This window comes from Anguilla rostrata, chromosome 14 (assembly GCF_018555375.3).
Source record: "Anguilla rostrata isolate EN2019 chromosome 14, ASM1855537v3, whole genome shotgun sequence".
Taxonomy (NCBI): domain Eukaryota; kingdom Metazoa; phylum Chordata; class Actinopteri; order Anguilliformes; family Anguillidae; genus Anguilla; species Anguilla rostrata.
Genome location: NC_057946.1, coordinates 2,636,282 through 2,707,058, shown reverse-complemented (window position 1 = coordinate 2,707,058; position 70,777 = coordinate 2,636,282). Strand labels below are relative to the sequence as shown.

The following is a 70,777-nucleotide window of genomic DNA, read 5'->3' as shown; positions in this document are numbered from 1 at the left end:
AGATACAGGAAGTGATGTAACATGCCTGGAGTTGCTGTTTCCAAATTGTTCTTGGGGCCTCAGTGTGTAAGCTGGCTTTTGTCTCAGCCGATCTCTTGATTAATTAAGGTTGTTGAAAACATGTTAAAAATTCTTGCATTATTTTCTTTATCATTGATACTTTTAATATTTAATGACTATTTTATAACTAGTTTAGATTCAGGGCCCACGTGTCCACGTTTCAGAAATTAGGACCTCATTGATTGTCCGTCTATAATTTAATCAACTAAAATGTTCAATCTTTCTAAAGGAATAAATTGTCATACTGCACATTACAGAAAATTAAATATTGGGAGGATCCGACTGATTACAAGTCCCTGGAGTGTGAATATGGAAAATTTATTCTCCATAGTGTCTGTTGTTTTTTGACATAATGTCACTTTAAGAGGGTATATCATCCTTGGGTAGACATAAAGTGTCTAAATAGGAATGAATAGCATGCTGAATTACAGTTCGGAGGTGGTGATTATGGTAGGAAAGTGCACCAGTGTGTAGTCTAAGGTCTTAAACATCGTGCCAAACTGTGTCTGCATGGATTTGCGGTTTCCCTTCAATTTAGCTGACTTAGGCCTGGGAAACAAGGCGCTTGTTTGCTCTAAACAACCAATTACTGAAATCAGTCCCCTAAGTGTTGCAGCACGCCCAGAAAGCAGCCCAGCAGGCCTGGAGTTTGAGATGCCGAAACGCGCGACTCGTCCAACGGGGACGGAGGCGCAGGGGTGTCCGGTCACCTGGTACGCTCACTCCGTACACGTTGGCGTCCTGCAGGAAGTCCACGCCGCCCAGGACCTCCGCCACCTCGGTGGTGGCCACGTTCTCCCCCTTCCACCTGAAAGCACAGAGTTTGGGCCGTTAGCCGTTTTCCCTTTCTGAAAAACCTCAGGCTCTTCCCTCTGTTAGGATCAGCAGTGTACCATGTTAGGATCAGCAGTGTGTCCTTTCTGAAAAACCTCAGGCTCTTCCTCTGTAGGATCAGCACTGTGTCCTTTCTGAAAAACCTCAGGCTCTTCCCTCTGATAGGATCAGCAGTGTGTCCTTTCTGAAAAACCTCAGGCTCTTCCTTCTGATAGGATCAGCAGTGTACCCTGTTAGGATCAGCACTGTGTCCTTTCTGAAAAACCTCAGGCTCTTCCCTCTGTTAGGATCAGCAGTGTACCATGTTAGGATCAGCAGTGTGTCCTTTCTGAAAAACCTCAGGCTCTTCCTTCTGTTAGGATCAGCAGTGTACCCTGTTAGGATCAGCACTGTGTCCTTTCTGAAAAACCTCAGGCTCTTCCCTCTGATAGGATCAGCAGTGTGTCCTTTCTGAAAAACCTCAGGCTCTTCCCTCTGTTGTAGCAGTTATTCTGAAACCTAGTTCTGTGTCAGCTTGCCTCTATGAAAAACCTCAGGCTCTTCCCTCTGATAGGATCAGCAGTGTACCCTGTTAGGATCAGCACTGTGTCCTTTCTGAAAAACCTCTGGCTCTTCCCTCTGTTAGGATCAGCACTGTGTCCTTTCTGAAAAACCTCTGCCTCTTCCCTCTGTTTGTAAGCTAATATGACTTATTTGAACCCGATGCCTAAAAGTCTTCAGCTTGCCTTTACTTTTATGAACCTCCTGCCCCACCAACTGATAGAGAGAGAGAACTTCTGATACAGATGGGGAAATAAAATCTGCGAATGATTACATTCTCCCATGGTTTGATTAGCTAATTAATTTATTACGCGTTCACTGCTGTGTGCTGTATTACTGTAAATGAGTAACCGAATGGATCGTAATAAAATAATTAAGTTGCAGAACCGGGCCCGCAGCTGTGGCAAATGAACACAGCTCAGGTAGTATAATTGGCCAATTATATACCGCATTTTACGAGATATATTAGTCACTAAAACATTTTACGATTCGAATCAGTGGATCTGAATCTTCCCACTATGTGCTGGTCTTTAACTTTGAGTTAAAACACTTTTTCTTTTCTGGAATACAATAAAGGAGTTTATCTTGTCACCAATGCTCGATTGAATTCATTAATCAAAGTAAGGACAGAGTAATTGGGGCAGGATCCAAAACAAACTGAATTATACTGAACAGGCTCTTTTTTTTAACTGCAGCTTAATTCTTTTATTACGATCCATTTGGTTACTTACTTACAGTAATACAGCACACAGTACTGAATGTGTTATAAATTAATTTGCTAATTAAGCCGTGGGAGAATGTAATAGTGAGCAGTCGCAGATTTAATTCCCCATCTGTCTCTCTCACTTGGCGAGGCAGGAGGTTCATCAAAGTACTGGCACGTGGAGGAAAAGCACACAAACGGGTTCAGGCAATAAATCACATTTGTTTACAAACGTATGGAAACGGCCGCAGGTGCAGGGCAGATTGAATGGCAAGCCCATTTTAACAGGGCATCACCATTCTAGCTGTTATTTCACGTGACACGTTTAAAAACTGAGATCCTTCCAATGAAATGCGAATAGTTTTACAGCCTTTGGATTCATAGTAATGAAGCCTGTCTCACATGAACCCTGTCTCGTATGCAACCTGTCTCACAGGCAGCGTGTCTCACATGAACCCTGTCTCACAGGAAGCCTGTCTCACATGATCCCTGTCTCACATGAACCCTGTCTCACAGGAAGCCTGTCTCACATGAACCCTGTCTCACAGGAAGCCTGTCTCACATGAACCCTGTCTCACAGGAAGCCTGTCTCGTATGCAACCTGTCTCATGACCTTCTCAAAAGGAAGCTGTTCACATGAACCCTGTCTCACAGGAAGCCTGTCTCGCATGAACCCTGTCTCACAGGAAGCCTGTCTCACATGATGCCTGTCTGACAGGAAGCCTGTCGCACATGATGCCTGTATCATACTCATGTGTATCCACACGTCAGGATTCTGGGATGCATCTTGTAATTCATGGCATGACAAAACCTTTCATCGTTTTGAAAATGGAACTATATAATTGAATGAAAAAAAATAATGAATGAAATGAAATCATAATGAATGAAATCAAAAATAAGCAAAATAACAGTTGTTTTTATTGGGCAACTTTTAGATATTGCACACATTCTGCATTCACCCTTTAAAAAACAAAAAAAGAAAAAAGTCTGCTTTTGTTGGTGGAGCCCTGAGAAACTCTAGGCATCTCTGCTGATTAGTCGTAAGGAAGTGACAGCCCTGCAGGAGACAATGGGAGCCATTGTGGCTCTGCGGCTCATTGTACGGCCCAGTGGCCCCTGCCAAAGACATGGAGGAGAAGGAAACCGTGTGACCCCGAGTGTTCCCAGCCGCTTGCTTTTGACCCGCTGACGCAGCCTCGCATTAAACGCTTGTCTCCTGATCTTAGTCACGGAAACCCCCCCCCCCCCCCCCCACCCCCTCCAGCACCAAAGCGTTATCCAGGTTCCCCTCCACGAGCGGCTCTGTTCTAACTGAAGTTTGGGGGAGGGGGAGGGGGAAGGGGGAGGGGAGGGGAGAGGAAGGGTGGGGGGCTATGCACTTCGCTTGAAAGTGGAGGTCCTGCGTCACACGCCAATTTTCGTGAATGAAGCGGCGTCCCGTTGCTGGCAGAGCCTCACTCAGACCTGCTAGCCGGGATTAGTCCCGGTCGAGTCCGGGGTTAGTCTTGGCTGAGTCTCTTGTCAGAGAGAGAGAGAGAGAGAGAGAGAGAGGGAGAGGGAGAGAGAGAGAGAGGAGAAAGAGCACAGCCTTTTCAGATGCGCCGTCGCCGGGACGACGGCCAAGCAAGCTGGCGTTCCAGCCAGCGGCTCCTGCCCGCAGGGGATTCTGGGTACAGGCGAGACAGGGCATGCCAGTGCAGCGCTGTGTGTTGTCATGTGACGCCCGCCTTCTGCACACCCAGAGACGACTCAGCGGTTTCTCACCGTATCTTATAGAGACGGCAGGCTGGGGGGTGAATGCTTTGAGAAGGGGAAGGTGGGGGGGGGGGGCGGTGGGGGGGGGTGCGCGCGTACCTGAACGTGTCCCCGACCCGGTCCCGAAAGTACACGAAGTCTCGGTGGTCCCGGAGCATCAGGTCCCCGCTGTTGAAGTACACGTCGCCCTCCCTCAAGACGTCCCGAAGGAGCTTCTTTTCCGAGAGCGCCCTGTTTCCGGCGTACCCCAGGAAGGGGTTCATGGCCGTCACCGGGGCAACCAGAATACCCGTCTCTCCTTCAGAAAAGTCAGAAATGCATCGTCAGGAACGCCCATGCGCAGTGATCTCGTGTGACTGCTCAAGAGCGCTGTAGACCAGCAAAGCCCTGTGACAGACTGACCCCTCCTCTCCAGGAAGCGTAGAGAAGTGTCTGACTTCTTCACGCCCCAGAAAAACACCAGTGTGCCTCTCGTCTTACCTCTGTTAGATTTCACGCAGCGTCCTGCGTCGTTTCGGACCGGCTCGTAGGTTACCGGGTCATACTTCAAGAATTCAAAAGGCAAACTGAGCTATAAACCAAAAAACAAAAAGAAAGAGAAATACATTTTTTAATTGTTCATGCAATCGCACAGGTGATACTCTTTCACGTTTAACGAATATACATTATTTTCATGCTCGCACTTAAAGTAATCTTTAAGGGCATAAATAAATTATGCATGCCTGCGATTTAAGATGAGGATAATTACATACCGTGCCCTTAAAAATAATTCACATCCTTTGCTGAAGATGAACAAAGAATGAAGAGTCAATAAAAGTTTGATTTTGGTGTCCTGCGATAGAACACTCGATAGGCCAGTTGAAGGACCAGTGTTGAGTTTTCTGGCCATGCCCACCACTGGAGGGTTTGGAGTTTGGAGAAGAACGGTGATTGTGTTGAAAAGGACGTCATGCCTTATGGTGAAATATGGTGCCTGTGTCTGTGAAATTATGGGTTGTTCTGCAGTCTGCTGTCTCTGGGCTCTGGCTGAGGTCTAAGGAATCCTGAACTCTCGCAGCTACCGAAGACATTTTTGGCCCAAAACCTGATTTGCCTCCTGCCAGAAAGCTCAGACCTGGCCACAGATGGATCTTCTAGCAGGACGACGATCCCAGAGCAAACCTCAAAATCTGGCCCCATAATTACTGTTTTGCTAAAAGGCCCTCTCAGTCTCCAGACTGAACCTGATCGGAAAGTTTGTAGCTGGAACAGACGAGGGCAGTCCACACGAAGCAGAACAAAGCATCTGATGAATCCTGAAGGATTCTGTATGGAGGAATGGGCAAACTGTCCCCACACCAATCTGACTGTAAGCACTATAGAAGACCGTTGTATCAAAGTAATGGTGCATAACACAGGTGTAAAATTAATTGTAAACTGTAAATCTAAATCTAAAATCTAAAATATTTGTTCTCTGAGCAGTTGCATTATCCTATGAGAACATAACCCTCCCATTTTTGCACATACAGTTTGGCTCATTATCTGTATTGATTATTTCATGCAGTCTCCTTTGCTCATCTTCATCAAAGGCGTGACCATCGTTGGAAGGCGCTGCATGGCATTGCTGACAGCACACACACACGCACAGCTGTTACCATCTATGGGCCAGAACTGTGGGGTGGTTGTTAAGGGACTGGGGGCCATAACTATGTGGTGTGTGACCCGCCCTGTCAACAAGCTGTGCCCGCCAGCAGTGCACTTAACTGTGCATTACTGCAGGCCCCTGCCTAGAGAGACGGCAGGACAGGTGTGTGAGCTGTGTTGTGTGTGTGTGTGTGTGTGTGTGTGAGAGAGAGAGAGAGCCTAGAGACCTGCAGAGGAAACTCACATTCACCCTGTGAGGTGTGAGGTCACAAATGTGTGATTAGAACGTCCTTAACTGTGCATTCTAATGCTGATGTCACAATCACTGCTGGTAATGGAAAGCAGCGGAGTTCTAGAACGCTGCCTCAGAAAAAACAACATTCCAAAATAACTACTCTTCAAAGGGGTTAAACCATCACAAAGCATTCCAGTGGCTTTTTCACAAAACCACGTCTGAACAGGCTTTAATTAGCTTCTGCTTCTTCTGCCAACTTTTTAACTACTGAGGCTGTGATCAATTGAACTCCCATTGACTCCACTTCTGCTTCGTTACATTGTTTGTCACTGGCATTTATTTTTTCATTGCGATTTTGTTATTTTGTTAAGCTGTCTTGCCATTGTGTAATCCTCTTATATTTTACCTGACAGGCTAAACTAGTTTACCAGCTGATCCAAGATTTTCTCATTTGTGGTCTGGTAGTCTCCCCCCCCCCCCCCACCTCTAGGATTACTGTTGCTCTAAACCCCGATTTACTCATTTTCCTCCTTTTCTCATTTTAAGTCACTCTGGATAAAAGCATATCTACCAAATGCCTGTAATGTAATGTAATAGAGTTTTACCAGATATCTTATTATATCAAAAAACAATGCCTTGTTCTCAGTGCCTTTCTCTAGTTTTGTATCCATGAAGGCACACACAGTACTTTCTGTACTGTATGTTGTCATCACTCCAAGGTCCTAAAACTGTATCTGTACTCTTATTCCCTCCATCCATCCATCCATTATCTATATTATCCATTATCCGCTTATCCTGAGCAAGGTGGTGGGGGGGGTGCTGGAGCGTATCCCAGCGTGCCATGGGGCGAGAGGCAGGAATACACCCTGGACAGGCCGCCAATCTACCGCAGGGCACTGTGCTCTTATTGTACGATGTGAATGCACACGCGGGCTGAGACCCAATCAAAACACAGTTCTGCCAAACGCACAGTGGTGGTGAAATGGCAGGACTCCAGCCTTATTTAGACTGGATCTGGACCACGACTTCCATTTATAAGTATAATTTCGCAGGCATGTTTTGTCTACAGCAGCGAGTGTGTGGGGTGGGGGCGGTGGGGTTTGGGGTCATGTCTGACCTTATTGAAATAACCGGCTCGTGGAGGGGGGCAGGGGTTTCTGACCTTGTTGAATTAACTGGCTTGGGGGGGGGGGGGGCAAGGGTAAATTTCTCACCTTGTTGAAATAACCTGCTCAGTTATTGGTGATTGGCCCTGGCTCGGCGGGTGGGGCCGGTGGGGTGGGGTGGGGGTGGGGGTGTCTGACCTTGTTGAAGTAACCGCCGGTGCCCGATTGGCCCAGGCTTGGCGGGGGGGGTGGGGGTGGGGGGGGTGTCGGGACCTGTTGAAGTACCCAGCGCACCATGGCCCAGGCTCGTGGGGGTTGGGGGCTTACGGGTGTCTGACTTGTTGAAGTAACCGCCGGCCCAATTGGCCAGGCTCGGCAGGGGGTGGGGGGCTGTACTGACCTTGTTGAAGTACACCGGCGCCGATTGGCCCCAGCGTCGGGGGGGGGTGGGGGGGGTGTCTGACCTTGTTGAAGTCCCGGCGCGCCCGATTGGCCCAGGCTCGGGGGGGGGGGTTGGGGGGGTTCTGACCTTGTTGAAGTACCCGGTGCGCCCGATTGGCCCAGGCTCGGCGGGGGGGTGGGGGTGGGGGGGGGTGGGGTCTGACCTTGTTGAAGTACCCGGCGCGCCCGATTGGCCCCGGCTCGGCGGTGTAGTTGACGAATCCGACGCTGGCCTCCGTCAGGCCGTAGGACTCGCGGATCCGCACGTTCCCGAAGCGACGGCGGAACTCCCGCCACACGTCCGGCCGCAGGCCGCTGCCCGCGGCGATGCGCACGCGGTGAGCCGTCTCCTCGGCAACCTGGCGGAGAGGCGGGAAAAGGGTTGGTCTGATTTAAAAGGGGTTTCACACCCAGCCGGGACTGCAGTTAGTTAGTTAGGTAATTAGGCAGTTAGTTAGTTAGTTAGTTAGTTAGTTAATTTGGGAATTAGGCAGTTAGTTAGGTAGTTAGTTAGTTAGTTTGGTAATTAGGCAGTTAGTTAGTTAGTTAGTTAGGTAATTAGGCAGTTAGTTAGTTAGTTAGTTAGTTAGTTAATTTGGGAATTAGGCAGTTAGGTAGTTAGTTAGTTAGTTTGGTAATTAGGCAGTTAGTTAGTTAGGTAGTTAGTTCGTTAGTTAGGGTCTTTATTATCCCAATGGGTGAATTTGGTCTGCAGCATAGTGGCAACCACGTCACAATAAATATACCCACGACAACAGATAAACATTAAAATATTCAAAATATGAAGAGCGCAAAAAATGTACCCTTCCCTTTTATCCCTTTTAAATAAATAAATAACCACTGAAAAGCATAAGTTATGTTTCATAAATGTTAAGAAAGCCAGAGCTCTGCGGTTTTACCCTTCAGTAGGGTATCTAACCTGCACGACTTCAGTCGATATCCAGCTGTATAACTGGACTGTATACGAACTGGAACTCGAGCTGTGCAGGTTGCTCTGGATAATAGAATCTGATATTAAATGCATTCATTATCTTAAATGGAGTGTAGAACAATGGCTAGAGGACTCTGTGGAAGCGACTGGCCTGGGAGCTTTATCATTATTAAGTCATCGCATTGATTTTTAGTTTAGCTTCACAATGAGGCATGCCTCACCAAGGTTTAATTTCGCAGATACGGTATCTGCTTCCTAATAACATCGTTTAATCAAAGGAACCTTTGTTGTTTGAAGAAATTCTTGCAAAGCACAAAGACACCCAGCCCAGTTAACCCCACAAACTCTAAAATACAACACACGGCTCAAAGGCAGGTCTTACCTTGGGCTGGTTAACCAGATACCGGCAGAGTTCTCCGATGTATTGAAACACCGTGACGTCGTACTTCTGGCAGTCCTTCCAAAACTGGCTCGCGGAAAACTTCCTTTTCAAAACACACGTGGCTCCTGAGGTCAGAAAATACAGACGGACAGAATTCCGTACGTGAACACTCAGGGATATGGCCGTGTAGAGTATCTGTGGGAATACATATCATGGCCATGTGCTGGAGCCTATCCCTATGGGCGAGAGGGCAACACATTATCATTATAAGTAGTAGTAGCAGCAGCATTAGTAGCAGTAGTAGCAGCAGTATCAGCATTAGCAGTAGTAGTATCAGTAATAGCAGCAGCAGCATTAGCAGTAGCATTAGCAGCAGTAGTAGCAGCATTAGCAGTAGTAGTATCAGTATCAGCAGCAGCACCATTAGCAGTAGCATTAGCAGTAGTAGCATTAGCAGCAGCAGTAGTAGCAGTATCAGCAGCAGCAGCAGTAGCATTCGCAGTAGTAGCATTAGCAGCAGCAGTAGTAGCAGTATCAGCAGCAGCAGCATTAGCAGTAGCATTAGCGGCAGTAGCAGTAGTAGCAGCAGCATTAGCAGTAGCATTATCAGTAGCATTAGCAGCAGTAGCAGTAGTAGCATGAGGACACCGGGGCGATGTCGGTACCGAGGTCGATGCACCCCCCGAGGCCGAGGAGGGTGGCGGACATGTGGTAGAGCGGCATGGAGACGTAGACGCGGTCCCCGGGCGTGGCTCCGCACAGGCGCAGGAAGCACATGCACATCACCGCCTTCAGGTGGCTGATGTGCGCCGCCTTGGGGAGTCCTGCGAGGGAGGAAGCAGACAGCACGGAGCGCCTGATTCGCCGGGACCTTTCAGCACACAATAACACGGCCCGTGATTGGTCACGGTGTTTGTTCTGCACCAATCGTTGGTCGTGTTGTTGGTTTTGCGTGTGCGCTTAAAGGTCTTAGCAAATCAGGCCCGGAGAGAACAGTTTTTAAATGTGTGGCTTCATGTTCTAATTAGTCTGAGTTGTGGATAAAGTTCAAAGTCCTCCCACTCTGCTTATTGTTTTCCTGGTTAGTCAGCATTGAAGTTCAGAATTTATTTTGGTATTCAAGCCTGACTGATTATTTCCATTTGTGCTTCTTGATCTAGTGATTCATCAGAATAAGTAACTGATGAACAGATTTATTATCAAGGCGCCACCCCTTAAGTAGGTCGAACTTAACTCACGTCCGAGTTTTAACGTGGTCAGACCTCGCAGTACTGAGGTTGCTTAATGGAGTCGAGTCCTCTGTCAGTTATATTGAATCTCACCAGGGTGGACGTTTCGCAACGCATATAGCCTGTCTGCATACACTGTGAAAGATTAGCGTTTTGGAAATGATCCGCTGAAAGCAAGCCTTCTCCTTCACCGTCTGCCAGATGAATCGCGTAACATGTTCCTCATGAGATGCTTTTTAACAACAAGTCCCGATTCAAGTCTGCGAAGACGTAAAATGTGTTTTCGCTTTGGAAGTGGTCGTTCCCACGTGGACACACCAGGAATCTGTATTGTTCTCAGAGAGGATGGAGAAACGTTTTTATTCCAGGAAGACTAACTGTCTAAACCTTTGTCCCAGATCTTCATGAGCTGGAGGCGCTAGAGGCTTCAGTCTTGTGTGTTTTTTTTTTAACCCGCTGGTAGCAGGAACGCCCTGGTTTCCACCAATACCATTCTCTGCAGCACTGATACCAGCGCTAATACCAGTCTCTGCAGTGCCGATACCAGTCTCTGGAGCACTGATACCAGTCTCTGCAACACTGATACCAGCCCTGATACCAGTCTCTGCATCACTGATACAAGTCTCTGTGGTGCTGATACCAGCACTGATACCAGCATTGATACTGATCTCTGCAGTGCCGATATCAGCCTCTGCTGCACCACTGATACCAGGACACACTTAACAGCTTTCAATTCAGCTTGTATTTCCATAGCTGGGGGGATTTTCCTGGCCAGGGTCCATAAGCACATAAAGGTAATGGAAAGGGGGGGGGGGGCAGTGTTTTGACGGGGCACGGAGGCGCACTCTCTGCTACCGTGCGGTAAGACAGACCCGCTCAGACTCGCTCCCCGAGAGCGCTGATCTGAAACACATTCCATTCGCTCGCGCAAAAAAGGAAGTGGAGAGTTATGCAGATTTAGCTCCCGAATGACCTCAACTCTGGCATCGCCGGCTGGACGGCTGGAACAGGAGCACCCTGCGAGCCACGTGGAATGACCCTTATCGAAGCCTGTTGTGTCCGTGCCAATATTAAAATGCGTTTAAGAGAAAGCTGGGCTGGCCTGTGCAGGGAACACCAGAGTTTCTGCTGCTATCCTCATGAAAATGAATGAGAGAGATGCTATGGCTGTCAATGGAGAAGCTGGTATAATTAACTGAGGTTTCTGAACCTTAAAAAAATGCAATGCATTTTTACATTATATATTCCTCTGTTAATGTCATCTTGAACATTTAAAGGGGTTTGTTTCGTATTCCCAAAACTTTCACCTGGGTGGAATACCCTACACAGATTTTGGAAAATCTTTTACTTGAGGTTCTCAGATTTTCCTAAATTTTATATATATTTTTTTATTATTTAACAAAAAAAATTTGTATAATCTTTGGTTGATTTTGCCTCTCTTCTCCCAATTTGGACTGCCAGTCATATATCAGCGCTCGTATAACTGACAGCACAGACAAGCGCGGGATGTCAAACTGCACATCCTTTCCACATTTGTTCGGGTGCGCACAGATATGAGTTGGAGGAAGACTCTTCATGTGTAGCTTAACAGGTGAGCTTGCAGGCACCCGCTCGACCAACAGGGTGGCGCTAGAGAACAATGAGATGTGTATCCTTGCGGGGCTACTGGCCACGGTCTGCGCAGGCGCGGTCAGGATTCGATCCCGGGGGACCGCCGGGAGTTCATCCACGCGGTTTAAGAGCGGAGCCTTATCCGGCTGAGCCACCGACAGCCCTCTGCAAACCATTTTCTCCAAAACCCGCGTTTTTGTGAGCAAAGACGGCGTACCTGTCGTGCCTGATGTGAATATAAGCAGGAAGGTGGACATGATGTCCGTTCGCGGGGGCCCCTCCGCTGGCGGGGGCGCATCGGACGCCGTCTCCATCTTATCCAGAAGCGTGTGCACCCCCTTGTGAGGGGTGCTCGTGTCCACCACCCACAGATCGATTCCGTTGTCCTGCAGGGTGCTCAGCACCTCGTCGAGGGAACTCACTAAATCTGCGGAGGGGGAAAAAAACATTTTCGGAATGAGTGAGTGACTGAGTGAGTGATGAAGTTACACCATTGGTCGGCCGAGGTATGAAGTCACACCATTGGTCGGCCGGTCCAGCCATATACTAGGTTTTGACCTGGCCTGGTTTCTGATTGTAATATAATGTTCTCTCGTTTTTCGTTGAGAAAGTCAGAGATATAAAGTATAATAGTTTCCCTACATGCACACCTGTTACCAGCAGTCCATCTCAGCCAGTAGTTTTGGACTCCTTTTTACCTATTTATTTACAAGCCCTCACTGCTTCAGATTAAAGCCATTGTCAAGTCCCTTAGACATCTTACCCACTCCCCTGTTAAAAAAATATACTGGGGTTTATTGGACCTTGCTTGTTACTCATTATCAATCACTCCCTTGAATCAGGTTGTGTTCCTGTCTTCTTCAAACAGTTCAGCCTCTCCTTAAAAAAAAATCTTATCTCGACTCATCCTTGCCCAAGAACTATAGGCGGCGGCCTATTTCTAAATTGCCCCTTATTTCTAAGATCCTTGAAAAAGCAGTGTCTGAACAGCTTATGAATATCTTGGAGGCATGTAACATCTTTGATAAATTCCAGTCTGCTTTCCGTCAGAAGCATTGCAGTGAAACAGCAGAGTTGCTAAAGACATCTTGGTAAATGGACTGCATTTATATAGCGCTTTTATCCAAAGCGCTTTACAAGTGATGCCTCTCATTCGCCAGAGCAGTCAGGGGTTAGGTGTCTTGCTCAAGGACACTTCGACACGCCCAGGGCGGGGTTTGAACCGGCAACCCTCCGACCGCCAGACAATCGGTCTTACCTCCCAAGCTATGTCGCCCCATCTTGATGCACGCTGATGCTGGTGAACGCTCTGTTGTGATGCTACTGGATCTTAGCGCTGCCTTCGACACCTTTGCCCTCAACATCCTGCTTGTGAGGCTTAGGTAGCGGGTCAGTATTGCTGGGGCTGCCCAGGACTGGTTGTCCTCATACCTTTCAGATTTCAATTTTTCGGTGTCTGTTTCAGTAACTAGTGTGTCATCACTGTGTGGTGTGTCCCAAAGGCTATTCTGTTCACCTCGTATATGCTTCCCCTAGGACAGATTATTTGTCAATTTACAGGCATTTCTTAACACTGCTACGCAGATGATACACAGTTCCAAACCAGAGCAGTTGAATAAATTGCATGTTTCAATGGATTGTTTGACCGCTATTAAGGACTGATTGGCTAACAATTTCTTGCAGCTCAATGCAGATAAACCCGAAGTTCTGGTTATTGGTTCTGGAAGAACAAGGCTAAGCTAAGCCTTGGTTCCCTGTCTACAGCTGTCAGGTCCAACTTTAGAAATTTAGGCATTTTTTTCGACCAGTCAATGAATTTTGGTCGGCACATTAAGATGCTGACTCGTTCTTGTTTTTTTCCAACAGAGGAACATTGTTATACTTAGGTCGTTAGTGTCTAAGTCAGCATTGGAGGGGATAGTCCGTGCTTTTGTTTCCTCATGTCTGGACTACTGTGATGGCCCTCTTCTCTCAGTAAATCCTCTCTCAGCCATCTTGAAGTGGTTAAGACTGCTGCTGCCAGGCAGTTAACGAGATCCAGTAGATGGTCCCACATCACTCCTACTTTAGCCTTGCTTCACGGGCTTCCCATCAAATTTTAAGGATCAAATTAAGGATTAATTTCAAAATTCTTGTTGTCACATATAGGGCACTGCATGGTCAGGCACCGGCCTATATTAGCAAGCTTCTTAGCCCTTATGACACCAATACGACCTTAGGTCTTCACAGAACGGGTTGCTACCAGTCCCCAGATCCAGATTAAAAACAAAGGGAGATGGGGCTTTTGCCACAGTGGCTCCCAAACTGTGGAACGGCCTCCCCACAGATTTAAGATCTGTGGGCTCTGTGGACTCCTTTACCTGACAGCTGAAATCTCACCTGTGCAGACTGGCTTTCAGTTTATGGTCCTGCTTGGTCTTTCTTGTGTGGTTCCTTTTTTTTATGTCCGTTTTATAATTTTTTATCTCGATCTAAAATTGATCTGTTTTACTTATACTTACATGCGAGTCTGAGAAGCACTTTGTGAGCTCGTTCTTTAAGGGAGCAACATACAATAAACCTTCACTTGTTAGCTAGCTACAGAATTGCGAAAAATATTTTTGGTCCTTTAGTCTCATCGGCTAACAATATCGGTCAGTGTTGCCAGGATACCGCATTCCACAATGATGTCACTCGCTCATTAGTGTGCTGTGCGTAAGGTAAGCGTGGGTAGTCCATACACGCATGAAAACATGTCAACCAGCGTGCGCGGACTAGCCTACGCCAAACTCGATTGCCGATAATGCGAGAATATGACTGAAACTCTGTAGCAACAAAGATACATTTCTTTACAAGTTTTGTGCAAATATCACCTTTCATTAAGTATACCTGAGCCTACGATGAGTACTTTGGCCCCACAGCTGTCGATGCAGTGAAGAAGTGACTTGGATTTGACGTTAAAGTTGAGAAACGCGACCTGGCAGCCCAGTTTGCTGAGTCCAAACCAAACACAAATAAAATCCGGCTCGTTGCTCATCAGTAGCGCGGCGGTGTCTCCCTTTTTCGCACGACCCACCGTCCTGAATACCTGTGCCACTTTGTTGCTCCGTCTGTCCACGTATCCGTAGGTAAGAACTTGGTCCTCGAAAACAATGAACGGTTTTTCTGGGATTCTCCTCGTCTGCTCAACAAAGCAGTCGAGGTACGTGATAACCCCATTCTTCATCCTGCGACTCGTCACCCGTCCGACTTTTCGAAGTTTGAGGTAATAAATCAAGTCATCCCAAAAGTAAGGATAAACAATCTTTTGGAAGACCGCGAGCGCAAGCAGTCCGGCAGCCACCGTTGTAAGCACCCAGGCTATCATCGTAACGCAAACGGCATGGGAGCTTCCAGCAAAGAACGAAAACTTTATTCAAAGCTGGAAGATCTTCTTTGCCCCCTACTTTTAAATGCCTGTGCGTGATAGTGCGCATGCTCGCAGACTAATGGGTTCTCTCTGCAAGCATCGCACTCACTTAGCTCGTGGGACAGTCAGCTAAAACAAACCAATAATGGAAAGTTGTGGGGCCTCCCCTTCCGAAACCTTACCGCATCGCTGTAATTAACAAGTTTCCTATTTCAATCCGTAGATCTTTCGCAATTATTTTGCAAAAGATCACACGAGTAGAAAATAACAGCAACCAAACATGCTTTGACAACAAAAACGAATGTGAATAGACGCTGCAACAGCGTCCACTATTTTCAAAACAACTGCTGGGTTCCTAAAATATGACCATTTTAAATTCACCAAAAATCGGAAATAATAATTGACTTAATAATTTTACTCTGCGTTTAAGTAAAACGATTGGGTCGTAAACCCGATGTTTTACGCACGTTGGAAAGAACCCATATAGTAAAACGTAATTATATTCCTTTAATGGGATAGGTATGTATTGCTCTGCGGGGGCAAAAGTCATTCTAAGAGTCGTTGCATTTGTTTCACAGTCACCCGGACGTTGCCTGTTTCAGTCAAGGTTGACTGTGTGAAAGAGAACTTTTCTTTGAACTCTTAAGGCCGGTTCAGATTATGAAAGGTCGTCAGCCCAGGAGACAGCTTTGGAAGACATATTGTTCAGTGTGAACTACAATAACGCACATTGCAAAGCTCGCGCCATATCCCCATTGTTTCCTTAGCCATGCGCAACAAAAGCCGCGTTTCCACCAAAATTACCCGGAACTTTCAGTCCCAGGAACTACTTTACCAGGAACTAAAAGGTTCCTTCAGCCAATGGTTGTCTGCGTTTCCACCGGGGTCTAAAGTACCGCGAAGATTAGGCAAATTAGCCCACTGACGTTGTCGTCGGTCCATCTGTCATATGATTTCTTCTGTAACCCCATACTACCACCGAAGTAGCCTACATTATTTTCTAATAACCGGGACAGCCCGGAGGGGTTTATTCCACTTATATACAACGGGTTACCAACAATGACTATATATGGTTACTTTTGTATTTATTGATTTTCATATATCCTCTCAAACACATTCATTAACAGCAGAAAACATGCACACGTTGTAAACAATTTGCTGTTTTATTACTTTCTCGTTGTCAATTCCATATAGGCTAATCGCAAAATGACAAGAATAGAACGAAAACTCGGACTTGCGTGAAAATGTAAATTAGTAATGGTACAGCCACCGTTTGCTTTCCTTCGAAGTTACTGCTAGCCGAGCAGCGAAGTGTGCCCTCCAGATGCGAACCATGCACCACAAATGAGTCCATAGTCTTCCTGGTCTTTTCGTGGAATTGAAAAATGGCAGTAAAATTGAGTAAAATTACGGCAGTCTGAAAAAGCTAAAGCGAAGATTACTAGAATTAACCTGTTATTTTACCCGGATAAAAAGTGCGGAAGGTGATTTCCAGTTTGCTTGTACTGTATCACAAATGTTAATTATGCAGAACTACCGCATACCTCACATAACTGTATCAAACGTTTTGAGTCAATTACAACGGGCTAACAAAGAAAATCCGGAAGAAAATATTCAGCAACCGAATTAATCCGTTTGAATGTTTTGGTAGCCTACGTAATATGCTGTCCCAGCACGAATGCTTAGCATTTTATAAAACGAATACTAAAGCAAGAAAAGAACAGAAGAGCACACGTTATAATTCCAAGACGTTGACAGGTTATAACCAAAAGTAGGCTACTGCGCCGCATAACATACAAGTTTGATTTGAAGTTATTATGAAAATAAATTGGTTTGCCGCTGCATATTTTCAAACATGGCGGGTAATGGCGGAAAATAAATACAACACAAATGCTACGAGTAGCCTACTCGACCAATCAGAAATGTTCAGCGCTGCAAGCTCCACCCAAAAGGTTCCTGTACTTTCGGAAAGTACTACCCCCCGAGCAGGAACGTTTTGGAGGGTAAAACAAAGCCCCCAGAACTAAATTTAGACCCTAGTTCCTGCGGTGGAAACGCACTGAGTTCCTCAAAAGGTTCCTAGTTCCGGGGTATAGTTCCTGCGGTGGAAACGCGGCTAAAGCTGGCTATCACCAGAGACATACCACATGTGATTGTTTCAAAGGCAGCAGTTGAACATTCCGTTCGTGGCGAATAAGTCCCGAATAGTGAACATAAAGCTAATTTTTGCTATCAACTAAAACATGTCATTGCCACCACTGCTATCCATATGCGCAAGAATATCAACTGCAATGCCATCGTATTCGTTCATAGTGTGGTGTAATGAGGTTTATGCAAATGGCGTATACACTGAACCAAACAGATAATGAGTTATCGTTTATCATCAAACATGGGAAAACTATATAGCCTAGGCTACTTTCATTCTAAATCAATTTTTATTCTTTTTCTTAAAAAAACAAAAACAAAAAAAAAAAACATTTACCGAGTTTGAGAAATAGGCTTACTTCTTTTCTCAAGACAATGTATGTGTCCAAATTATTGGCACGCCTGAAGACTCTTTGAAATAAAAACAATCAAAAGTAAATCTGCGACAATACTCTGCGTATCTAAATTAATCTCAGTCTTAATGAACTGTACTGTCACCTTCCACCATTTCCTCTCAAACGAATGCATACAAAAACAACATGCGTGTAAAATCCCTGTCACCCATCACTATTGAGAGAGATGGTGGGTGACCTACATAAAATCAGGTAATGGGTACAAAAAAAAAAAAAAAACATAAATGGTTAAACATACACGCTAACCACTGATAGGTCAGTAATTAATAATTCTAAATCTGGAACCGATGCGAACTCGCCAGGAAGACGCCACGACCACACATCCTCACGTGCACGGAGGAAGATAATGAGGAAGGCTAAGAGAAACTTGAGGATCGCAGTTTAAAAACTGCAGAGTTCAGGTCCATCTTGGGACCATAAAAGACCACCTTCCATAACTACAGCTGTAGCCGGTAGTGTAGTATAAAGAGTAAGGAACCTGGGCTTCTAACCCAACATGGTTGCGGGTTCGACACGGTCGTTGTATCATTGACAACAAGGTACTTTACCTGCACTGCTTCAGTATATATCCAGCTGGGAGATTTGGGAGCCTTTCTGTGTGGAATTTTCATGTTCTCCCCACATGTTTGCGTGGGTTTCCTCTGGGTACTCCGGTTGCCTCCTACAGTGTAATTGGGGAGCACTGTGAATGGTGAATGCTGTGTGCGTCCTGTGATAGATTGGCGGGGCTTGTCCAGGGTGTATTCCTGCCTCGATCCCAATGCACTCTGGGATATGCTATATATTGACAATGGATGGATGGATGTATCCTGCTGTATAAATGCGGTATAAATGGATACTATGTAAAATCAATGCGAACAGTTGTGTAAGTGACCTTGGATAAGTGTGCTCAGTGGCAGTAATGCAATGCAATAGGCTCTTTGGAAGGATTGCCTAAAGAAAGCCTTCACTGAGTGAAACTAACACAATCAAGCCCCTGTGCCTCTGCGCTCTGGGGCAATGTCTGGAGCAGGGGGCTATGAGGCCGAAACTGTTCGGCTGTGTACTCCGTCTGCATGGTTGGCGTCCAAAGAACGATGCACACAAGGAAAAGCACATTGTGTCTTGAAGAGTAGGATTTTTTTTTCTCAAACTTCTAGAACTCCGTTGCTTTCAGTCGCCAGCAGCGATTGTGACATCAACGTTAGAATGTTCAGTTAAGGACATTCTAATCACTTCTTTGTCATCTTAGCACCTTAGCACCAAAGGGTAAAATATAGTGGTGGATCATTTTATGCTTTGAGACTGGACTGTTCTCTTGCCCATGCTCTAGGGTCTGTCTCGTTAAGATCAGTTGCACAGATAATTCCAAAAAAGTTCCAGGACATTTTAACCAAAAATCTGGTTGTCTTTGCCAGCAGGCTGAGGCTTGGCTGTGGCTGGAACCACCAAAACTGTGCCCTCAAGCGTACCTCAAAATCTGCTGAAATGGCAGGGGAAGCTGCACCAAGTAATAATCTCAGGAATAAAGCAATTTATTCCTTTGAGTCTGTACGATACTAACATAATTTCTACATGGGAAAATTACAGTAATGGTGTCAGTTGTTTTCTACAGCAATTAACAGTGGACACCATTCATTTGTGCATGCTTACTAACAGAGCCCAAACACAGGGCTCACACTGTGAAGCATATAGAATAGAACATCTTTTTTTTCTTTGATTGAAGTCTTCATTCTGGCGCGCTGCTGAAACCACGGATCCTCCTCCTCCACAGACTGCGTAAACATTTTACGGCTGGTCTTTCGCAACCAAAAACCGAAGAGCAGCCGTAATAATTACCGTTTAATTTTCCCAGTGAAAGAACACACAGCACGTGCCAAACACAATGGTTAGTCGGAAAAAAACTGGGATTTTTGCCATAGCTAATTGTGCACAGACGGTGCTGGGTGAAACACAGGAGTTTTGTCTGAGTATAAAAACAGCACCTAAAATCTCTGTGGGTGAGTTACTGACCATAAAGGGAGCTGTATTGCTCAGTATAGTTGCCAATCGAACCGATTGTTATTTATCCTTTATTTACCCTGGAAGTCTCATTCGGGGAAAAATATTTTTCTGCCAAAAGAGCCCTGGAAACGACAGCAGGAGTACATAAACAAGGATATAGTTAAAAATAAATACATAAATAAATAAATAAAAACAATGCAATAGCACAGCAAAGCGTAGAAATACGCATAAATAGTTCATTTGTCAACACCATAATCTGGAGCTGAGTTGACTAACCCCTATTCCGCACTGCTCTCTATAACCAAGAAAATCAGGAACTCTATCCCCACCCCCCCATGCTTTCTGCTGAAAAGCAGAATTTGAACCAGGTCTCGTCTGTAATGGAACATATATCCAATTTCATACACATGTTGACTTTTACAAATGCCTTTTTCCCCCCATTTTTTTTTTTTTTTTTTTTTTTTGGATGTCTTGACTCTTTGAGATCACAGTATTTAACGTTTACTCTCCCTTGCATGGCCAGCAGAGGGGGACGTTTTCCTAAAAAAAAAAGAAAAAGGAAATGGCTAGCTGACAGCTTATTTCAGTAATGTTATTGTGTAATATTTATATAAAAGATTTGTTTTGAATCAAGGTGTTTCAAATTCACATCTGAAGTTTAAGTTGACAATTTGTTAAAAAAAATAAAATGAAAACTTGCCTAGAAAGTTATAAACTCAAATATTAGGAATTGAGAGCCTTTTTGCGATGTAATTGGGAGCAAAATTAAGAAGTAGAAGAAACCATAAGATTATCAGGAGGAAACACAGAATAACTCAAATTTGAGACTTTCTAGTGCACACGTACAGTTATGACTGTATTTTGTGGGTTTATATGAGGTCAAAGGGTCTAAGTTACTGTTTCACAGGACTGAGAGTCTGATCATCATGGGTTTTTTTTTTTTTTTTGGTAAAAAACAAAACCAAATCCTGCAAAGTTTCAGACAATATTGTTTGGGTTTGATGCATGCCCCAACAATCCAAAGTGTGAGTAATTAGGCCAGTGAAATTTTTGTTTACATATATGTGTATTTATTTAAGTGCATATATGTATTTCTTTAAGTGTATTTATTTTATTAATCTCTGGTGCAGTTATCTTTGAGTCCTAACCCTGCAAGCAAAAGCGAATCTGTCCAATGGCTGTAATCTAATTTAGCCAGGTGTGTTTTTCTTCAGCCATCTATTATTCCCCAGTAATGCGTTCCTTTGCTGCCCCCTAGTGGCCTCGTGTGCAAATTTCAGGTTTGCCGATCATTCAAACCAGTGGTTCTCAAACTCGGTCCTCTGGGCCCCTGTGTATGCTGGTTGCTGGAAAGGGCCAGTGTGGGTGTCTGCGTTTGTTTCAACCAAGCAGTAACACACCGGATTGTACTAATCAACCACTAGAGTCTTTGCTGGGCACCTTGATTAGTGGAATCCGATGTGTTACTGCCTGGTTGAAACAAAAGCCGACACCCAGACTGGCCCTTTCTGGATAAGATTGGGGAGTTTGAGAACCACTGATTTCAACAAATCGATTCATTACATTTAGACGCTTAAGCAAGGCTGCCTTATCGAGAGAAGCTTTCACAGATTGTAGTTTAATGCGCAATCCATTTACACATTTACTGAACTAATCCCCGGTCAGACGCCTGTCCCCACGGATGGGGGAAGTAGTTGTTGAGGATAATGGGAGGCGAGGGAACAGGTTTGCTGATGGAGGCAGCAGCTGTTCTGGCTGTTCTGTGCTGGAGCCCAGCTCATGAAGGCCTTGTTTCACAACAAAGGAGGGATGTGCAATTATTCACTGGGCTCGTGGGTTTCCATCATTTTTAATAACCGTTTTCTCCGGTTCTCTGGAGGCCACTGGAGTTGCTGTAAAACAGCAGATTGTTTTGTTCTTTCTGCCTTGTGCTGGAATCCTGTTTTGGAAGTGCCTGTACTCTTTAGTCTTTTGTGACTGTTTATGGAGGCTGATTTGTCCGTACTGTAGTTTAGTTGTGCGTGCGTGTGTGTGCATGTGTGTGAATTTGTGATTGTGTTCCCTTAGTCCCCTACTACATTAGAAACTCAGAGATGCAAACCTAAGCGGGTTGTTTGTTGAAAGTAAAGTTAAATGACACAAATTTAGTGTGTGGGTTTAGCTGTTTAGCCAAAGTTCAGGACGAATGCTGATTGAACCTCATCCCAGCCACTGAGTCGCAGGCGGACACTCTTAGTTCCCCTGGCTGACCAGAAGATGTCGCTGTTGCGGAATGAGATACGGACGTTCCATTGCTAAAATACATCCATCTTAAGGCAATGTTGCAGCCAGTTATGCGCTGCCCCCGAGAATGCCGCTTTTGTTAGCATTTTAAAGGCATACGTGTCACCTCGCTTAACAGATTAAATAAAAACCTTGAGTATGACACAAACACAAAGAGAACCTGTCCTTGGACACGCTGATATTGAACGTGCACGTCTCCAACAAACAAGCTGAGCGCGTGCCAAAACATTGAGACTGAAGAACAGTCGCAGTGTCTGTCAAAAAGGACACGCTGTAAGTAAACAAGCAAGAAGGAAGCAGAACAAGAGATTGAAAGGAAAATAAAATATATTATAATTATGTGAACTGTATACACATTTGTATGTATTTTCTGACCTGTGCGTATTTAAAAAAAAAAAAACATTCAAATCGATACAGATGTAGTTCTACAAGCTTCGTGTGACACTCTATGCCAGCAATTTAAATGCATCACTGCCGAGTCAAATCTTGTTTGTTGTGAAGTACCCAGATAACCTGATGATGATATTTCTTCATGAGACGTTGCGTGTAAGTGCCGTTTGTGACACACAACGATGAACTGATGATCTGTGACCTGAAGATAAACGCTGAAATGATTAAACAGCGCGTTGGAATGACGGTGGGGACATAGAAACGTACGTTTATAAAGTTGGTCAAATGGCTGTGTGGTTTTTATGGTCCATTATCGATAAAATATCTTTCACATTTTACGTGGAAGGAGATGTGAAGTGACATCGACTCATTCCACAGATGAGAACATCTCGGGATTGAGCAACGGCAAAGGCAGTGGCAGCTAGAAACACTACACTGCACTGCCTGTAGTATTTCACAGAACCCAATAGCATGTAGCGTGCTAGCAGCAGTTATATTTTTAGTCGGAGACGGAGCTTTGTAAAATCCCCCCGTGTGTGTCAATCGGCGAGTGACTCCGAGCCACCTCTGGCCTAAGGTCTGCGCTGTTGAGATGTGAAATGTGGCGCTGTTGATTGGAGAAAAAATGTCTAACGGGAGACATTGCATAACATTACATTTATTTAGCAAACGCTAAAAAACGAAGTGACGTACAGAAGTGCATGTCAAGGTGATTGGAACAACTACAAAAACACAGGTACCGCAATTCATAGCCAAGAACACAGTTCAGTTCAGGCAGTGAACATTATTCTGACCTACGAATGACATATTTTACCCGTGCCCTGTTTGGAATAAGACTTGTGGCAGTTGTGAAGTGAAGTGAACTGAACTGGCTAAGGCCTGCTGGTAAGGCCTTGACACGGCATCCGGGCTCAATTCATTTTCAGGACACAGAAGGTGAAATCAGTGGCACTAGGGAATGAACTACGCTCTACCTGGCACGCAGTTTTTAAAAAAATCAATAGTTCTTGGCTCTGCTGTGACGTCCCACACAAATAGCAGCCATGCAAAAGCTAAGCTCGTTGAACCCTTGTGTTCTTGATGACAAAGCACATTTTTTTTTTTTTTTTGGCAATTCCTTCCAGAATCATAAGAACAAGAGAATGGAGGGAAAAAAAAGAATAAAAACGAGAACACAGAAACCTGTTCTGCGGACGACCCTGGCGGCAGAACCCTTTGCGCTTTGTGAATGGAGACAGTTGGTCTGCAGCTAATGGGATGGGTCAGAACGATTGTTGTGCCAGGAACACAACGAACCGGGGACACTCAACTGGGTCGCACTGCACAATGAATCCTTGTTCCACCGGCACCGTTCACACGGTATGGTACCGCTCTCCAGAGGCCTGGGTCTTTTCGGTTAAACAGGTGGGAAGATTTCACCCCCACGTTGTACCGAAGTTTTCCTGCAGTGGTTCCAGTCACAACGCAACCAACCCGCAGCCAGGGCGACCCAAAATGGGGAACTAAAACCAATTTTCTAATGGCTACGGAAACAGACCGGGGTCATCTCTGACAAACGTTGCTTTCTAAACAATTGCAGCACAGTGCAGTGACCTCCAGTGAGCTTTCGCCTTGTAACCAGGGACGTTTTTAGAGTCACTTGAAAAAACGTATGAATGCTGCAAATATTACAAAATAGACACATGACTCTAATGAACAGTGTGAATCGTGGAGAAGTTGGTGGGGAACCTGAACTGGGTCAAATAATTATTTTATTAAAAATATACCTTAAAAAAAAAACATTACCAATAAAATCCCTGCAGATTACTGATCATGGTTGATCAAAGTACATTTGCTACATTGTTAGATTACACTGCATTTCCTTTACAATTTACATTCAATTCAAAATTTTAAAAGTGTCCATGGTTTAAATTGTCCCGTTTTCCTACGAAATGTCCTTTTCTTTTTCAACTCTGATGTTTACTGCATGTGTTCAAAGGCCACCGCACTTTGTGGTTTCAGATGGGCCAGTAGGGGGCACTATTCCTTCTGGATCAAGTAAGTGGCAAAATACAATACCCCCATGAACAAGGGTGAAAAAACTGCAGAAAAAAAAATCTTTAGGATAAGACGTGCTTTGAATCTGGGGACATAATGGATACCTTTTAAGAGAGTTCAAAGAGCAGAGGGGCCAAGGGCACTTCCTGGGACCCATTCCAATCGCTTATTTCATCTGTCCTCGTTTCCTTTCCTTGCGTCCTTTCCTAGTACGGAAGGCCCAGCGGGTCAGAAATACGTGAAACTGACGTCTGGAGTCGTGCGTTGTCAATGCGTTGAGAACAGGCAAACAAAACATTGCCAACATGACAGCGCATGATTCCAGATGTCAGTTTCGCGTATTTTTGACCCATTTGGCCTTCCGTACTAGGAAAGGACGCAAGGAAACAAAGCAAGGATGGATGAAATAAGCGATTGGAATGAGCCCCTGGTCAGGTTCCCAGCCCCCGCCCCCCCCCCCACTTTCCAATTACCTCCCCTCCCACCCTGGCTTCTCGTCACAGCGCCATCTGCTGGTTCACACCCTCTTGCACTTAAAGTCTCCCACTTGGGCAGACGCTGCCTAATCTGCTTGCTTCCTGTGATTAGCCTAAATTCACCTGTGTGTCGAAAAGCCTGCATATTATTTGTAGTTCTGTCGTTGTTTTAATCTGATGAAGATCAAGGCGGCCAAAACGTCGTGTTTTAAACAATAAAAAGATTATTTGGTATATATTGCCTAAGAGTGAGCGTGAATTCTGTCTACAAGTTCCCAGCGTGTAACCATCTTGTCTTCCCCCAGTTTGATAGATTGTAATTAAAGCACACTCCTGCCCCCCCCACCCCCGGTGTTGTGTGGTGGCTGTTCTGATACAGACAGCTACCATTTAAGTAGGGTCATACAAAACTTTTGCTGTCTACATTTTGAAAAGAAAGATGGCCACTCATTTGTTGGCATTACCCACCTAATCATTACATATGTCAGGTTTCATTATTCGTAAGTATAGTACACATTTGCATGCATGCCTGTTATATAGTTATTGAATGTGGTTATTGAAAACATAATCATGAGAAAGTAGTATTAAGTGTGACCTAAGTTAAAAAGTGGTATATTTAATCTTTACTGAAAATTTAAGTTAACAACAGTATTATATGTTGTCTGTCAGGTGGTGTAATGTCTGTGGCAGGTTAGGCTTTTCTTGAGAAGTAAGAATATATGCATGTAGGTCTTTAACTGTATAACAGAGGAACAGACAAATATTAAATGTTACACATTGTTACTCAATAGCCTATACTTTGTTTTTTCCACAATGCTTATTATGCCAATTATATAAAATAAATCCTTGTTACTACACAGTAGATTGGTCAGTGTTAAATCAACTCTTACAGCGTGCATATGGTCCCAACTTGACTCATATGTACTGTTGGAGTTTAATTAACACAGGGCATTTTTCTGTGTACGTTTTATGAGTTCATAAACGCGAAGTCTGACTCCATAAAGATCAGGCGAACTTGGATGAAGCGTGTTGACCTCCGTCGCGTAGTGACGCTGACAGTAACTGAAGTATTGAACAACAGCTACTTGTAAACATTGATTTATTTGACCTGCTATATCCTCTTTTTAAGATGAGTCTTAAATAAAGTTGAAATGAAATGAAATGAAAATGAAAATGAAAATGAAAATGAAAATGATTTTTGCGGGGAGAGCTTAACAGTTTGTCTTCCAGGCCGAAACGGCTCTGCCAAACCTTTCTCCACCAACATCCAAGGAATGTACCGCTGGCCTCCGCAGAGTTTGTGAGAAGGGAGTGGCTGCTTAGCCTCGCGGACACTCCCACTTACAGATTACGTTAGTTGTACAACAACAACCACGTGACTACTCCGTTCGCGAGTTTCATAAATTAGCACCGAAGATGGTTTGGCCTCAGTTGGATTTGATCTCATAATCTGGGATAAGAAAGGAGCGGTTTTTCAGCGGTGGAAATTTAACGTTTTTCCATTTTTTTTGCACTCTCGTTTCTGTGCATTAGTCGCGGTATTGTTTTACAAGTTGAACAACCGTGATGCTTATATCGCTAGGATGGCTGACAGCACTTGTGGCTGGAGTTTTTGCCGTCCACATCGGACAGAAGTTGTGTTTTCCGTACTTTTGGAAAGACTTTTTCCATTTGACAAAAGTCGTCAGACGCGGTGTGCAGATGGAGATGTATAAATTGACCTCCAGAGTGTTCACGGTGTTGGACAAGTTCGTGCAACAGGCTGCACAAACGCCTAACAAAACGTTTATTATTTACGAGGGAATCGGTTATACGTACAGAGACATTGATGAACGGAGCAACAAAGTGGCACAGGTTTTTGAGAAACTGGGAACGGTGAAGAAAGGAGACACTGTCGCCCTTTTGATGAACAATGAGCCAGATTTTGTCTGCGTTTGGTTCGGCTTGAACAAACTGGGGTGCTCCGTCGCTTTTCTCAACACAAACATCAAATGTAGGTCCCTGCTGCACTGTTTCAGCTGCTGTGGAGCCAAAATTCTCGTTGTTGGCAAAGGTAAATGTTTACGTTTTCATACTGCATTGGCAGGCGACTGCATTGTTTCTCAGATTAGACCCTCCGTTGCCTTCACGGTAGCCTACGCAACTGACATGACAGCGTGCTAAAAACACACGTTTCTGGGGATGTTTACAATCTAATTTCTGGATTGGCTTTTCGTATTTTGACAACAGTAGTCTGAATTTTTGTCAATCCTAAACCTTATAGGGGTTATATTCATTTCAGCGGTGGGACTTGTTTCACGACCACATTTCTTTTTCGTCGAAATGTGGTTGTTTTCGTAATGGTCTCCGAACGAGAATCACATGAACTGTAGCAGCGCGCGCTGAACGACGTTGTGAAATAGGATGATTTACGGCGCTCGACGGGTTATTATAGCGTCTCTATGAAAATGTCAACATGCGCGCTTCTTGCAGGTGGTGCACGCACTTAAGATTGCTCGCTAATCTGGGCTGGTAGTGTGTGTGAACTCAATGGGCATGCTATATTTTCCTATTTCCTGTGTAATCTTAAATTAATGCAGCTGATAGTAGTATTCTTTGCTGATCTTGCGGTTTTTGGTAATGTAGCTGTATTTGTGTGTTTTTTGTTTTGTTTTCAAGATTGGATCAATTATTACGTTTTCACGTGAATTAACAAAAGGTCTGTGTCAGTAAAACTCAATGTCGATTATATTCGAGTTGAATGACTATTTCCTAGTTTTTTTCTAGATACTTGCGTTCCTCTGGGAAGTTGATACAGTACGGGTTTTCTTCAGCTTCTTTTTTTTCTCTCAGCTCCTTCTTCTGTTGTTTGTTTGGTTGTGATGACTTCCAGCTGCATGTGACATTTAAGTTGGGGCCAGTACATGAATTTTACGGTCAGTATCATTCTCGGGATCCAATTGACCGTTTTTTTCCCTGTGAGCTCCCCGATAGCACGTGCCGTAGGCCACATCCAACGCTAGACAGACGTAAAAATTATCGGCATGACCGATTGCCGTTTTTTTAACTTCCAATTTTATTTGGTACGTTGCAACATTAATACTGGAAAGATACACTAGCCACCTCCAAACTATTTATAGTCACAGATGGTTTGTGTAAGCACATAAAGATGTTTCCCTCTGACTAACCTGACGAGACCTTTTCTTGGATACGAACTATAATTTTAAACAGCTGGCCCTATAAGAGTGCGTCTCGGCGCATATCCTTAATCCCTCTCCATTAACTCATCACGGGTGCTTGGGAAAGAGCGCTCCTAATTTAAGGCGCGTGCACTGCTCATTCTAAAAGGGGTTTAAATAAAGTATGTGAATGACAACTTTTGGAGTTTTTCCGGATTTTCAAGTTTAAGTTGCAACTGCCGTGTAGTATAATGGACTTGTAACCTGAAGGTCACAGAGTAAATTCCCTGTAAGACACTGCCGTTGTACCCTTGAGCAAGGTACTTATCCCGCATTGCTTCAGTATATATCCAGCTGTATAAATGGAAGCAATGTAAATTCTGTGTAAAAATGTTGTGCGAGTCGCTCTGGATAACAGCGTCTGCCAAATGCCTGTTATGTAAAGGGCGCAAAATGTTTTTTTGTAGTAAGTCAATGGTCCTTCAAATTGAAGATGACCAAGATTGAATTCTAGCCTAAACTGCAGGAGCGGTCTTTAGCTGTCAGTCCTGAACTTGTTGAGAAATGTAGCCAAAATATCGATTAATAAATTAACGCTCTAATTTAATAATTAAGAGCAAAGTTCAGGATGGAATTCAGGAAGGGATACAGGCCTCTTTGCCCACTGTTGTGCAAGGGGCTGGGGGCACAAATATTTCCTAAATTGGCTGTGACAGCCCCCTGGTCTGTTTATCTGGTACACACACGTACCTGGTGGGCAGAGTGGAAGGTCATTACTATTATTTGGTGTGAGGGTGTAACTTATGGGTGGATTGGGAGGGTTCACCCCCCCCCCCCCCCCCGAAATATTACCAAACAGGTCAGATACCCCCCCACCCCCAATAATATAGCATGATGATGAGAAATAATAAGTGTTTCCTCGCCCTGAGTCCAGGCGATCGCTCCAGCCCTGTCCCTCGCTCCGTGGTCATGGACTGCTTCAGCCCTGTTCCTCCCCTGCCCATGCCCTGACGCAGCCTGGAGCTCCAGATCCGTCACCCGGCTCCTCTAAACCGCGATATAACTGAACTATTCCATTTGGGCTTCTGTTATTCCTGTTATCCGCCACATCAGCTCTAACCTGCATAACCCGTTTTATTTGCTGTGATCAATTCCTTGTAGCATTTCTGCTACGTTCCATTTTACCGCTACTTTACACCTAGCCTCGCGAGCCGGTCTCAGTTTCCACTTCACCGATGCCTTGACGTTCTAGTCGTGAACGAAGGAGGCACCCTTCCCGGGATAGCTGTGTTTTCCCAACCAATCAGAGTGCAGAGGGGCGGCGCTCCAAATGTGGTGATTTTGGCCAGGCGTGGTCTGAAACGTGCACCGGAAAAAAACATTACCGGAGGCAAACTTTTCCACAGACCTGCATCAGTTCACCACTATTTGGGGAAAATGGCTAACGTTAACGTAAGAGCACCTACCACACCCTCAAAGTTTATCACAGAGATATGCAGAGTCTGCGGTTCAAGGTTCAATAATAAAAGAAAGAAACAAATTAATTTATTTAATTCCTTTTTGGTTCAACAATTCCACTTGCTCCTCCATTATTGATTGTAACGGGCAAACAATCAAAACCATTCTGGCCATTTTTCTGGGTATTTATTTGATAGCAGACTGCATACCGTAGGCCACGCTTGAAAAATTAAACTTTTGCCAAATCCTGTAGGCAAGCACGCGAGTACATCGCTGTTCGATAACAGCGTATCCAAACACGTGCGCTGAAGGTCCTTCAACGAAGTCACGCCATGTATTTGGCAAGTCTGTGATATAACAGAATTAAAATCTTCTTCGAATTTGTCCATAATTCTGTTTTTTGTAGATAATTTGGGTTAGCTCGATAGCTTTGTCCGTTTCACTGGTGTGTTTCAGTCGGGACTTAGATTGCAGCACGGAACAGAGGGAGTGTGTGGGGGGGGGGGGGAGGGAGAACCAGCACACTGAGACAGACAGTTCTCTGTAAAAAAGTGCTATACAAATAATATTGAATTGAATAATTTGATATAATAAAAATGGGGGTTTCATGTTGTGATTGGGTTTTACTGATCAGTAGTCTCAAGTATTTCCCCTGTGGAATTGACCAGAAATGACCATTTCCCAGCAGCTGTTCTTTTAAAAGTCTTTCTGAGGGGAATGGCCCTCAACCTTGCGCCCCCCCCCCCACTCTGTGTGGTGCACTTCTCGAAATCCATGGATTTAAAACTAAACTAAACTCAGATATGTTACGCCCTTGATTGGGAGCACCTAGACATTAGGAGGCTCCCATCCCCAGTCTGCTCTCTCTCTCTCTCTCTGTCTCCCTGCAGACATATTTTGGTTTTCGTTTAGGCCGAACTCCTGTAGAGCCGCAGTCTCTGCTGGTATGTTATTTCCTCTTAATCATTCAACCATCAATTCAGGCCTTGGCAAGAAGGTGTGCAGACTCTTTAGCCAATCAGTGACTTAAATGAAGTGCTTAAGGCAAGAAACCCATTAAAACACCAGCACACACATAAAGCACACAAAGTGACCCTCCAGGATTGGGCTGGGTTTTTAACGAGACTGAGGGCTCATCCGGGATCATCTAATGACATTTATTTTCTTCTTCTTTTTGTTTGAGGAACTGTATTTTTTGATATCCCTAAATGGGTCAAACTGTGTTCCTCACATTTTATAATGCCAGTGGAAGCGTAAGTGCCGACTGAGGTAAATCTTTGTACTTTGTGTGCTTTGAAACCATGCGGTCAAACCTTTGATGAGGAACAAGGTAGTTCACATGGAATGGAACATTCATGCCTCAGCATTAAATCGGCCTTATTAATCTGGTTAGTTCAGATGGGCAACACACCAACATCAGAGTTTGCACTGACCTAGCTTGCAGCTTAAAGGAAAAAAGAAAAATGACAACAAGCTTACCAGAAAAAATAAAAAAACAAAGCTTTCTGTTTGAAGTGTCACATATGCATAGCTGTGCTCATATTTTCTTTGCTTGTGCTTGGAGGACGACAACAAGTAGCAGTGTCAAATCTCAGATTTCTGTCCGATTCTGAATAGAGGTCTGTTCTGTTTCTCTGGGACTGTTCCGTCTAATACTGTGTGTCGAAATTCAGAAATAAGCCACGCAATGAAATGTCGTAACTCCAAAGCTACTGTGAAGTTTTCAAAATATGTGAGAGGACAGCATTCTGAGTTCCTTTGGAAAATTCTTTACCGCATTCTTTACTTTGATGCTGTAATTGTTACTAAGTTTGTACTCTGTTATCCAGCCTATGATTAAATTAGGCCTATAGAAATGAATGAGGTCATATTGAATAATAACAATAGTAGTAATAATAATAATTATTAATAACTAATATTATTATTTTTATTATTGTGGTTCTTAGACTTATTTTGTGGCGCCCCCTACTGGTTGAACGACTCTGCTTGCCGCAGTAACGTGGCTCGGTCCAAGGACCAGGGAAGGCCCCGAGGTTGCTTGGCTCTCCCTCCTGTTTTACTCACGCACGTTTCTTTCCGCAGACCTGTTGGACACGCTGGAGGAGATTCTGCCCAGCCTGCAGGAGGACGGCATCCAGGTGTGGGCCGTGAAGGCGGAGGGCTCGCAGCCCGGCGTGCACACGCTGCTGGACAAGCTGGAGCACGCCCCCGCACTTCCTGTTCCTGCCGACCGCCGGGCCGCCACGTCCCTCAAGACCCCCACCCTCTACATCTTCACTTCGGGGACCACAGGTGCGTCCGTCGGTCCTCCAGTCACCTTCAGTCACCTTCAGTCACCTTACACGTGAATTAAGTTGCTTTTCTGTGTCTTAGCTTCATTCTGAATGCACATTCCCACACTCACACATTCCCACCACACTGTAACCGCTTTCCATTGTTGGAGACAATCGGCCACAAATAGAGTTCAGTCACTGCTCGTAAGGATACAGTAATGGCCACAGATCAAAGGGGCGTCACCAGCAGCAGACCATTTGGGTGTCCTAGGGAAGTCTGGTGCAATGTATATTCCTTCCTGGGAACATTTACGCATGGCAATAACCACACCACTCAACAGTATACTTTAAACCCTCACTTGCGGCTGTCTCGTTGAGGTTCGTACGGAACGCTTGTTGTGGCACCGTGGCGAGTCTCCCTTCACGCATCGAAATAAAACCTTTTCAATTGGAACGTGGTCTTCAGTGTGTTACTTCACCTTTTCCGAACTTGGTTCCACAGGGTACGTACATCACCTTCCCACAATCACATACGCAAACCTTCCACCATCACGTGTGTACGCACATCACCTTCCACACAAATCCATCAGTGTGTACACACATCACCTTCCACACAAATCCATCAGTGGGTACTTGCATCACCTTCCTCACAAATCCATCAGTGGGTAGGTCCATCACCTTCCACACAAATCCACCAGTGTGTACGCACATCACCTTCCACACAAATCCATCAGTGTGTACGCACATCACCTTCCACACAAATCCACCAGTGTGTACGCACATCACCTTCCACACAAATCCACCAGTGTGTACGCACATCACCTTCCACACAAATCCATCAGTGTGTACGCACATCACCTTCCACACAAATCCATCAGTGTGTCATCACCTCCACAATCCATCAGTGTGTACTACTCACCTTACACAATCCCATGTGTACACATCACCTTACACAAATCCATCAGTGTGTACTGCCATCACCTTCCACACAAATCCATCAGTGTGTAGTTACATCACCTTCCACACAAATCCATCAGTGTGTACATCACCTTCCACACAATCCATAGTGGTCTTACCTTCATATGGGCTTTTATAGGTGTAGTCTCTCCAAACATGTCAATGTTAACCATCCTCCAGAGCTAGGCTAAGGAAGTCCCCAGGCTAAGGAAGTCGCCAGGCTAAGGAAGTCGCTAGGCTAAGGAAGTCTCTAGGCTAAGGAAGTTTGCAGGATGAGGAAGTCCCCAGGCTAAGGAAGTCCCCAGGCTAAGAAAGTCGCTAGGCTAAGGAAGTCTCTAGGCTAAGGAAGTTTGCAGCATGAGGAAGTCCCCAGGCTAAGATAGTCCCCAGGCTAAGGAAGTCCCCAGGCTAAGGTCGCAGCTGTCAGGCCTGTGGGGATGCTGGTGTGAAGGCTAGCTCAGGGCTAGGGCTTTCTTTAGCTGGGAGTTAGCCGGGCTTCGCTACATTGCACGGAAGCGCAATCGCCAGTAGCAGCTGCAGAGTAACTGCAAGCATTTAGTGATGTGTGACTCTGGAAACTGGTCCCTGCAGAGTTTCTGATTGGTCCCTGCTTTACTTTTACAAAAGCAGTGCGGCTATTGAAAGGTGTACACCTTGCTAGTGCAGAAGCAAGTAAACGGGTCTGTGTACCATAGGGGTGCTACATATACGCACACAGTATGATTGTGTGCGGAAGACTTACGGCTGATTGGCTGCAGCGTGTGTTGAAGCTTCTCTACGTGGAATTCAGTGATATCTCTCTCCTCCAGATGTCTTGCCAGACGGCAGCGAAGGTTGATAAGTGTCTGACCAATAGGGTTGTTGTCAGGCTCTGAAATGGACCAATCAGCAAGAGGCCCAGCCCATTGACTCTCCATGGGCTTGGTGATAAGGGTTTTGAAGCCTGGGAAGTGGGCGCCGCCATGTTGTACAAATTGGAGACTGCGCAGTAGGGACGTGAACTCAGATCTTCTTGTCAAGACCAAGACCCTGTTGCAGGTCCTTATTTTTGTTGATTTATTTCTTTATATTTAAATTTTTTTTTTAATGAAAAATGAAACATCTGACAAATTGGGAACACACATTTAACAATAAAAACAGCAATGGTGTTAAATGTAGTCCACTAATCATAACTACATACTTCAAAACTGTTTTTTGTGGGATTTACAAAAGAAAATGGCAGGTTACTATGTGTGCACTTTAGCCTGCTAATAAGCATACTGGATGTAGGAATAACAGAGACATGCCAAATGTCCTTGTACCTGACCCAAACAAAATCTTTCTTTCCCCGCATGTTTTTAAAAGCTGCATTATCTTTCTCACGTGAATCAGTATCTCCGGTCTGTCTTGATGGAGGGTGGCACTGTGGTGCAGCGAGTAGTGACGTCGCCTCACAGTAGTGAAATGCTCATTTTGATCTCCGGGCCGAAGACTTTTTGTCGAGGTGTTTGCATGTCCTCCTCGTGTCCGGGTGGGTTTCCTCCGGGTACTCCGGTTTCCTCCCACAGTCCAAAGACATGCAGGTTAGGCTAACTGGAGAGTCTATGAGTGTGTAGGTGTGAGTGTGTGAGTGAATGATGTGTGTGCCCTGCAATGGCTTGGTGACCAGTCCAGGGTGTGTTCCTGCCTCTTGCCCAATGCATGCTGGGATAGGCTCCTGGTTAGGAAATGTCCTGCATTGTCTGCATACGGTTCTTCTAGATGTCTAGTGGTCTAGTGCCCGCACTCTCTAAAACACGCCTGGATACAGGCCATGCCCACATACACATCAGCAGCCTTGTCTATACCGTTTTCTGTGAATTCTGTGGTATTCCCATTGCAGTAATTTATCCTAGGTTAGGGCCTGTATTCATGAAGCATGTCACAGTAGGAGTGCTGAATTCTATGGTTTTTCAGTTACGGTCACTGATCCTAGATTGGGCCCTGTATTCATGAAACATGTCACAGTAGTAGGAGTGCTGCTCTCAGATCAGGTCTTTTAGCTCGTAAGTGGATAAGATTAGAGTATAGCCAGCGAAAACCTGATCCTAGGTCAGCTCTCCTACTCTGTGATGCTTTATGAATACAGGGCCTGTTCATTATCTAGTTAAAACGCACAAATACTGGTTTCGCAAGGTTGCCATTGGTGTTACTGAAGTCCATTTACTGGGGCAAAGGTGTTGTTTTCTTTGTTCTCTAGGTTAAATTCCAAAGTGGAGTAACGGCATGCGTGCTCCGTTATCAGAAAGTACACCGTGAGGCCGATAAACTCCGGACAGCACCGCCTCTTCAAACATGTCTGACGATTCAAGCGTATGAATTGCTGAGGTGCAGAGATAATTTCCTTTACAATGGGGCAAGACTGTGGGTTCAACAGTGCGGTATAGATTTATTGTTTGTATGTATAAGGATATGGGAATTGTGAGGTTGTCACCCAGGGACGGACCTAGCATGGTGCACTGTTTGATGACCGTGGAACCTATGACACAGCCTCCAGGTGTTCAGTTCAGTGTAGGCGTGTTGCTACATTGCTTCACGCATGTCGGAAGGACCATACACTAACTTACGGTCTAAAAAAATATCAAGTTTATGCTCTCTGCAGTTAGTATTGCTGCATATTAGCTATAAAAAATATTTTTATTTTTTAGTTCTGCAGATTATCTTGTTTTTTTTTTTACAGCATAGGCCTGTGTGTTTTGTGAGTCAGTTCCCAGAAACACTGGTGCGTTTGGCTGTAGACTACCCTGATCAGGGTCCAGGCCTGTACAGTTTGAACTACCCGTGTTCCAACACTAATGTTTCTGCCATCTATTAACTGTGTATCCATTTCTCACACCTTATTACGTCAATATTTACAATACACATATATGCCAAGAACTGATTAATGGCACTGTGTATGAATGAGTCCTATGGTCTTGTTTTTTTTAACTCTGTGAAGAGTAGGTTTTTTTTGTCTTCGACATTCTAAGTCAGTGTTCTAGAACTTCACTGCTTTCAGTCACCAGCAGTGATTGTGACATCAGCATTAGAATGTTCATTAGAATTCAATTAATAGTAATTGTGATGTCACACCTTCGGGAGTGGTCACCGCGGGGACCACATAACTGGCCGTGTTGTCCCTTGGGGAGGGAGGGGTTCCGTTAACAGGAGTAGCCCTGCTGCTAGGCGCTGTGTGTAGCTCCACCCCTAAATGGTGTCTGTGATGTCACTAACGTGTCACTTCCTCCCTCTCTGCCCCAGGGCTCCCCAAGGCAGCGGTGATCACGCACCTGCAGTCGCTGAAGGGCGCTGCCGGGTTCTGGGCTTATGGGGGCACCTCGGAGGATGTGGTGTACATCCCCCTCCCCCTCTACCACAGCGCCGCCTCCCTCATCGGCATCGGGGGCACCATCGAGCTGGGTAATGTAGTCATTTCAGCACTTTGATCACAATGTTCATTACGGGCATCAGAGGCACAGTGGAGCTGGGTAATGTAGTCATTTCAGCACTTAGATCATTAGAGGTATCGGAGGTACCATCAAGCTGGGTAATGTAGTCATTTCAGCACTTAGATCATTAGAGGTATCGGAGGTACCATCAAGCTGGGTAATGTAGTCATTTCAGCACTTAGATCATAATGTTCATCGCAGTCAATCTCTGGCAGATGCTCTTATCTGGACCAATGAACAGTTGCATAGAACATCCAAAAGTGCGGCACCACCAAGAAGGCACAGAAAGTCCATTTATACTCAGTAAGGAAAATGTTAACCTAACGAACAACGGTTTGTGTTGTAACAAAGGAAGATACGACTAGACACAGCTATACCTGTAACATTATCCAAAAGAAAACCCGGAGAAAGAAAGAGAAAAGAGAAAGGATCTCTAAAAGGGGTCAGGGAGCCATTCATTACCAGTAAAGGGTCTAACAAAGTAAATGGGGCTGGGAGGCCTGGAATGGGTGTATTAATTACACATCCATTCGTAATGTGCCACGACACACCCCTGGGGTTGGGCAGAAGAGTCGGACACAGGGAGTTGTGGAAAAAATCTGGCTTCCACCAGCGTTTATTGGCTAGTCAGCGAGAGAGTTTACTAGTGGGGTTGTTGGTCTCCTTGGAGGCAGATTCTCAGAAATGGGGGTATGTTAGCTGAGCTGGAATTCGGTGAATGGTGGAAGTGGGAACATCGACAAAACAATTTCAGTAACGTTGCGCGGACATTTTGTGTTTGCTGGGATGCTCCCAGTTTATGGCCTGGGATCGATGTTTATGATGGGAACGCTGGTCTGTAGTCCGCTTTCCGCTCTTGCCAAAATCGCCGAAGTTTCATCACCAGAGGAACGTAACCTTTTGGGAGTCCACCTCTCATTGCGGATGGAGTTGTGCTCTTCATCGTTTCAGCAGTTTGTGATTCAACAGCCTGTGTGCATGAGAAGGATTTTAAAAAGCACTAGCAGAGCGGGGCGCATGAAAATAGTGATTAATTCTGACGTCGGGTAAATTGGCTTTGAAATTGGCCTTTTGTTCTTTTTTGTTATTGAGATAAGTCTGATAATAGAAAATCCATAATAAGGTCCCTCCCGCTTGTAATAAGTTCTGTTTTTCAATGGCTGTTCCTGCCTCCCCCACACCTGCCTGTAATTCAGTCACTTCTGAATAAAAGATTCAGCTGATTATCTGCTCAGAATAGCCTAATTATTCTCACTCAGTCGAGGTCTTCAAAGCTGACAACACACTCGATTCTCGAACGGGCAGCTCATTAATTAAGGATCTCGTGCCCCCTCAGCTAGACCTGACAATTTGTTTTGAAATTAAAGCCTCTATTTTCCACATTGTACGTGGTATGCTTTACTTGTCAAGTACAATACATTAAGCTTGCATTAAATGGATTGTCTCTGGAAAGGTATGATTTTTAAAATAAACAACAATGAATGGGAACAATTACGGTAATGAGATGTTTTTGTATCACTTGTCTAATGTTTATTTAAAAAAAGAACTGCTTTGAATAGCACTGAAATAGCTGGTTTATACTCCCAGCACACATCACAAACCTCCATTGTCATTTTAGTACAGACAGGTGTGTGCTCTCCTCTGCAGAAACTGACATTACCCATTACATCTTATCACGCCTTTGTATAAAAGGCAGGCTAGCACAGACATGAGTCTGAGGAGGACACGTGCAGCTGAACAGACGCACCCATTGCTGACTGAAACTCTCCCATCCCTGGGTGAATGTAGATCAGAGGTGGGCGAGGACGGCCGTACCCATTTCTGGTTTTCATACCAACTTCTGGCTTTAATTACTTAATTATTCCTAAAATTTACGTCATCCGACATTTTAGCTTTTGATAAGCGCATGAATGACAGCCCTGAAGACTGTTCTTGTTTCCCCATGTGAAACATTTTAATGCGATCTAGTCTCTGAGTGAGCCAGTGTTGGTGTGTACAGTACTGCCAGTTGGCTCACTTAGCCTGGGTAATTGGTGGAAACAGAAACCTGCACACACACACACAGCACCGGCCCTCCAGGCCGAGAATCGCACCCCATCCTTGACCCAGGGGTGTGCTGCCCAGAGGGGATGCCAGTCACAGTTGGCACTGGCGCATGCCCGGATTTAATGCCAGTCTGTGGGGCCCATTCATGCCCCAGAACACGGCTACTGTTCCCCGCTCTGAATAAGACTGCCTGCCAAATTATTCTTACGTAACCGCGGCTTAACCGGATGAGCCACCCAGCGGCAGGTTTTCAGTAAACCTTATTTAGTTGACACTTCAAAGTCTTCTCCCGTTACCTACGGTCCTCGTAACCTTTCATTTCTGATGACGCAGTCTCTACTCTACTAGGCCATGTGTGCCTCTTTATCCTTTTTTCCCCCCTAATAATTAACTTGTTGGGTTGCGTAAAAACATTTTATTGACCCTGAGTGTTTGTACACTGCTGCCTTTACACATGGCTTGCTTTGGCAACATTGCTTGCTTGTACCTTGGACGAACTTGGGGCCGCATTACCCAATGACCCCCCCAGCTGAGGCCTGTTAATGTGGGTGGGCTCAAGCGAACCTTTTTGTGGAATTCCGCGCGCAGTTTGGCCCGCCATGCGCAATTCCGGAATCTTCCGCACGGACACGGCGGGGGGGGGTGGGGGGGGTGGTGGACTTTGCGGCGCGTCTCGAGGGTTCGTCGGCGCGCTCGCTCTCTTTGCATGGAGGCTGTCGACGAAACCGAGGCGGAGGAAACGTTGTCCAAAGGGGGTGTCGATCGGCGCTCGGACGTCGACGGCGTTGGACTCTGCGTTCCGTTCCGTTCCGCTCCGTGTCGTGACGCTTCCTTCCCGGTCTCCCGCAGGTGCCACCTGCGTGCTGAAGAAGAAGTTCTCGGCCTCGCAGTTCTGGGTCGACTGCAAGAAGTACGACGTGACCATTTTCCAGTACATCGGAGAGCTCTGCCGTTACCTCTGCAACCAGCCCCAGGTACGCCACGGCACGGCCTGCACCCACCCCCCCCCCCCAGGGTTACAAACCTGTGTGACAACCTGCATGGAAACAGTCCACCCTCCAGGTGCTCGGTCCAAAAAGGCATTCCTAAAATTCTTCAGTGCATTTTAGTCGAAGAAAACAGGGGTGATGTTGCTGTTTGGGGCAACCCTTCCAGTTTTTTCTAGAACACAGTGAATAAGAAAGCTTTCATGGTGCATACTGCACCTTTTGGCTCTAAGTGGTTGGTTTTGGTAGATGTGACAATAGGTCATTTATATAAGAAGAAAAAAATTACTGACAAGTGCTTAGAATGACCCTATACCCTATCACTGGAAAATGAATTGTCAATCAACAGCAGTCATTTAATAATTAAATGATCATTAGATTATTTACAAAATGGATAAATGTGCAGTATTGACAGCTGAGAATTTCTGTGTCATTCATTCATTCATTCAAATGGAGCATTTAACAGTCCTTCCAGAGCCTGGGTGATATGGCCAAAACATAACAGAACACAATGATGAGAACAAGCCGTTCAGCCGAACAATGCTCGCCATTTTTCTGACTAAACGTTGTCTGCTGCTCTGATTACCTACAGACTGGATAGTGGTAGAGACAGAGTTTCTGCCTCTACTGTGTGACCAGGCAGGCTATTCCACACAGTGACTACCCTCTGCGTGAAAAAATATTGCCTGATGTCTGTGTGGAATTTGCCTTTGTGTCGATTTCCATTTCTGTCCCCTCGTTCTACTGACGAAACTCTGCATGCAGAATCTCTTGTAGTTCACTTAATCCTTTTTTTTTTTATTTAAAAAGCCGCGTAGTACACTGTTACTTCACGAAGTATACTGGTGTACTTAAAATAAAAAATTAAAAAATGGCATACCACCCAGCTCTGACCTCATCCAATGGACGCAGAGATGTGTGTTGACCTAAGCTGGCATCCTAAGGGAGGGCCTTTAATCTCCTGACGGGGGCTTATCTGAGCACAGTGTGCCCGCGTGCAGATAGCCTTCCAAGGCTCTTCAGGCCCGGACAGCCTCTGAAGTGGCGGAATTGTGAAAACATTCCGCTGAATTGTGTCTAATTTCCATGGCCGGGACACAAGAGGAGCTTTTGTTGGAGTGTCCCAGGTTCCCACTGTCGGCCAACCAAACCCCCCCCCCCTCACACACACACACCGAATCGGAGCAGAACCATTCCCTGGCCCGTGCTGGACCACTGCACAGCCTCAAAGCTGTCTTTGTCCCCCCCCCCACCAGCACCCTGCTGACCGCTCAGAGGTGCAAGTAAGAATCAAATTAGGGACATTCTGGAAAGTACATCCTGCCAATGGGAAGCACCAACAGGAAGTGTTATACAAACTTTTCTTCTTTCATGTATTGCAGTGTATTCAGTTTCTGTAAAGGATTATTACTATTATTATTACGGAAATACTTGAGATGACCGCCAGGATGACATGATTCAATAAATAAAAAAGTTTAGCTGTTACCATACTGAGGTAGAGCGTAGCTAATCACGAGTAACAAATAATGATTGCTCCTGCGAAAGACAGGATAATGCATAACCGCAGTTTCCTACTTTCTGCGGTGCCTCGCCGTCAAGCCCTGATGATTGCAGTATCGCGGAGAGCAACCCCGCCCCCCTCCTTCGCCGTGGTCTGATGTTTCCGTGGCCTGACGTGCCTGCTGTTCTGCTCGCGCTAACAGTGGAGCAGTGTTGGTTGCCGCAGTGAATACAGATGATGTGAAAACAATGGGAGTACAGTGAAACGGTCGTCAGGCGCGCATTGTGTGCCGCGCGTAGCCCGTGGACTGACTGTGGCTGCCTTTGTACGCCCCCGCGCTTCTCCAACGTCCCGCGCATTATCAATCTGGCGCGTTCGCTTTTCAAGTCAAACAAGAAAAACCCGGTTTAGTTCGCCCGGCCGAGATTCCGCGCGTGCGCGAGTGTCTGTTGCTTGCGTCCGTTTTTAAATAGTAACGGTTGAACACGCCCTGCTCAAACAAGTGGAAAAACTGCTCAAGAAATACATTTTCCATTTCAGCCTAAAATGTAATTCTGAACTGTTTGATTGTTATATATTCTTGGTGTATTACTAATATTTCCTTATATTCTGTTGTCATGCTGTCACCATGAAGGTGTGGTCCCAAGTCCAACATAATTGTGGTTGGGTCCGTCTAATTTACTTCTAACTACACATTGATGTTGAATATTTCCAGCCTGTTTAGTTCTCTCATGTGAAATCTGCAGACCAATCATTGCATTTCCTGTTGTGTGTGGAAAGCGAATATCACCAGACCAAATTTGATTAAAGATTTGCATTTGAGATTACTTTAGGATACGCCAGAGGTATTTTAGAGCAGAGTTGCACAACAAGGCCTGAACTGCTTTGGGACTTCATGAAGACTTGTGCTCTTAATTGTTGAATTGGGCCAGTCGCTTATTTGAATTGACGTTTTGATAAAGTCACAGACTGCAGACTTCTCCTGTACCCTTGGTGAGGACGTTTCACTGTGCTGTCATACAGGGAGTTCACCAGCAATCTGTACGGCTGTTTACAGAATTAAGACACACAAGTGAAGTGGAAGAAAAGCCAGCCTACAGATTGGGCCTCAGTGGACAGAGAGTTGTGCCCTCCAGATTTTCAGTGAGTTTCACAGCCCCTGCAGGTTACCCATGATGCTCTGTTTTTTATATATATTTTTTTTGGTTGGGGGGGGGGCGGTGGTGTCCCAGGTGGAAGGCGAGAAGGAGCACAAGGTGCACATGGGCGTGGGGAACGGGCTCCGGCAGGACGTCTGGCGGGAGTTCCACCGGCGTTTCGGCGAGATCCGCATGTGCGAGCTGTACGGCTCCACCGAGGGGAACCTCTGCTTCATGAACCACGTGGGCAAGATCGGCTCCGTCGGCCGCTCCAACTTCTTCTACAAGGTGAGTCCCGCCAGGGCCAGGTCGTTCCCCAATCCCCTCAGACCCCCGGATTGGTCGTTCCCCAATCCCCTTAGACCCCCGGATTGGTCGTTCCCCAATCCCCTTAGACCCCCGGATTGGTCGTTCCCCAATCCCGTCAGACCCCCAGATTGGCTGGTTCCCCAATCCACTTAGACCCCCGGATTGGCCGTTCCCCAGTCCCCTTAGACCCCCGGATTGGTCGTTCCCCAATCCCCTTAGACCCCCGGATAGGCCGGTTCCCCAATCCCATCAGATCCCCGGATTGGCCGGTTCCCCAATCCCATCAGACCTCAGGATTGGCCGGTTCCCCAATCCCCTTAGACCCCCGGATTGGCTGGTTCCCCAATCCCCTTAGACCCCCAGATTGGCCGTTTCCCCAATCCCGTCAGACCCCAGGATTGGCCGTTTCCCCAATCCCTTTAGACCCCCGGATTGGCCGTTTCCCCAATCCCCTTAGACCCCCGGATTGGTCGTTCCCCAATCAGACCCCAGGATTGGCTGGTTCCCGAATCCCGTCAGATCCCAGGATTGGCTGGTTCCCCAATCCCATCAGACCTCAGGATTGGCTGGTTTCCGAATCCCGTCAAACCCCAGGATTGGCTGTTTGCCCAGTCCCATCAGACCCCAGGATTGGCTGTTTGCCCAGTCCCATCAGACCTCAGGATTGCCTGCCCCCCCCACAGCCTTCATGAGCCTCGTTCTTACAGAGGGTGCGTGGGGTTGGCCATCGCAAGACCCAAAAAAGAAATGCTGGCTTGATTTTCTGCTAAATGTTTTGCAATCATTTCAGACGATCTTTTACACACCTCAGCATTTCTCTGTAGTTCAGGCTTGATTGCAAACATTTATGCTGAGATGCTTAAACAATGTTTGAGAAGGAGAGGCGGAGTGAGTTCATACATAAAGTGGGCATTAACAATATCAACGATCTCAAGTGTTTAATTGGGAAAAATGTAATTATAATAATTCTGGAAAGACTGATTTTATTTTGTTGAGTAGACCACTTGGAAAGGAAAACCATAGATTGTGTATGATGACAATCACACTTTATCAGGACATTCTGTTGGTAACAATGAATGTAATCGAAATGTTGTGCTGGTAATTCTTATTGGCTGTGGCTTATGTTGTACTGGTAATTCTTATTGGCTGTGGCTTATGTTGTGCTAGTCATTCTTATTGGTTGTGTCTTATGTTGTGCTGGTAATTCTTATTGGCTGTGGCTTATGTAGTGCTGGTAATTCTTATTAGCTGTGGCTTATATTTTTACCTGTCATGGACTCCCAGAATGTGGGTGTACAGGTTCTCCTCTGATTTTTAGTGTTTGCTGCCCAATTCAGTGATCCTTCAGTTCCTCATGTAGTACTACACAAACTATGACACCCAACTAAGGGTAAAAATGGTACCTGTCGAACTCGTCCAGCCAGAAATGTAACTCTTGACTTACGAGACGTATGATTTTTTGGCAGAGTTGGCTACGTTAGTCGTTAGCTAATCTGGGTGACTGCGTGCGGGTTTAGGGTTTTGTCCTTAATTAATTTGTCCTGTAAAGGAACAACAGGGCAGGAACTGGTTGTTTCTGTTTGTATGGCACGCGGTGCGTTTTGTGTCAGAAGGAGCGGGTCAGTCTGCTCCAGACAAGCTTGCCCAATGAAACGTGCTCCTGATTGTGAAAGCTTCGCTAGTGCAGACGATGAGGGACAGAAGCTGCAGAGATTCTGCTCTATGCACTTTGACAGAAAGTAAAAATACTGCCAGTGCAGCTACAGAACACACACACACACACACATACATACACACACGCACACACATATACACACACACACACACACACACACTCACACGCACACATATACACACATGCTCACACACGCATACATGCATACACACACACACTCCCACACTCATACACACACACACATACACACACACACGCGCACACACACATACATACATACACACACGCACACACACATATACACACGCACACACATACATACACGCACGCACACACACATACACACACACAGACACACATGCGTGCACACACACACATACGCACACACACTCGCACACGCATACACACACTCGCATACACATACACACACCCACACTCATACACACGCACTAACATGCACATGATACTGTAAACTCAACCCCCACAACACTTTTTTTTTTTTCCACTGTCTCTGATTAACGGTGCTCTTGAGGATAGAGGTGTGGCTCCGCCCCCTCTCACAGACCACCACGGCAGCTCTTATCCTCTGCACTTCTTCAATAGAATAAGCAGCGGAAAAAACAGCGGATAAACCTCTTAACTCCGCCAAAATTAGCTCTGACCGCCCGCACTGGAGTCCCCTGGCCTCCAGAGGAGGTTTAAAATAGAAACTCTTTATTTAAAAATAAACAAGGTTACACAAAATATTTTGATGAGCCTGGGTTAATGGGCTTTCCCAGTTTAAACCCCAGAAGGTTGGGGCGGGGGGCAGGGGGCTGGGCTGTCAGGGCAACAGTTGTGCATGAATCGGGCTACAGGGACATGTAACTCGGGACTACAAATCCCAGATGGCCTGCTGCCTTTGCACACCTGAGCAAGGTACGGAAGCTGAATTGCTTCAGTAAATATCCAGCTGTAAACCAAGCGGCCAAAACCGGGCTGCGTTTTTGAAGCTCACTTCTTTCTCTTGTTGAGAGACGTTGCTCACTAGCGCCAGTGTGGTTGGCTCCAGTAGAGCTGTTTCAGCCACCCGTTTTAATGTAAGTCAGTGGCAACAATATGGTCAAAAAACAATACCGGGAATATGTCTATAAGTCTATTGCTCGACTGCACTGGTCACACCTCAGATATTAACACAACACAACACATTGTATTGTTTACATGCCTAAAAGCAAATGTTCATTTATGAATGCTGAACTTTCATTTTCAATTTTTGTCATTTTTATAGTTCAGGCATTTTGCTGTGGTGTGCCCTGTGCAGTCGAGGAATAGACTTATTTTGCACGTCACACATTTTGCCAATCCACTGCTTTGCTGGGCATAGTGCTGGGAGCATTTTACTCAAAAAGGGTTGGATGAGTTTTATAAACTGAGTTGCATGACTTCATTTCCATGAAGATGGCACGTTGGTAAAAATTTGGCAGGTTGTGTTGACCGGTTCACAAGCCTTTGAAAATATGCAAAGACTTTCACACTTGTGTGGTCTGATTCAAAGGCCTAAATTGTGAAGGAAACTGTATCCTGCTCACTTCATTCCTCGATTGATCACCACAAATTTATCAAACGAGTTCTCCTGAGTGTATGCGGTTAAAGCGAAGGTGTGCTTCGTTCTCATTGGACAAGATTTCTCACTTTTATTGGCTAGCTGGGTGAAGGATAATGCATGTGGTGACGGCAAAATTGAAACCTTGTATGAAACCTTGTATGCAAACATGCCGTACCCAAACAGCAACTTTATTTTCCAGGCTTGTGTGGGCTGTGCCCCCAGACTGTAGTCATATCAACATGGACTCAAATTCCTCCTGTTTCTACTCACACAGACTCAACTCAACGCTCGTAAGTTAGGAATGAACCACTCTGAGGTGTGAAAGGGGAGCTGCCTCCACAGAGCGCTTTAAAACCCTTCAACACACTCCTCAGAGTGGATTATTCCACTCACACCATGGTCATTTGGGAAAGACTTAAATACAAGGCACGGGGCGTTAATATTTTGGGGCAATTCGCCCTCAAAATATACACTTTTTTTTTTGCTGCCACTGACTGCTTATGGAGTTGTTTACTAGGCTTGCTAGGGTCTCAGCATGTTGCTATGGTTACATGGGTTGGTGTGAAATGGCAGCGTATGAATTTAGGATGGAAATCCATCCCTGGTTTTCTTTACTCCTTGGTAAGTAACTGAACAACTGGGACTACTGATTGGCCCAACTGTCTTTACAGCAGTATATCCAGCTGAATAAATGGATATTAAATAAAAATATAAAAAGTTTAGTAAGTCGCTCTGGATAAGAGTGTCTGCTAAATTCCTGTAATGTAATGTAATTAATTCACACCTGACTCCCAGGTAAAGGGAGGGTGGAAAACCAGCTGTTTCTCAGCCCTGGATGACTGTGATTTGAGTAACGGGCATAAGGAAATCCAGCTCCTCCAGCTGTCAGCTTGGCCCCGCCCCTTCCCCCTGCCACTCAAATCCCACCTCCTCATCCTCTCCGCCTCCCGCATTGTTAACGTGTCGCTGGCGTCTGGGATCAGTTCCACTTCTTTTCCTAAGTGCTGCTGTCACTCCCACTCTGAGCGAAGCTGGATCGGAGGCCACTTCTCTGACCAATAGCAGCCCTGTCTCTGGTCTTCCCTTTCTCGCTGTGGTTTGGGGGAGAGCAGTGGCCTCCACACCCCCGTCTCTGGCTGTGGTTCGGCAGGGAGCAGTGGCCTCCACTAGACCGTTACTTGTGTAGGAGTAGAAAATCCCATAATACATCAGTTTAGACATAAATAAATAAGAAATAATCTGAGGGGCGTGAAGTTTGTGGAAGCACTGCAGCTGAACAGCTTTAGATTCCAGAACTTGTGGGTGTTGGAAAGGGGAAAAAAATGAAGTATGTTACCCAAGTCCCCAGAGTTAGTGGGTGTGGTTTCCTGCATGTCATCTATATTAGCATCGTCTGCGCTCTTAAATTAAGATGTCTCCCTATCTGTGGTGACTTTGTGAAGGTCTTGGATTTTAAAATATATTATTCGGATGCCTTTTTACTTTTCACCAGAAGTGTTGGTCATGGATTAATTTCCTTAATAGAACTCTTAAATTTAATCTGTAATAACAGTAGTGCATTTTAGGAACCTCTAAATGTAATTTCTGTAATTGTATTTCTCAATGTAATTTATGCTAATTGTTTATTTAATTTCCTGCATGCTGGCTACTTATTATTCCCTCCTCTCCTCTTAAGTTTTCTAGGAAGATGTACGTCTGACTCTTGTGGAAGCGGCTGCTTCTCAGGTTGAGATTAGTTTCCAGTCTGTTGGGAGATTTATGAAGGCTCCAGAAGTGACTGGCTTGCGCAGCCCCCAGAGCTGAGAGAAACAGGCCCGCTTGTTCTTTGTGAGTTTCTGGGCAGCGGCAGCAGCGGTGTGTTTGTGCAAGCGTACCATGAGCCCCAGAGTACCGCCAGGCCAGCGAAGAGCTCGCCTTTCTCAGGAAAAGCCCTGAAACTGATTTCTCCTCTCCGAGAAACTCCTGTCTGTGTGGCCTGACAGTTCAGAGCTTCTGTCAACTTCTGCTTCTTCGCGGACGCGACGGCCGTCCGTAAAGAGAAGCGGCAGACGTGTGACGTACAGGGAATAAGATGAGAAACGCTGGCTGCTCGAGCTTTTGCTATGGCCTGGATACTCCACCCCTGTCCCCATTATTATGAGCTGCGTGATAGTCATATGGTGAAAAAAATATATAATCTGGCCTATCATGTTTTAAACATGCACTGCGTCTGTGTAAACTTCCCTGCTTTTGGAATGCTGGGATTCTCCCAAAAGGAACCATTCTCTCCTGGAAATGAAGACCATGGGTGCAGCACTGTATTTGCTCCCCAGTGCAACAGTGTATCCCACAAAACAGTACCCACTAAACGATGCACCAGTTAAGTCAAAGGGATTGGCATTAGCTGGTATCGAACGCATGCTGACCTCGCCACGCTACGCTTTGTGGCCCCAGGATGCTCTCTGTCTCTGGCCACTCTAATCCGGAGCGAGATTAGCGAGATTAGCAGGATTTAGGGTGGGCTTCCCGCTGAACAGAAGCCATCGGACGCAGAAGGGTCCTCTCTGGAGGGGCAGATTTATGTCACTTTTCCCCCTAAGACCGTTTGATTCGTCCTCCGCGAATTAGCTTAGCAGCCGTTGCTGGGCACAGGGTTAGGCTCTTGTTGTGCGACACACGCAGTCTGCTTTAGCCTGTGTTTGAGAGGGATTAGTGTGGCCAGAGAGAGCATCCTGGGGCTAGGAACTATAGCCTGGAGCTGTTAGCTGAGAATGTTTCCATCCTGTTCACGTGATTAAGCTTCCCATCCCCATGAGAAACAGACAAACATGTTTTTTCCTCTTCATTTTTCTGGGTATTTTACTTAATTTGCATTTTTACATCAAATTCAAATCAGATCTTTCTAATTCAGCAGTTTAAATAAGTTTTTAGATGCCAATGTTAGTACTCCTTTCCCGTTCCTTTTGTTGAATTTTATATTTGTAATGCAGTTTATTTTTGCTGAATATTCCGATGTGTGATATTGCACTGTGTTATGATATGAATGCTGTACACTTCAGCAACATGAATATATTTGTCACACTAGTACAGCAAATTGTAATGGAAGAGAGACCCCAGCTGGCCCTTCCCTGAAATGGCGATCAGGACATCACCACTGTGCCATTAGTCATTTCCTCTCTTGCCCTCTAGTGGGGTACTTGGGAAATGCAGTTCTTTGGTTTTATACAGTCTATGGTTCTGGTCCTGTGAGGGAGAGTGAGGTTTCATGACTAGAAATGGCCGACGCTGTCATCACTTGTCAGTGCCACACCAATTTGAACAACCAAAAGTGGTGTTTTGAATGATGAAAGTGAATGATTTACAGCACGGAGTCTGTCCCAGTCATTATTGGGTTAATTCATTTTCAAATACTTTTCATGTTCTTGTTTTAAAACGGTTTGAATAGAAAATTTAGTTTAAACCTTTAGAGCACTGAACTTCTTCATTAAACACAGTGTTTCCATATTGTGTGCCTGGTCTGTGTAAAGGTTGTGTATTTAAATGGTAACTGCAGGGAAATGTGTCTGTGGTGCTGTACTCTCAGAGAAGGGCCCGCAGTGATTTAATTTCACACTGCCCGTTTGAGACACGCCTCAGGGTGTGGAGTATTGCACAGTGTGAAGACACGTAATGACAGCGTGTGTTTAACGGTGTCACTGAACGGTGTCCTGTCTTCTCTCTCTCTCTCTCTCTCTCTCTCTCCTCTCTTTTGCTCCCGAAGCTCATCTTTAAGTATGAGCTGGTGAAATATGACATGGTGAGGGACGAGCCCCTCCTCAACGAACAGGGCTTCTGTCAACGTGTGAAGAAAGGTAAAAAAAATTATTTCTTTAAAAAAAAAAATGTACTGTCTTGCTTTATACCCCATTCCTCTGTGTTGTGTTGCTGTTATGGTGTGTGCATGTGTCTTTTCTCTTATCTAATGGTTCTAAACTGCAGGAGACTGTTCAGATGGTTTAAACGGAGGTTTGCCAGTGCATTGTGGGGATTTGTATGCAGATTTTTTTGCATGCCCAGTTGCGTTCATCACCGCTCGTTGCTACAACTTCCGCTATGGATTCAGCAGAGCACTGAGGGGCGTGAGCTCTCCGAGGCATGTCATGTTCATATCACCAAACCAGCAACAGTGCATTAGCAGGATGTGCCGCCCAGCTGCCCCTGTTGCATTATGGGTCACCTGTGCGTCTCCCCCCCCCCCCAGGTGAGACGGGCCTGCTCCTGTCCAAGGTGAACGCCAGCGCACCCTTCTTCGGCTACGCGGGCAGCAAACAGCTGACGGAGAAGAAGCTCATGAGAGACGTGTTCGCCAAGGGAGACCTGTACGTCAACACCGGCGACCTGATGATGCAGGACAGGGAGGACTTCATCTACTTCAGGGACAGAGTCGGCGACACGTTCAGGTACGCGTCGCAATCTTAACATCGCGCTCTGGCAACGCTGCAGGCCTACGTCCTCTCCTGTGAGCTTTTCCCACGGCTTTTTAATCATAAATATGTACGGTCACACTTCAGAGATAGGACCCCTTTGGGAAAGGGGGCTGTTCATACATCCGCTTCAGTTTGAATCATTCATTGGAATGGTTAGTTGTTTTTTTGTTTTGTTTTTCTAGCTGCTAATCCTTTGTTAAATGAATAACCAATCAAGCAGCCTGAAAAGTTTGAATGAATAACCAATCAAGCAGCCTGAAAAGGGTTTTCATTAGAAAATTCTTTTTTTTTTTTCCGGCTTTCCGGAAAATTGATCATAATAATAATTGACAACTGTTAGCAAAAAAAAAAGCCAAAAATTGGTCTTTCTATTGTCCAGGAAAATTATAAACATTACAAACTGTTGAAAGGCTATAAAGAATAGATATGTGTTGATTGCACAAAAACTGAAAGCTGTTGAAAAGTCCTGGAAAGAATGGACGACCCTGGTCATGAAAGCACCAGCGAGGGAACACTGAACTGTTACTGACGTGCTTAATTAATAAATTCTCTTTCCTTTAATGAATACGGACATCAACGTGCTTTTATATTTCGTGGTTCCCTTGGAAACTTGCATCTGATTTAAGTGGAACCCGAAACAGTTATAAATAGAGGTGCGTTTCCCTTTTAATCAATAGAAAGCGTGACTCATTTCCGCTTGAGTGCTCACTTTTTTGCCTCGGCGATAAAAACTAAATTTATGTATTGTATAATGAGAAGCTTTAAAAGGCATAATTGCTTATGGTGCTAATTGCTTATGGTCCATAACCTTTTCTGTTGACTGGTCAGTCCATAGCTCTGAGGCTCGTATCTCTAATGTTTTTTTTCTGTAATTAACTTAAGTGTTTAAATCAGGGGGGCTGGAGCTCTAGTTCTGAAGAGACACAGGTTCAGTTGTTTTTTGTTTTCACCTGAAAGTCAGCAATCAGTTTAGACCCAAGAAACCAGGTTGAGGTGAGGCACCTGTGTAATCAATGCTTGATGAATGATAAAATGATTGGTTAAATGTTGGGTAAATGATTAAATGATAGGTTAAGTGCTGGGTAAATGAATAAATTAAAAGTGTTAAATTAAAAGTGAATTTCCTGTGTAAATGCCTAGTGTTTAAAAATGTAAGGGTTAGGCTGTCTGCTAAGGAAAACCCATTTTTTTAAAATAATAATTTGTGTGACTGGGTATCCATGTGTGTGTAGCAGTGTGTGTGCGCGGTCAACCTACCCTGTATAAACGAAGGTTAATAATAAATTCAGTTTTAAACTTGACTGTCGTGACGTGCCTGTTTCAGGTGGAAGGGGGAAAATGTGGCAACGACGGAAGTGGCAGAAATTCTGGGGCTCGTGGACTTCATTCAGGAGGTCAACGTTTACGGGGTGGAGGTCCCAGGTAAGTGCGCACGCTTCTGTTCTTCACTCCTCTCCTTTTCCAAACTCAAAATGGCTGGCTTTGTGTCCGTCAAACAGTCGTCATGGATACACATAGCTCGCACACATCGGGCCCTGCTTCCGTTGTGTTTTTATCCAATGGACAGTCAGTGTGACGAGTGCGACTGTGTTTGCAGGGAGCGAGGGCAGAGCCGGGATGGCCGCCATCATCATCAGGCCCAGCTGTGAGTTCGACGGGAAGAAGCTGTTCGACCACGTGGTCCGCCACTTACCTGGCTACGCTCGCCCACTGTTCATCCGGATTCAGGTAAGTTGCGGAAACAGCCCATTTTTAATGAGTCCATTTCCACATAAACACAGGAAGGGTGCATTTACTTTATTGCTTTATCTCAGATGTATTTCCAATGCATTCATTCTGACAGGCACTTTTAAAGAGTTACAAGGTCTCGCATTAGGGTTCTACGCATTAAAGGGTTCTGTGCATTAAAGGGTTCTGAGCATTAAAGGGTTCTAAGCATTAAAGGGTTCTAAGCATTAAAGGGTTCTGAGCATTAAAGGGTTCTGTGCATTAAAGGGTTCTGAGCATTAAAGGGTTCTGTGCATTAAAGGGTTCTAAGCATTAAAGGGTTCTGTGCATTAAAGGGTTCTGTGCATTAAAGGGTTCTGTGCATTAAAGGGTTCTGTGCATTAAAGGGTTCTGAGCATTAAAGGGTTCTGTACATTAAAGGGTTCTGAGCATTAAAGGGTTCTGTGCATAAAGGTTCGTGCATTAAAGGGTTCTGTGATTAAGGGTTCTATTAAAGGGTTCTGAGCATTAAAGGTTCTGGCATTAAAGGTCGTCTTAAGGTCGTATTAAAGGGTTCTGTGCATTAAAGGGTTCTAGCATAAAGGTCAAGTTAAAGGGTCGAGCATTAAAGGTTCTGTGCATTAAAGGGTTCTGGCATTAAAGGGTTCTAAGCATTAAAGGGTTCTAGCATTAAGGTTCTGACTTAAAGGGTTCTGAGCATTAAAGGGTTCTGCATTAAGTCTGCTTAGTCTGCATAGGTTCAGCTAGTTCTAAGCATTAAAGGTTCTGGTAGACTATACGATCATCAGCACTGTCTGGTCCACCCTGAACGGTGCCATTGCCGACCAAGGCATTGTCAACATGAGTAACAGGAGTGCGCATTGACCATGTGTTTCTCTTGAATAAATATATTTATTATTTTTTACGTTCCAGGAATTCATGGAAACGACCGGAACCTTGAAGCATCAGAAATTCCGGCTGGTGGAGAGCGGATTCGACCCGTCGGCCATATCCGACCCGCTCTACTTCCTGGACGGCGGAGAGCAGCGCTACGTCCCGCTGGACGACGGCCTGTACGGGGACATCGTGTCCGGGCTGCGCAAGCTGTGAGGGGCGCGAGCGGAGGCGCGGCTGCGCCTGGGACAGGGGATCGGGTCGCTCCGTTACAAAGGAGGTGCTCCAGATCGCCTTCAGCTCATTTACAGTGTCACTGTATGCGTTTTGGGGGGGGGAGGGGGGGTTAACAATGGAAATACTGCTCATAATCAGCCCCTCTCTTTGAATAATGAAGGAGCCCCTCATTGTGAGAGTTTGGGACAGGCGGCGCAGCTGAATAATGAATGAGAGAGAGAGAGGTTGTGGACGGGGGCGCAGTGACACGCGTCAGCCTCAATCAAACGTCGGGAGATCGAATGGCTGAGTCGGGGCAGGGGGGAGAGACTGCAGCCATCCACGCGTGACGGCTGTGCTCGTTCTGATCAGACATCAGCGTCCTTGAACTCTCCAGGGCGCCCAAATGTGCAGCGCTTCCTGCTGGGCATCGAACCGACAACCTCCTGAGCTCTACCTCCTCAGCCAACGTGGCACCCGGTGTTCCACGGGACCCCCCTCAGTGAAAGGCATCACACTGCCACGTCCCATGTGAAAAAAAAATTGTACAGAATACTCAAAGTATAATGAACATTTTTAAATATAATTATTTTATATAATTGTGCTTCGAGTGTGCTGAGTGTGCTACTTTTTTCACCTGGGATGTAAATATGTGGAGTGTAACTATAAGCTCACATAATGATTAATATATTTCACAGCGCTGTTTTTTTTTTTTTTTAATTAAAAAAATGTATGCGTTGCAATATGTAAACGTGGCAATAATCTGAATTTCTACAGCGTTGCAGTAGCTTGACGCTCTGCCTTAAGGCAGCATATTCCATTTATGAAAGGGATCTGGTTGTGGAAAAACTTCAGTTGGCTCCTACTTTGGCCGATATCAGCCAAATGTACAGCATAAAAAAAAAATAAAATAAAATAAAATAAAAATGAAAGTAAAAATTATACACATGGTGGAACAGTTCGAAGGCCTCGGAGATTCCCCTGGTCACCGTGATTGTGCCGTCATTTCCAGCGTGGTTTACTGTGAATCGTGATTTAAAGTGAAACGTTTACTCTGTGAGCTAGTGGCAGAAGACTGAGAGGAACGTGCGAAGGGCTTTTCCACTGAAGAATCAGCAGATGTGCTTTCTACCCTGTCAAAGGTTTCCTCGACATCATTGAAGCTTGTTGCTGCCAGCCTCTAATATGGATCAATTTGTGTGTTTAATGGTTTACACTGTGTAAAGTGCTACTTTTTCCTCTGGTAATTTGTACGTTCCTTTAACATTTATGATGTAATACGTCATTTAGAATGTGTGATGTTGAAATTGATTGTACATTAGTAATGCAGTAATGTATTTTAATTATTTCTGTGAAGGAGTGTACTTTGATTTAACTTGACCAATCGAATGAAAATACAGTCGTTTAGCTTGAACAAAATACTTTTTTTATTTTAATGTTACAAAAAATAAATACATCTGGTGCTCAAGGTGGAGCTGAACATAACATATATGCACTTATTTTCACACCACAGACAACAGCTAAGCTCTCACAGAGTGGAGTCGGAGGAAGACCTTTCAGACGTGCCTTTGGCGTAAAACGGGTGCCCAGTTGACCAGCGGAGGTCGCTAGAGAGCAATGAAGCACAGACCCCTAATTGACTGAACCCTCCCGTACCCTGGGTGGCAATTGCATAGATGATAACTGATGATATCGCGCACGCACACACGTACGCACGCACATATGTGCACACACGCACATACACGCACGCACACGCTCATATATGCATGTATGTGCGCGCACAGGCATATACGCACACACATGCATGCGCACATACACTCACACGTACTTGTGCACATATGTGCACACACACACGCAAGCACACGCACATACAAAACACAAACTGGGAAAAGAAAGGGAATTAAGCATGGAGCAGACTGGGAACACACACGTGATGTAGGTGTAGCGTATAGCATTATGGAATATTCTGGAAAATCGTGTATAGGCCTACTACAACAGCACACATCATTGTTAGCATTCTTGCGGACTACCATTTTTAACCTGAAGTAATGTTCACTGAAAATCAGTAATGCAGCTAATGTTTTTTTTTTTTTTTTTTTAAATAATTTTTTTATTTATTTGCAGTGTTTGTGGTTGCGTGTAGTCATACCTGTATGAATGTCAGAAAAACAGTGATTTCAAATTTCAGAGCCGGTAAATATTGTGTGAGCGACCCAAAGGATCGGATTCTTTTGTAGCATGGTACAGTTCTTGCAGATATTTGTATTAAATACTATTCTTGGCGCCATTTTGTGAAACGGATCCATTTTATAAAATTTTTCAAAAAGTGTCAAAACTCTTCCGGCTATTACACTGATCAACTCAGGGTTCCTCATCATGCACAGAAAGTATCTCAGCAGTCTTGTATAAAATCATGTAAGAAGCAATACATTGTATATTTTTGCCATTCTTTAAACTTTAACAGTGCTGTTAAGAATTATATTTTTAAACTTTCTGCTCTGTGAATATCCCTTCTGCTTCTGTGAATATGGAGTATCATAAAAAAATGTTAATGTAATAAAAAATAGAAATGATTTTTCTGAATTCCCTTCCAATGTTTCATTGCCAGGACCTCGGATGCCTTTGAAATTCCACCCAGTTTGAATTTGTTTTACATTCCTAATCGCCCCTGAGGGGGTTCTATGAATATGATCGCGACAATCTTTCTAATTACACTAAGAACTTACCTGTGCAAAAGTAGGAACAGGTCAATAAGGACGGACAGTGGCAATGCGTCTATTAACGAATACAGTAACTAATCAAAAAGACAATAATATAATGATATCCATAATTGTAATTGATCGCAAATTCTGTAGTTTACCTGTGACATTGGAAGAACACGCTGCGCTCACGTGATTGAATTCGCCAGGTGGGTCGTGCTGGAACAGAATTCCAGTCTGGTTTGCAAAGGCTGGGGCATTCGTAGAGGCCAAACCTTTCCGTAATCCTCTTACATTAAATTCAATTTTATTTGTACGTGGCTTTATATAGAGGGAATTCTCACTAAGCAGCTTTACACAGCACGGATCTACACTTGACCAAGTGTTCGCCTAGGTCAACATCTGAGGTGGAAAATCCCATTTTCAGGAAGTAAAACGTCCTCCTCTTTTGTTCCTGTCACCTGGATTTGCTAATTAGCACAATTCTTCAGCAAGCGGGAGGCAGAACTAATTACTTCAACCAGCTGGCTGAGTTCATAGGTGGAAAATATGAGACAATATGACTAAATAAATAAACAAAGAGTTGCTCACGACAAGAAGGGTTTGAATCCTGGCCTGGGCCTTTCTGTGTGGAGTTTGAATGTTCTCACCGTGTCCGCGTGGGTTTCCTTCCACAGTCCAAAGAAATTTAGACTTTACTGTTTTGCCTAGTTTTAGGCAAAATTATTTCAAGATATTCGCACTTTCAAGGAGAAATTTTGTATTTGAAATTGATTGCGAAATTGACCCATCTACGTCGCTCCATAATTTATGAGTGACTATTTCTTCTTTGTTTTACAGTAGGGTGAAGGTTGAGAGGTCGGCGCGACACGGAGCGAGCAGACTCCCCGCCCACTCCGGCTCTCAACAGTCATCATGGCGGATGTTCCACACAGCAACAACAATCACGTCCCGGTCCTTTTCTCGTTTTCTGTGTTTTCACGACCGTCCTCTGTGCCGTTAGGTTCGGGGCACGAAGTGCTTATCCAGAAGTTTCTGTCAATATACGGATACCAGATCGACATCCACCGAAAGTTCGTGATCCAGCTCTTCTCGAACGAGTGGGGTCAATATATTGATTTGCCCAAGGGATTTGTCATAACTGAGAAATGCAAGCTACGATTGGTACCTCTGCAATTAGATGTAAGATTGCTTCCTTTTAAGTTAACTGTCAGTTGTAATGCTAGCTGCAATAGCTACCTGGCAACATAACTGCAAGGATCAATTAGCCTACTTGTGCTGAATGAATGTGAATTTCCCTAGCAAGGTACCTAGCCAGAATGAATTTCGCATGTGAGGTGACTAGACTAACTTAACTTACTTTAACATCTATAGCGGCGTGGTAGTTTGCGAACGTTGTCTTTATTAATATGCTGGCTATTCACCTGGCTTCGACATCGTGTCTAAATTAGCACCTTGTTCTCATAAAACTGTAGCTAGGCTATATATACCTAAAACAGTGTTATTAAGCGATTTGTGTTTTGTCTGTGGATACGCCACGCAGCCGTCTGGTCAGGAAGTGGGCTATAACCGGTCAATTGAAGATAGAACACATGTTGAAATTGAGATGATGTACGTAGCCTATATTACATCAAGTAATAGTTAGCCTAATTGATTTTCATATCCCTATAATTTTAGAATTATAGCTGCATTGAAAAACGATTTGCCGTTTGTCGTTAATTCAGTATTTATCAATAAGTTATAAGTGGCAGAATGTTACTTTCTGTGGACTTACTGTGCAATTTGTCATATTCAGTTTAACGTTTACAATAGCCCGCGTGCTTGTATTTTGTAGTTGAGAATTTAAGACTTGGTGTACCATTTGGCTTGTTACAGTTCAGCTCTATCCACTGCCGAGTTCTTTTGTAGTATTTAATTATTTTGAAAATGAATGATATTTTAGCCTATAATCCTGACATTTAAAACTGCATTCGTATAAACTGCTTAATGTAAAACGGCCAATGTTTATTCATGATGAATGCTCTTGCGAGTGCGCGCAATAGATCAGTGCCTGAAGATGGGATGGTCATTGTGGGTAAAACATTTTATATGCGGTTTAAACGGCACAATATTTCTTAAATGGGTGTAGTTGCGAAGTGAAGGAACACGTTCATTTGTATTTAGACCTGACAACCGCGAACGCGTGGACGCATTCGTCGTTGCAGAATGGGCAGTATTAGTGATCTAACAAATTGGGACATTTATAATCCCGAGAGGGTGGGGTATTTTCTGATTTGCTGGTACATCGGTCTGAATGGAAACACAGGAACGGGAAGGCGGAGTTAGTACAGTAATTATGTGTGCACTAGTGGACTACATGCAAGGCTGCTTCGCAATTCAGAGGGAAGTCGACCGTGACGCCGCTTGTCGTTGTTGGGGAAAGACGGTAAATGAGCCCGCTTGGATGGACTCCACAGGGGCATTTGAGCGATGAGCCGCTGTTCCTCTGCCAAGGCGCCCTTTTCCCATCAATCAATTGCAGGACATTCTGTCCTTACTTCCAGTGAGCTGTCAGCAGTGTCCCTTTAGACCATGCTTAAGTGCCGTTATCTGCAGTGGAGTGGGCTTGTGCCAGGTTGGCCCTTGACACTGCTGCTGACTGCGGTGACGGTTTGACTTCCAGCCGCACGGCAGTGCTTCTCTTGTGCACCGGTCGAATCTTACTGACGTGCGGCAAGTTCAAGGGCAGTACCCACGTTTTGCAATTCTGAGTTCCACCAGTGGAGTCTTATTTGCGTTGTCCGGTTCACTTGTTCCTCCAGTGCAGTTTTGTTTGTACTTTCTGGCTCACTAAAATAGTTGATAGTACAACTAAAATAGTTCCACGTTTAAACTGTAAATGCACCGATATGCATAGACAGCAGATTCAAATAGACTTCCTTCTCTGTAGGTATTGGGTGTAAAAAATTCATATTAGTAAACAGGGCCAAGAATATTGATGAAAATAATGCTATGAAAAATAATCTATGAAAATGTTAAAAGTTCTAATTATCCCAAATTGGCTGCTGCCAATGCATTTTAACACAACTAACATTCATCAGGGTATAATACAAACTTTAAAAAAATGCTCGATACTATATTATGTCTATGACTGCAAAATTGACTTCACAGTCACTATACCTAATTCCAGGTGTGCTTAACAGCCATCCAGCTGCTCAGGTGAACACAGCTGCTCAGGTGAGAACAGTAGGTAAGTGTTTTATGCGGCAGTAGAGAACGGCGTCTGTCCTTTTGCAGATGACGACTCTGGGCAACCTGTCCGCCTCCACCACGGTCTTCTTCTGCTGTGACATGCAGGAAAGGTTCCGACCTGCCATCAAGTACTTTGGTGACATCATCAGTGTGGGCCAGAGACTGGTGAGAATTTTTTTTTGCTTGTTTTTTATTTACATGGATGGTAATGGTAAATGGACTGCATTTATATAGCGCTTTTATCCAAAGCGCTTTACAATTGATGCGTTAGGGGTTAGGTGTCTTGCTCAAGGACACTTCGACACGCCCAGGGCGAGGTTTGAACCGGCAACCCTCCGACTGCCAGACAATCGGTCTTACCTCCTGAGCTATGTCGCCCTACATACATGTTAATTTCATTACAAAAAAATATTTTATTTTGCTAGATGTTTTTAAAATCTACTGGTATCTAAAGAGTTAACGTGTTAAATATACATACCTGGTCTGGTTTATACTACTGTTAGGCTGTTATTTATACAAGCTGTATACAAAGCTTTTGTTCAGTGAAAAATTACGCTTGGGATTGACCTGTGTTCCATCAGCGTTTGTCCTCAAATTTTTCGTAAATGCAAGCAGTGCACGTGAGAGGACGGGGGGGGCTCACTGCTGCTGTCAATCACTGCACCTGCTGTGGCCATGAAGCTCCGCCCCCATTCGTCTGCCCCTCAGCCAGCCGATCGTCTGTCGCCTCAGTCTTCCTGTCAGTTAAACCGTTGCCCTCCACCATTTCCTGACGGTTGCCTCAAACGTGAAAGCTTTTGTTTGTTTAAAAAAAAAAAAAAAAAAAAAATCTTTATTCTTTATTGAACCTGGGCTTGTAAGGACTCTGGGATGTGTGGACACCCCGTTGATGGGCAGGCACCTCTAAAATGAGGCTGAGCCACCGAGTAGTTTTCTGAAATTTTGGGTAATTCTCCGCCTGGCATTCAGACGCTCGGCTCGGCTCAGCGTGAGAACGTGTGCGGTGTTTTACGGTTCTCTCTCCCTCTCTCCTGTGACGGCAGCTTCAGGGCGCTCGCATTTTGGGGATCCCTGTGATTGTGTCGGAGCAGTACCCCAAGGGCCTGGGGAGCACGGTGCAGGAGATGGACCTGACGGGGGCCAAGCTGGTGATCCCCAAAACCAAGTTCTCCATGGTGCTCCCCGAGGTGGAGGTCGCCCTGGCGGAGATCCCGGGACTGCGGAGTGTCGTCCTGTTTGGGGTGGAGGTGAGAGGAACCGCTCCTCTTTGGGGTGGTGGGGTGGGGGGGAATAGGAGGAACTGCTCCTGTTCAGGATGGAGGTTGGAGGAAGCGCTCCTGTTCGGGGTGGAGGTGAGAGGAACCGCTCCTCTTTGGGGTGGGGGGTGGGGGGGAATAGGAGGAACTGCTCCTGTTCAGGATGGAGGTTGGAGGAAGCGCTCCTGTTTGGGGTGGAGGTGAGAGGAACCATTCCTGTTTGGGGTGGAGGTAGGAGGAACTCCTCCTGTTTGGGATACAGGTAGGACAAACCGCTCTTATTCGGGGTGGATGTGCAGTGGGTGGAACTGCTTCTGTTTAGGGTGGAGGTAAAGGAACCACCAGCATAGATTGACCTGTGAAACTAATGTTGACTCTGCTGCAGAGTGTAGTCTTAGGCCATATGCAGTCTCAGTGTGGACCTTACTCTATTCCTTAGAGCAAATGTGTACAAATACAACTGGAAACCAGACTAAAGACTGGATAAAGCAGTACATTTTATTCATTAAAGTGCAGTGGTATATTCAGTTTCTGGCTGCTTCCCAGTGTGTAAGTTTGATTGACACCCCTCAGCCCTGCCCCCTCTCCATGCTCACATGCACTGCATGTCTCTGATTGGCTCAGGTTTGGGAATTCCTCTTGTTGACGGCTCCAGTGCTCCCCCATTGACATCTAACTACATAGTTACACTGACCACTCAGGTCCTCACAACCCTGGTTCCTCTGACTCCTCATCTCGGTTTAAGGCCTAAGAGCGCATTCAGTAGCTGGATCTCATTACCAGCACAGAGAACTGGCTAGAAGTAAAAAATAAATAAATAAATAAATAAATAAATAAATAAATAAAAAATTTAAAAAAAGGATTTTTACTGCCATCTGGTGGCAAAACAAGTTGTTTAGTTCAAGTGAAACAGGAGGGGGTGACACGGTGGTGCTCTGGGTGCTCCAGCCTGTCTTGGGTGTATTCCTGCCTCTCACCCAATGCATGCTGGGATAGGCTCCAGAAACTCCCACGTTCCTGCCTAGGGATAAGTGGGTATAGCGGGATAAGCGCAAAGGAGCAAAATGTCTAATACTTCATAAATATCAGAAAATATAGATAAATATATATATATATATATAAATGAGGACTGGGTTCATTAAAAGATGAAGTTCTGTCTGGGATAACTCTCTGTCTCTGGTCGTTGGTTTGTAGACTCATGTCTGCATCCAGCAGACGGCCCTGGATCTGATTGGCCGGGGCCTGGAGGTTCACATCGTTGCCGACGCCTCGTCGTCACGCAGCATGATGGACAGGATGTTTGCCCTGGAGGTAAACCCGTAGCCCCTGGCTGCTTTACCACGTCACGTCTATGTGTTTCACATTTCACATGTTATCCAGGTTATTTCATGGATTTTTGGGAAAACAAGGTTATTCAGTGTTAGGTAATGTGTCATTAAGACTTGACATTACAGGCATTTAGCAGACGTTCTTATTCAGAGTGACTTACGCAACAATCTACATAGCATTTATATTGCATCCATTTATACAGTTGGATATATACTGAAGCAATGCAGGTTTGCTTTGCTCAAGTACTTTGCTCACGGGTATAATGACAGTGTCCAACCTGGGAATCGAACCTGTGACCTTTAGGTTTCAAGCCCAGTTCCTTACCCATGATACTGTACTACACTTTAGACCAAGATGACCAGATTGAGAAAATTCCACACAGGGTTTGTGTTGTGTTTGAGTCAGGAAACCCCAGGTTGCCCCTGGGAAACAGTTGCTAGGAGACAGACAGGCCTAAACTTGACCCCGGGGGATGCACAGAGCAGGAAGGAAAGCTTAATTGTTTCAGGAACACAGTGCACCTGGCGGATTAAATAGTTCAGGAGTTTGAATTGGCGCACAGTCCTGGATCGGATGGGCGCTTCCAGCCCTCCGTTTTAACGGGCCTTTCTTCCAGCGACTGGCCCGAACCGGAATAACCGTCACCACCAGCGAGGCGGTGCTCCTCCAGCTGGTGGCCGACAAGGACCACCCGAAATTCAAGGAGATCCAGAACATCATTAAAGCCAGCGCTCCGGAATCCGGCCTGCTGTCCAAGGTGTGAGCGCGGTCCCGCGCGGCAGGCTCGACCCTGTGGGGGTGGGGTGGGGCGAGGGGGGGGACTGCAGGGAGCGCCGCCTAATTGTGTCCCCGAGATTTTAGATCATGAAAAAGAAGGTTCCCACCTGGCCAGCGTTCAGTAGTTCCGGTCTCGGAAATGGCAGATTTCGCCCCAGCCCCGACACCATCGCCTCCACCTCCACCACTGCATATATTTGCCCCCCCTTGATTTCTTCTATTATTGCATATTTGTCACACTCAATGGTTTCATATCTTTAGAAAAAATAATATCAAACAAAGGGAACCAGAGTAAACAGAAAACGCATTTGTTAAATAATTTCATTTATTTAATGAAACAAGTTATCAAACACTCATATCACCTATGTGAAAAAGTAATTGCTCCCTTAAACTTAACTGGTTGCGCGAACTTTAGCAATAATAACTGCACCCAAACGCTTCCTATAATTTGATATCAGTCTTTTGCACTGCTGTGGAGGAATTTTAGCCCACTCTTCTTTGCAGAACTGCTTTAATTCAGACAAATTGGTTGATTTTTGAGCATGGACTGTTTGTTTCAGGTCCAGCCACAGCATCTCTGTTGGGTTCAAGTCAGGACTTTGACTAGGCCACTCCAAAACTTTAATTTAGCTTCTTTTCAGCCATTTAGATGTGGACTTGCCGTTGTGTTTTGGATCATTGTCTCGCTACATAAACCAATTATGCTTGAGCTTCAGCTCACTGACAGATGACCAGATTTTCCCCTTAAGAATTTTCTGGTTCAGAACAGAATTAATGGTTCCTTCGATAATGTCATTCAGATTCCGAAGCAGCAAACCATCTCTGCACCATTTTTGACTGCTGGTGTGGTGTTCTTACTGTGAAATGCTGTATGTTTACACTGGACATAATGGGAACCGTGTCTTCCAGAAAGTTCCACTTTTGCCTCATCCATGCATAGAACATTATCCCGAAAGGCTTGTCGATCGTCCAGGTGCTTTTTTGCAAATGTGAGAGGAGCATTGATGTTTCTCTTGGTTAGCAGTGGTTTCCGCATTGCTACTCTTCCATGAATCTCATTTTTTCCCAGTCTCTTATTGTGGAGTCATGAGCACTGAGCTTAGTTGAGGCTGAGGAGGCCTGCAGTTCTTTAGAGGTTCATCTGGAATCTTTTATAACTTTCTGGATGAGTTGTTGCTGCGCCCTTGTATAAATTTTGGCAGGCCAGCTACCTCTGGGAAGATTCACCACTGTTCCAAGTGTTCTCCATTTGGAGATAATGGCTCTCACTGTGGTTTGGTGGAGGCCTAGAGCTTTACAAATAGCTTTGTAACCCTTTACAGACCGATATTTTGAAAACTTTTTTTCTCTCATCTCTTCTGGAATTTAATTGTATCGTGGCATAGTGTGCTTGTAGAAACTGTGGTGACTACTTCACTCTGATGGTAAGGTTGCATATGGCAGGTTTAGATTCAACAGGTCAGGCTGTAATCAAGCCTGGCTGTGTTCAATCAGCTGAATCTAATTATCAATTAAATTGTTAATTGGTTGATTGAGCAACTGATAATTTGATTGATAATTAGATTCAGCTGATTGAGCACAGCCAGGCTTGATTACAGCCTCACCTGTTAAATCTAAACCTCAGTCATATACAACCTCACCATCAGAGTTTCTACAAGCACACTATGCCACGATACAATTAAATTCCAGAAGAGATGAGGGAAAAAAAAAGTTGTCAAAATATCAGTCTGGAAAGGGTTACAAAGCAATTTCTAAAGCTATTGGATTCCACTGAACCACAGTGAGAGCCATTGTCTCCAATGAAGAGCAATTGGAACAGTGGTGAATCTTCCCAGGAGTGGCTGGCCTGCAAAAATTTCTCCAGGGGCGCAGTGACAACTCATCCAGGAAGTCACAAAAGATTCCAGAAGAAATGTTGTTCTGTTTAGTCTCAGTTAAGGTCAGTGTTCATGACTCCACAATAAGAAAGAAACTTATTAAAAAAATGGGATTCACAGGAGAGTAGTACGGCGGAAACCACTGCTAACCAAGAGAAACACCAATGCTCGTCTCACATTTGCAAAAATGCAACCTGGATGATCCTCAAGCCTTTTGGTTAATGTTCTGTGGACAGATTCAAAAAGTAAAACTTTTTGGATGACACGGGTCCCATTTTGCCTGGCATAAAGCAAATACAGCATCTCACAGTGAGAACATCATGCTAACAGTCAAACATGGTGGTGGTGTGATGGTGCTGAGATGCTTTGCTGCCTCGGTACCTGGACGACTTGCCATTATTGAATGAGCCATGAATTCTGCTTTGTATCAGAAAATTCTTAAGGAGAATATCTGGTCATCTGTCCGTGAGCTGAAGCTCAAGCATAATTGGGGTATGCAGCGAGACAATGATCCAAAACACAACAGCAAGTCCACATCTGAATGGCTGAAAAGAAGCTAAATTAAAGTTTTGGAGTGGCCTAGTCAAAGTCCTGACTTGAACCCAATAGAGATGCTGTGGCTGGACCTGAAATTGAGCAGTTCATTCTCAAAAACCTTCCAGTTTGCCTGAATTGAAGCAGTTCTGCAAAGAAGAATGGGCTAAAATTCCTCCACAGAAATGCGAAAGACTGATATCAAATTATAGGAATCATTTGGGTGCAGTTATGATTGCTGAAGTTGGTGCAACCACTTATTAAGTTTAAGGGAGCAATTGCTTTTTCACATGGGTGAAATGGGTGTTTAACTTTTTTTCATTGAATAAATGAAATAATTTCACAAATGTGTTTTCTGTTTACTCTGGTTCCCTTTGTTGAATATGACATTTTGTCTAAAGATATGAAACCATTCAGTGTGACAAATATGCAATAATAAAGGAAATCAGGAAGCGGGGAGGGGGGGGAGGGTGGGAGTGGGGGGGTGGCGTAAAACGTCACGCCACTGCAGTGGTTGGAGGTGGAGGTGATGGTGTTGGGGGTGGGGCAAAAACTGCCATTTCCAAGGCTGGAACCCCTGAACATTGGCCAGATACTTTTCCACGGCACCGTGTCTGTAGGTTGGTGTTGAGTCGCGCGTTGACTTGGTGTTGACCTTCTTCTTTGGCACCCGTTTTCAATAAATGTAAAATGTTTAGAATAATAAATCAGACAGCAGTGTTGTATTAACTGAATGCAGCGGTTAAATAATTTGCTGTGTACACACACACACACACATACACACGTTGTGTAGAAGCACACTGTATCTGTGTACCCATCTCAAAATCAAGGCGCTCTCCTGAGAAAGGTGGTTTGTTTTCTTTGTATGTTTACCTGCTAAGAAGGGAAAATAATTTCTGGGACATCCACATACACGTGCACACAGTACCTGCACAAACCTGCACGTTCTTCATCTTGAATATTCTATCTAACATTCTTGCACTGTATTTCAACCCAATTTAGTTCTGGTCCAAGCATATAGTACTAAATGCATACTGAGGTATTTTAAGATTTAATGATTGTTTTCATTGTGTTTTTAGCTCGCACTCTTGCTACCCATATCCTGGTCCTGTATAGTAGCATGATGTGTTATGTTGAATGAGAAATACAGGTCCTGCTTAACTCCTGTAAAGCTGTGTTTAGGTTTACACTCCCCTGACCCCTAATTTTGGGGATTGAATACTCTGACCCCGGTTTGATCGAATTTGTTGATTTCCACTTGGATTATCTCCAGTTCTGGATGGTTGCTGTACCTTCTGGTTTTTGGTGTAGTTCAGCACTTCAGTACGTATTTTTAATCACTGATTAGCTAAAGACTCTTATTTTAAGTCACTGATGTTGGATCTCAGGTGTCCACATACTTTTGGCCATGTAGTGCGTATTAGCCTCTGAGTATCAGCAGGAAAGACTAAGAAATAAACTATCAAATTTCATTTCTACACGCTCTGTCCTTAATTCAAGCTGGCCTAGGACAAATGCTTATTTAGGTCTTTAGATAAGATTTAGATAAAATTTGACAGCACTCCTGCAGATCCCTAAGTTTCCAGTGAAATATGTTATCAGCCAAATCATACAGTCATGACAGAATTCTGTTCTTAATATCGGTTTATTATATTTCTGGATGGTCAGTAATCTGCAGGAATTGTTCTGATCTCCAAAGTGGATTATGGGCTGTACTTCAAATAACTGACAAATGAGTCATTCTTTTGGGTACTTGCATGTCATTACAAGCTTTAAAGTTACTGAAATCAGCATAAAATGTACAAAAAGTAGGTTTACTTTAGTTTCTCAAATCTAAGGATTGAACACACTACAGTTAGATTGGAGAGAAGCCTGAGAATCTGATTGTAGAAATACATAGAGTACAGTTTGCCACTGGTCTCATTCACACTGTTCAAGAGCACAGTCTGATGTGGTAGAAAGGTCATTTTTTCTTTCTGAAGAATTAATAAAGGTGCCTATTTAATAACTGTTCACACTGATTGTAAAGCAGCTGTTGAAGGTACTCTCTGTTGTGAAGTTTTAGACGTGTGCACTTTAAACTCTGTTACGTAAATAAAACTACACACATTTGTTTTGTATCTGCTGGCTTAAATAAATGTTTGTACGTACTGCACAAGTCCTTCTGTTTGTTTGGTTTTTTCCACAGGATACAAATTAATTTAAAATCTGAACTGAATGAAATGGCCTTCATATCATAGTACTGATTTTCTTCGGCAATTTATGTATGATTTAACTGTTAAAAATGTATTTCGATTTCATTGTCTTTTGATAATATGGATAAGTATTCAACTTTATTGACTAGGATTAGGCAGCAGCACCTTGCAGCTTTGAACTGATTCATTCAGCCAGGCATGATGAGACTGGTGCACTGAACTTAATATTTTTACAAAAATATGACCACACAACCCTACATTGTATTTCCACAAATTCACCTCCATTTGCATATTTTCCCCTGAAAAGAACTGATAGCAGTTCATATGCTGAGATGTATGATTCGTTCGTTACGATCAGAGTGCATTGAACAGCTCAAAAGGATCAGACTTGGTTTCAGTTATTCACATCCACGAGACGTGATGCAAGGCATCTTTTAAGCCAAGAAAAAAAAAGCGGTCCAACATATCAGAGATCAAGTCGGGATACACAATTCGATGTGGCTTGAGCGAAACGTAAGATTGTCAAACGGCCAATTCAAACATTATTCTTGGAAGCAACCGACGGACGTAACTGTTACTGTCTCGGTCCGGTAGTGCCTTTTGTTCTGTCTTTTTACGAAGCGCGCTACAGCTCGGTGCCTCGCTGTTTATTTCAGAATTAAATAAATCTGAATCAAACTGCACATTTAGCGAATGTAATAATTGTTTGTGCCTGTAAACCTTGGAAGGCGCACTTGAAATGAAGCTCTGCTTAGCCTTGAACTGATTCCCCAGGCAACAGCCACTTAATATTTCAGACACGCCTCAGAGGCTCTGCAAACCTTGTAGGCTTTATTAATAAACACGGCGTATAAAAGGTGTGTAATTTATTCTAGCTTTAATCCTTTTATATCTGAGCGTGTGAAGTCAAAATAATGGCTTAAGTCAAAAGTTAATATAAACTGTTAATAAAACATGCAGAAAGGTAGTCTGGCAAGTGTAACTGTTTCCGTGCAATGGCATTCAGGCCTAATTTGGAAATAATTATTTGAAATACTTTTAACCCCTTAGACGCTGGTGAAGTTCCAGCAGATTGCCATCATCCACCGTACAGAATGCTGCTGGCACAGTACTGCTGGGTATTAGCATGTGGGCTATGCTGGCATGATATTACACTGAGGCACTTTGCAGATGCTCTTACCAAGAGCTAATTTTACAGCTAACATTAAAAAAAAGAAGAAAAAAAAAGTGTTTAGACAGCTGGTTACTTCCTGAAGCAATTCAGGTCAAGTACCTTCCTCGAGGGTGTCCCGCCTGGAAATCGAACGTGCGAGCTGTGATTCGCAGACGCAATAGTGCCCCGCCGGCCGATATGCAGGTACGACTGCTTGCGCATAATTAAGCAAGCACTATCCACCAGAGCATGCAATGTCAGCCGCCGCTTTTTGGCAAGGTTTTGTTTTTTGTTTTTTTAACCGAACATTTCAAGGTAAGTTCGACAGAGAAACGTACGTGTGTATAGCCCGGTCGACGCACGTGTGTCGTCGGTGTGCTGGAAGACTCATCTCTGAGTGACGCTGGAGCCACCACGAGGCTGCCCTGCTGACATGGTGCGGTTTCGATACCAGACTGTCGCGGGCCCATCCACGCACAACAACATTGCCATGGTCACCAAACTCCTGACGCTTTGTTAATATTGAACTTTAACCCCATATTTAAACCGTTCATCAGTTTTTAACGGCAAAGCGCGCTTCAGCGAGATTCAATTCGGGCCCCATGCATCTCGCAAAGACAATTTTCATCATGTCCTGGAGAGGGCAGTAGTGCACCACTCTCCGGCTACAATCGGTTACAATGCACATACAGCGAAGCATCTTTTTGGCTTATTAAACCAGAAGGGCATGGCGTGTTTAAGAAAAAACTGGCTCTATACTTTTTTATTCTTGGCAGTCTTATGAAATGTACAGAAACATTTTCTTAGTCATCATTACAGTCGTGCGCAAATATGACCAAAAGTTTTAAGAAGCTGTCACGGAGGATTTAAAGTAATATTTCCTATGGAATGCAGCCAACGTCTCTCGCCGCTGTGATTTAAGTGAAACGCTCCCTCTCTCGTTTTCATCGTGATTAATAATGAAATTAATGCGAGTGCTTCCTCTGGCCCGAGATGATCCTGGTGTGTCGTAAGGCCTGTTGGTGGCTTTCATCAAATCAGTTTTTTTTTCTCTCCAGTAGCCTTAAAAAACAGCCATGTCAAAGAACCACAAAACACAAACACAGTGGGCGACATAGCTCAGGAGGTAAGACCGATTGTCTGGCAGTCGGAGGGTTGCCGCTTCAAACCCCGCCCTAGGCGTGTCAAAGTGTTCTTGAGCAAGACACCCTAACCCCTAACTGCTCTGGCGAATGAGAGGCATCAATTGTAAAGCGCTTTGGATAAAAGCGCTATATAAATGCAGTCCATTTACCATTTAGTGGGTAGAGCTTTGACGGGATCCGTATACAAATGGTAGATGCCTGGGTAGAGATCTTGGTGGGGCTGGGGAATTCATCTGCTAAAAGCAAGCTTAATAAACCGTATCAGCAGTTTTCCATGCAGTTATCATTAAGTATGTCTCATCTAATTGTGCAGCAGACATTCATTTTTTATTGCTGGAAGCTTCAGTAAGCATTTGAAAATAATTTAATGGGAAAGATATTTGGACACGCACCGCACACTAACCTTAAATAGTAATGAAATATACTTCAAGCTTCCAGCTAAACCTTCCCTGGGTTTTTTCATTTATTTAAAAGGTGCCTTCTATGTAAGAAATCTACTGGCTCGCTGTACAGTATAGCCATCTAAAAAAAAGGGCTAAGGGTTTATCTACCGTCTGCTTTCACAGTGGACCTTCTGTACAATCCAGGTTGGGTTATCCTCACCACTGTGAAACCATTACTGACACACCTTTACACCTGTGATATAAATTAACTGCAATACAACAGGGTTCGGTGTGTTCCGTTTAAATCAAGGAACAGAAGTCAGGATGATTCCAAGGGCCCTGACGGACAGGGGCCCTCAAATGAGGGGTTGGGACCCAATGTGAGGTGTTTTCATGGGGCCCAAAATCCATGACACCACCTTATTTATATTAATGACAACCAGGAAACACTTTATTCAAATGAACCCTGATGTGCAAAGGGTAATAAAATAAAAAAACAATATAATAAAATGAATGTGCATGCTATGGGGTCAGGCAAAATGACGCACTTGCTACACTGTAGGCAATAGTGTAAATTTGAGTTTAAGCAATGACATGATGCAAGTTCTTAAAAAAAGATAACGAATGCAATACATTTTACGACGTACTTCCAATACACAGCTCTCAGATGTGATTTGTGTCGCGGCGCTGATACGCGCCTGCTTTAAACTATTCACTGAGATATCTGATCAGGCAGCGCGGTAGGCTACAGCTGATACGATTAACGGGTTCGCAGTGGAGTCGTATTACAGCAATCAATGCTCGCGAGTTTTAGATTTACCGATTAACTGGCAGGTCGTGTCATCCAGTGCGCGGTGTTCTGCGGCGTTTTAGTAATCTCCTTATTTTGGCGTAATCCCATTTTTTTTGGCGTTTGAGCTTCTTTTTCGAGATCAGAAACGCAGATGAGATGATGAGATTTGTGTGCATCTCTGAAGAAGACTTAACAGTTGTAAAACTTTTTTTTTGTAAACCCCGCTTGAAGTATCCTACACAGAACACTACACAGAAGTTTGTTTTAGTTTTTGGTTACCTTAAATATACACACGGTTCAAGTGCAGAAAACCAGTGCGGTGCTAGACCTTCTGCATCGGTCTGAAGACGCCTGACGTGGGCCCAAGGCCTAGGCCCAGGCCCGGAAACTAGGGAAGTTTCCTCCAGTAGGGGTGAGTCCACGATATTCCCCGCCTGCTTTGCTGCTTTGCCCTGCCCTGGCCTGATGTTTGGCCATTCAAACGTTATATACATTTCTTCGTTACTTGGTCGATGACCACGGTGGTTTAGATTGGATAATTGTCTTGAGGCGTTTCAATAGAGTATACTGCAACCCGTGGCGTTCGTTTGCTATATAAAAAAAAAAACTCGTTCTGTTGAGAGCTGTTGTCAGTGTTCCCTTGCACATATGCAGTGCGTATCTGGACGGATGGTGCTGCATCTCAAACGTTTATTATTTCAGTCCCACTTCACTTTATTCAGTAGGCTATGTCTCCTGAAAGCTGTGACTTGTTTACACTGAACCAAGTTGAATGTAAATTTTATTATTATTATTATTAATAATAATAATAATAATAATTTTATTTATTTATTATTATTACTTTCACTTCACTCTCGAATATATGGAAAGAACCGGTGGTGTTTGCAGAACAGTTTATTAATTTTATGTAGCCTAAAGGTTGCATGTTGCAGGTGAGTAGCTGTGGGCGGCTGTGAAATTACAGTTTTCCACAGGACTTTTGGTGGACTTTCCCCACTAATCATCACTATACAGAAATAGCAGGAACTGCTATTTTAAAGTTTGA

At 44.7% G+C, this 70,777-nt stretch overlaps 3 protein-coding genes and 1 long non-coding RNA gene across 4 annotated transcripts in view; 3 read left to right on the top strand and 1 right to left on the bottom strand.

The window, feature by feature from the left end:
* Positions 1 to 14,933, bottom strand: part of LOC135239472 (long-chain fatty acid transport protein 6) — an 18,353-nt gene extending 3,420 nt beyond the window's left edge. Inside the window, exons 1-8 of the mRNA XM_064308145.1 lie at positions 14,319 to 14,933; positions 11,668 to 11,877; positions 9,276 to 9,434; positions 8,611 to 8,735; positions 7,462 to 7,656; positions 4,373 to 4,463; positions 3,992 to 4,190; positions 771 to 868 (exon numbers count right to left, since the gene is read on the bottom strand). Of these exons, the coding sequence (XP_064164215.1) occupies positions 771 to 868; positions 3,992 to 4,190; positions 4,373 to 4,463; positions 7,462 to 7,656; positions 8,611 to 8,735; positions 9,276 to 9,434; positions 11,668 to 11,877; positions 14,319 to 14,796 (1,555 nt within the window). The 5' untranslated portion in view covers positions 14,797 to 14,933. The remainder of the gene's footprint in view (positions 1 to 770; positions 869 to 3,991; positions 4,191 to 4,372; positions 4,464 to 7,461; positions 7,657 to 8,610; positions 8,736 to 9,275; positions 9,435 to 11,667; positions 11,878 to 14,318) is intronic.
* Positions 14,934 to 25,941: 11,008 nt separating this feature from the next.
* On the top strand, positions 25,942 to 54,456 carry slc27a6 (solute carrier family 27 member 6). The gene is made up of 10 exons (XM_064308775.1): positions 25,942 to 26,618; positions 31,264 to 31,473; positions 35,670 to 35,828; positions 38,753 to 38,877; positions 41,623 to 41,817; positions 48,838 to 48,928; positions 49,318 to 49,516; positions 50,868 to 50,965; positions 51,141 to 51,271; positions 52,184 to 54,456. The coding sequence occupies exons 1-10, from the start codon at positions 26,132 to 26,134 to the stop codon at positions 52,358 to 52,360; spliced, it is 1,872 nt and encodes a 623-aa protein (XP_064164845.1). The 5' UTR covers positions 25,942 to 26,131; the 3' UTR covers positions 52,361 to 54,456.
* A 1,107-nt stretch (positions 54,457 to 55,563) lies between these two features.
* On the top strand, positions 55,564 to 63,295 carry isoc1 (isochorismatase domain containing 1). Its single transcript, XM_064308776.1, has 6 exons — positions 55,564 to 55,718; positions 55,900 to 56,241; positions 58,336 to 58,455; positions 59,334 to 59,537; positions 60,741 to 60,857; positions 61,492 to 63,295. The coding sequence occupies exons 2-6, from the start codon at positions 55,975 to 55,977 to the stop codon at positions 61,636 to 61,638; spliced, it is 855 nt and encodes a 284-aa protein (XP_064164846.1). The 5' UTR covers positions 55,564 to 55,718; positions 55,900 to 55,974; the 3' UTR covers positions 61,639 to 63,295.
* Positions 63,296 to 69,709: 6,414 nt separating this feature from the next.
* The window catches only part of LOC135239284 (uncharacterized), a 22,495-nt gene continuing 21,427 nt past the window's right edge, over positions 69,710 to 70,777 (top strand). Inside the window, exon 1 of the long non-coding RNA XR_010325330.1 lies at positions 69,710 to 70,144. This is a non-coding gene — a long non-coding RNA (uncharacterized LOC135239284). The remainder of the gene's footprint in view (positions 70,145 to 70,777) is intronic.

What these genes read in the sequence shown, in the direction of transcription:
- isoc1 (XM_064308776.1), top strand. Translation starts at nt 55,975, where the DNA reads ATGGCGGATGTTCCACACAGCAACAACAATCACGTCCCGGTCCTTTTC. An exon ending in TCAGTGTGGGCCAGAGACTG is followed by an intron (nt 58,456 to 59,333) that starts GTGAGAATTTTT and finishes CTGTGACGGCAG; the next exon opens with CTTCAGGGCGCTCGCATTTT. An exon ending in TCGTCCTGTTTGGGGTGGAG is followed by an intron (nt 59,538 to 60,740) that starts GTGAGAGGAACC and finishes GTTGGTTTGTAG; the next exon opens with ACTCATGTCTGCATCCAGCA.
- slc27a6 (XM_064308775.1), top strand. Translation starts at nt 26,132, where the DNA reads ATGCTTATATCGCTAGGATGGCTGACAGCACTTGTGGCTGGAGTTTTT. An exon ending in CTGTCAACGTGTGAAGAAAG is followed by an intron (nt 48,929 to 49,317) that starts GTAAAAAAAATT and finishes CCCCCCCCCCAG; the next exon opens with GTGAGACGGGCCTGCTCCTG. An exon ending in CACTGTTCATCCGGATTCAG is followed by an intron (nt 51,272 to 52,183) that starts GTAAGTTGCGGA and finishes TTTACGTTCCAG; the next exon opens with GAATTCATGGAAACGACCGG.